Source organism: Macaca fascicularis, chromosome 19 (genome assembly GCF_037993035.2).
Source record: "Macaca fascicularis isolate 582-1 chromosome 19, T2T-MFA8v1.1".
Classification (NCBI taxonomy): domain Eukaryota; kingdom Metazoa; phylum Chordata; class Mammalia; order Primates; family Cercopithecidae; genus Macaca; species Macaca fascicularis.
In genome coordinates, this window is record NC_088393.1 from 40471880 (window position 1) to 40541914 (window position 70035).

The 70035-nt window shown below is 56.5% G+C and overlaps 2 protein-coding genes across 8 annotated transcripts; one reads left to right on the forward strand and one right to left on the reverse strand.

Moving 5' to 3' along the window:
* Positions 1 to 2031: 2031 nt before the first annotated feature.
* On the forward strand, positions 2032 to 16284 carry LRP3 (LDL receptor related protein 3). Of its 4 annotated transcripts, none has more exons than XM_005588767.4 (7): positions 2032 to 2625; positions 4482 to 4529; positions 11472 to 11610; positions 13271 to 13485; positions 13879 to 14995; positions 15227 to 15359; positions 15632 to 16284. In XM_005588767.4, the coding sequence occupies exons 1-7, from the start codon at positions 2553 to 2555 to the stop codon at positions 16217 to 16219; spliced, it is 2313 nt and encodes a 770-aa protein (XP_005588824.2). In that variant the 5' UTR covers positions 2032 to 2552; the 3' UTR covers positions 16220 to 16284. The 4 variants fall into 4 exon arrangements, with proteins under 4 accessions (XP_005588824.2, XP_045237213.1, XP_045237214.1 ...); XM_045381278.3 differs by having other exon boundaries at positions 2343 to 2625; positions 15182 to 15359; XM_045381279.3 differs by having other exon boundaries at positions 2405 to 2625; positions 11475 to 11610; positions 15182 to 15359.
* Positions 16285 to 17306: 1022 nt separating this feature from the next.
* SLC7A10 (solute carrier family 7 member 10) lies at positions 17307 to 35131 on the reverse strand. 4 transcript variants are annotated; one of them, XM_045381281.2, is made up of 12 exons: positions 34834 to 35054; positions 24362 to 24566; positions 21523 to 21674; positions 21175 to 21300; positions 20953 to 21106; positions 20383 to 20452; positions 20075 to 20198; positions 19886 to 19989; positions 19461 to 19557; positions 19126 to 19275; positions 17957 to 18134; positions 17307 to 17670 (listed from the first exon to the last, which is right to left on the reverse strand). In XM_045381281.2, exons 1-12 carry the CDS (start codon positions 34982 to 34984, stop codon positions 17610 to 17612), a joined length of 1572 nt encoding a protein of 523 aa, XP_045237216.2. In that variant the 5' UTR covers positions 34985 to 35054; the 3' UTR covers positions 17307 to 17609. The 4 variants fall into 4 exon arrangements, with proteins under 4 accessions (XP_045237216.2, XP_073879178.1, XP_005588825.2 ...); XM_074023077.1 differs by lacking the exon at positions 24362 to 24566; XM_005588768.4 differs by lacking the exon at positions 20383 to 20452.
* Between the last annotated feature and the right edge of the window lie 34904 nt (positions 35132 to 70035).

The window sequence follows — 70035 nt, forward strand, 5'->3', positions numbered from 1 at the left end:
GAAATGGGGGGTCAGATAGCCAAGATCTCTGTATGGGCCGGGAGTAGGATAGGGGAGTGAGGCACCTTGGGCACAGAATTGAAGGAAATGCCAAAAAAACTCAATAATGAAGATAAATCAGCTTTAATGCAAATTTTTTGTGTGTGTGCAATGGGGACAGTTGTTTCCAATCAGTCCAAGAGTCCTGGGTACCTTGGCCGTTTCTTGCCATATGGGTTTATGAGGGTTCACAATGGAATGGGCATAGATTGGGGAGCATGGGGATTTAGATAAAGTCTTGTTGTGATTGTAGAGCTTTTATTAGCCTTTCCGCTTGGTTCAAAATATGGGAGGATATTTTGATAAGTGTGTCTAGGGGCTCACATTTTCCTTTTGCTTCAGGCTCCAACATGAATCCCATATTAGCCATTGGTCTAGACCCTAGATTCCTTACATGACTTGCATTGAAGCAGGCAGCATCTTCAACAAAACCGCATATTTTGGCCAGGTGTGGTGGCTCATGTCTGTAACCCCAGCACTTTGGGAGGCTGAGGCAAGAGGATCCCTTGAGTCCAGGAATTTGAGGCTGCAGTGAGCCATGATTGCACCACTGCACTCCAGCCTGGGCAACAGAGCAAGACCTTGTCTCTACAAAAAAAAAAATGAAAAAAATTAGCCTGGCATGGTGGTGCACACCTGTCATCCCACCTAGTTGGGAGGCTGAGGTGGAGAGGATTGCTTGAGCCCAGGAGTTTGAGGGTACAGTGAGCTATGGTTGCAGCTCTGCACTCTAGCCTGGGAGAAAAAGTGAGGCTCTGTTTCTAAAAACACTAAGCAGCAGCAGCAGCAGCCACAATGACAACAACAACAACAACAACAACAAGAAATGAACAAACCGCAGATCCACCCTACCATTGCCCCTGCCTCTGTTGAGCATTTTTGCCATGCGTAAATAAATGCCTGCTCTTCTGCAGTCAGCAGTCTGAGGAAATTCTGAAACCAAATTACACAGAGGCTAGTGCTCTATGCCGTCAATCTGTAATGTATCTTGTTATTTGATTTGTACATCCTTTAATACATTTCCTAAGAAGTCTGCTTTGGAAAAATCACCAAAGGAATTAGAAGAGAGAGAATAAGAAAACCCAGAAAAACTAAAAAGATTTTTCTTCCCCCCATTTTTTATTAAAATGCAATCAACCTGCACAGTGCGAGTGAGTGAGTGAGTGACTGTCTACGCTTTCACTTAACGGACCATCAGTTTCTCTCAACCTTCTCTCCATAAACGGAGAATATCACATGAGGGGGCTAGGGGTGTCAGAAAAGGGTTGGGAGCCTCAGCTCATGTTGGTGGGCCCTCTGTGCCATGGAGCCTTTGGGGACCTCTGATTTCACATCCGTCTTGACCCTAAATGGCCTTCTCAACCTTCCCCCTGTCTCTCCTGGTTCCTGCCTCACCAGATTCAACCTCTTGGTGGGCAGCTCCCCAGAGGGCAGCCCCAGCCTAAGAAGCAGGCCTCTTCCCGAGTCCTCAGCCTCACAAGGATAGTGGGTAACACGGTGGGCTCAGGGGGCCCTGGGAGATCTCCAAAGGCCTCTGGCGTGTTCACCAATGTCCCCTCACAGGTCTTGCTCGGCACAGGGGGTTCTTCTTAAGAGACGTGACAGGGCACTTGAACCGCGGCAAATGAAAGAGACGGAGGGGCAGGAACAGGGACACCTTGCGAGGAAGACAGGCCTTAGCCTTGTGCCACCCGTATGAGGTTCCCTAAGCAGCCCTCTCTCTCCCACGTTTTCCCAATCCTCGCTCCCCGACCCTTCTAGCACAGCTGGCTCCAGGAGGGATCAATTCGTGGGCCCGGGAGGAGGCCAGGCGAGCACTGGCCGCCTGGAGCGCTGGGCTGGAGCTCAGAGAGCGCGGCGGGGGGCGCGGGCGGGGCGGGGCTGGTGAGCAGAGCTGTCCAGCACCCCGAGGCGGGGCGTGCGCCCCCGGCCCGCCCCAGCCGCCTCCGCCCGCCCTGTCAGCGCCACTGCGGCTCGGCGGTCGCGTCACGTGTCTGGCGCAGCGCGGCCTCCAGGCTCCGGGAGCGGGCGAGGGGCCGGGCGGGAGGACGGACAGACCCACGGACGCTCCACCGGCGGCACCCAGCCGGGCGGGCTGGGCGCAGCGCGGGGCGGCCCGGGGACGCCGGGGCCGGGCGGGCTGCGCGCCGCGGGGCATGGGCGCGCCGGGGGTCCCCGGGCCCAGGCCGGCCGCGGCGGGGCTCCCGGGGCGCGGGGGCAGCGGCGGGCGGGGGTCTTCCCTGGCGGCCGCCGCTGAGCCCCCGCGGGGCCCGTGACGCCGCGGCCGATGTGGCCCCGCGCGCGCTACGGGCCTGCACCGCCACCGCACAAAGACGCCTCGGGAGCCGCCGCCTGCACCCGGGCCGCAACAGCCGCGCCAGCCGGAGCCCGAGCCCAAACCCGAGCCCGAGCCACAGCCAGAGCCAGAGCAGGAGCCTCAGCCGGAGCCGGATCCGGATCCGGACCCGGAGCCGGGGGGCAGGAGGCGGCGCCCGCGGGCGGCCGGGCCCGGTATGGAGAAGCGCGCGGCCGCGGGGCTGGAGGGCGCGCCGGGCGCCCGGGCGCAGCTGGCCGTCGTCTGTTTGGGTGAGTGGGCCGCGAGGGCCGGATGGGTCCGGGTCCCCCGCGTGGCAGCTCCGCCCCGCGCCCTGACCTACCCCCCTCTCCAGCCGCGGCATCCCGGGGCTCCGCACCGCGGTGGCTCCCGCGCGGAGGCCCAGAGAGCGGCCAGCACCGCTTGCCCGCCTGGCCCCGGGCCTGGGAGGGCGACTCTGGTGGCGCAGCCCCGGCTCGCGCCCCGCTCGGAGTAGTGCCCGGAGCCCGGGCTGAGCGCTGGCAGGCGGCCCTTCGTGCAGGCGGCAGCCTTTACCCGGCCCGCCCGCGCTGAGCCTGGAGTCGAGGGGGCCCCCGGGAGCTGGGGACAAAGGCCAGGCCGGCTGTCCCCTGAAGAAGAAGCTGTTTCCGGCCTGGAGTTGGGGTGGGGGCGGGTGTGAGCCGCAGATGGGGACTCGGGGCAGGGCTGGAGGAGGATGCCAGTGTGGAGGCGGCTTCCAGGGGACTCCTGTTTTCCCTTTGTGTCTTTCAGCCCCTGGGCAGGCCTGTTCAGTTTAGGAGGGTGCTTGGGTTGGGCCAGGGACCGGTCCAGGCCAGGCATGGGGTGGGAGGGGCTCCCGCCCTGTCCGGGAGTTTTTCTGTCCAGCTTTCCAGCGCCCTGTGTGGGCGAGAGGAGAAGGAGTTAAATCCCCAACCCACATGGCTCCTTTATTTACTGTGATGAAGGAGGGAGGCCATTATAAGAACTGGGGGTTATTAGGGGACACCCTATGATGTCACCAGTGAGGGCTCTGTAACCTGACAGGTTTGCCGAAGCCACTGAAATGACAAAGTAATCACCCCCAGGCCTCAGGGAGCTCTGAGGCTCCGGCAGGCCCGTGCCCCAGCTGTGTGAGCCCGGCTCAATGGGAATGTGCCACTGGGGAGCATGGAGGGTGTAACCTCAGCGCGCCCACCCCAACCTGGGTGCAGGGTCGTGTGTGTTGGGCTCTGAGCTGCTGGGTGCTGGCATCCATGGTGAGCAGGACAGGGGGACAGGCGCTCCATGCTCAGGAGCTTTGGCCTGGCTCTGACCAGGGGGCCTGGGTGTCCTGCGTGGGGGCAGCGGTTCCTGCTTCCTGGCCAGGCGGGATCTGACCCGCATCCTGAACCCTGGGAAGCTGGGCTTGCCCCTCGGCTCTGGGCCCGTAACCCCCCCGGCCAGAGCAGAAGGTGAAAGTAAGGGCCAAACCCCATAGAGGTGGGCGCTTGAGGGGTGGCTGGGGAGTTTTGCTTTCCTTCTGAAGGTCAGCGTGGCACGGGGGGGAAGAGGATGGTTCCGTCACTAGCTGCATGCCCTGTAAATGGCGATAAGCAGAACTGTCTTCCCTCCTGCCCCTGCTGCTGCTTTCCCCTTGGAGGGGGAAGCCAGTCAAAGTAGTAGGAGCAGGCCAGGTGCGGTGGCAGGTGCCTGTAATCCCAGCACTTTGGGAGACCAAGACAGGAGAATCGCTTGAGGCCAGGAGTTTGAGACCAGCCTGAGCAACACAGTGATACCTCATCTTTACAAAAATAAAAAATAAAAAAATAACCAAGCATAGTGGTGCACACCTGTAGTTCCAGCTACTTGGGAGGCTCAGGTGGGAGGATTGCTTGAGCCCAGGAATTTGAAGCTGCAGTGAGCTATGCACTCCAGCCTGGAAAACAGAGCAGGGAAGGCAGGGAGTTGGGGTTGAGGTGGATAGGGGCCCTCTTGATGGGTGGTCTTGGGCTACGCTCTGGGCCTTGCCCTATAAGAGGAAGGGGACCAGCGGGCCAGCCTTGGGTTTACCTGTGGTGTCCCTCATGGGCTGCTGCTGGTCCCCAGCAGGAACCTGAGACCCCTGACCCTTTCTTTGTGTCTCCCACAGTGAACATCTTTCTCACCGGGAGGCTCAGCAGTGCGGTTCCTGCCTTAGGTAAGTAAGCACTTTGTCTCCTTCCTCCATTCCTCCGGGCCCTTTTGGGTGAGTGGGCCCTGAGGACAGGCCTTCAGGGTCCTGGCTCCACCCCGAGTTCCTGTGTGCATCTTTTCTACATCACAAAGGAGCTGTTTGGCTTTGGGCAGGCTTCAACTTCTCTGAGCCTCAGTTTCCTCATCTGTAAAGTGGGTGAAATAACAAGGTCTACTGAAAACCTGGCTCCTAGTATTCCGTGAGCCAGTAAGGCAAGCTCTTAGTGCAGTGCCTGGCACATGGTGACTTTATACCACTGGCAAGCTGCCGAGGGTCCCGTGGAATTGACATCTTGTGCTTCACGCAGGCTGTGGGCTTCCTAGGATTTAATTTATAGGGGTATGACTGAGGGATGACACAGAGAGGCCCATGCCATGGAAAGAACACTTTATTAATTTTCTTGAGAGGAGGGGACATGCCATGCCATGCAGGGCCACCTGGGAATTACTAGGTTTGGACAAGCAGGAGCAAGGGTGGAAGAAAGGTGTAAGTTAGAGCTGGCATCACAGCTTCATGGGAAAGACGAGGCAGCCAGGTGCTGTGGCTCACGCCTGTAATCCCAGCACTTTGGGAGGCGGGCGGAGGTGGGCGGATTGAGTGAGTTTAGGAGTTCGAGACCAGCCTGGCTATCATGGCGAAACTCCACCTCTACTGAAAGGTAGCTATAATCCCATCTACTCGGGAGGCTGAAGCAGGAGAATCGCTTGAACCTGGGAGGCAGAGGTTGCAGTAAACTAGCTGAGATTGCACCACTGTACTCCAGCCTGGGCAATAGAGCTAAACTCTGTCTCTAAGAAAAAGAAAAGGCAGGGCAGAGTAAACAGTTTAGGATTGGCTGGATTGAGTCATTCTGCTGGGCTTGGGCTATGGGGGTGCCCGCTGGTTGCCTGGTTGCTGGTCTGGGGGTGCTTCAGGGCAGGGAAGATATTGGCTTGGTGTGGGAGGTTAGGTAAGAAGGTGGGTAGAGGGCGTGGCCTTGCATCAGCTGCACGTGAAAAGTGAGTTTCAGGCAGCTGACTTTCGAGAGAGAGGTAAACATTTTGGCCAAAAGTACATACAGAATCCGGGAGGACACAGTGAGCACGCTGCCCCCGCCTCTACCTGTTGGCATGGGTCTGTCCAGCCGCTGGCTGTCTTTAAGCTCCAGCCTAGCCCCAAGCACAACAAAGGCCATCAAGAGCTAGAGGGGCGGCCAAGCCCATCCATCCTTCACTACTGGAGGTAAGGGGCTGCTGGTTGGCAAGTGGATAAGCCCAGGCCCCCCAGGGCCCTGAGTGCCACCTGGAGAGTCTGAGGGGGGCCTGAGGGAGCCTATTCTATCACTGACAAGTCCCCATAGACCTCTGCATCTCTTGCTAATTCCGCCTATATACTGCCATTTCCAACAACCCTTAAAAAGGTATTAAAGTAAGCATAAGTATTTCCATAAAAATGTTAAGTCTGGTTGGGTGTGGTGGCTCACACCTGTAACCCCAGCACTTTGAGAGGCTAAGGCAAGAGAATGCTTGAGCCCTGGAGTTTGAGACCAGCCTGAGCAACATAGTGAGACTCCATCTCTCAAAAAAAATCTGAAAATTAGCTGGGCACGTTGGCATGTGCCTGTAGTCTTAGCTACTCGGGAGACTGAGGCAGGATGATTGCTTGAGCCCAGGAGTTTGAGATTGTAGTGGGCTATGACGGCTCCACTGTACTCCAGCCCGGGTGACAGAGCGAGACCCCGTCTGTAAAACAAAAAGCAAAACCTGAGGTCAAGGTGCAGCCGGGGAGAACAAGGGGGGCCTCTGACTTGTTCGTTGCCTGCTGTTCTGCTCGGTGGGGCAGGAGGGGCCTGGGTTTCTAGTTCTGTGCAGGACCCGGCTTGCTGGAGAAAGGACCTGGAGCTGTCAGGCAGCGGGACCCCTGCTGCTGGCTGTGGTTGAGGGGAAGGCCCAGGGTGCACAGAAGCTGTGCTCACTGGCTCCTCTGGCAGGCTCGGGCCTCTTTCCTTTTCTCTCTGCCCTGAGCTGTGCTCTCGGGAGCCCAGCCTCGTCTGCTGCTTCGGGCTGGCCGAGGGCCAGGCCTCGCTCAGTGCTGACCTAGCCCCAGCCCTGTCTGCTGTCCTGGTCCCCACAACTGATGGTGGCCCAGTCTCCCATCCCAATTTCCAGGAAAAGGCTTACTGGCCCGGCCTGGGTCAGATGTCTGTGGGCATGGTAGAAGGTCAGGGGAAGGGGGAATGAGGCTGTCACAGCTTACGAATGTGAGTCCCAGGGCACCCTCCTGCTGGTGGGTGTGTCACCCCAAATGCACATATACCCCACGTTTAGAAAAGTGCTTCCCTGAGGACTAGGGCCACTCATGGAGCTTGGGCGAAGAGGACACTGTCCAGGTCCTTAGCTGTCAAGACCTCAGGTCCCAACAGGGTCCTCGTTGCAGCCCCTGGTGCCCTCTGTGATGGGAGCTGCACAGCCAGTGTGCAAGGCCATGGGTGGTGGTCTGGGATCCTCGCTGTCCTAGAGTCCACTTCTGACACCTCCAGCGTTACTGACCAGCTGCAGGTGGCCCAAGATACCCCCCTCCCAGCACGGCTCCATGACCCTGCATTTCCACGGCTTTCCCTGGGATTCCTGCTGCGTGGGACCCTGGATTGGGAACCCTTCCCCCAGCCCCTTCTCCACCCTCACTAGGCTCCAGAGGGGTCTGGCAGGGCTGTCTGGGGACCTCACAGGTTTTTTACCCCCCAGCAAACCCCATCCTAAGCGTAGGTATGTGGGGCCCTGACTGGTCAGAGCACCTCCTGCATCCCCCCGGCCTCTGGGCTCAGCCCTGAAGCTACTGTGGCCCCAACGGGGAGAGCCTGGGCACGGGCTTCATGCAATTTGCAGGCAGCTGGCAGCTTCCCTGGCACATCTGGGGTGGGACTCCCAGCTCCCCATCGTCGGGTTACACCAGGCAGGTTGGCGGAGGTATTGATCAGCTTTGGAAATTAGATCTGCAAATTGTACTTCCTCAGGCCTTGCAGTGTCCTCTCAGGAATATTTGATGACTCTTTGGACCAGGAAAGGACACTGGCCTAAAAGTGCCCGGTCATTCCTTCCCTACCTGTGTGGGCCACCATGGCTCCCAGGGCCCAGGCCATCTTCTGCCTGAGAGAAGGCAGGTCACCTCCAGCTGAAGCTCAGACAGACCTCTCGACTGCCCCCAACACCCCCAAATCCCTCCCTCTTCCCCATTATCCCGCAAATCATGCAGTCCTCCCATCTGCCCTCACTGCCTGCCCACTGCTACACAGCCCATCATGAACCTCACCTCCATGGGGCATTCCTGGAGACGCCCTCCTCACTGGCAGCCCCTGACCCCAGTCCCCCACCACATGCACATCTGCCTCAGGTCAAGCAGGGTCCTTGCCTAGGCTGGGCACGGTGGGGCACACCTGTAGTGTGAGCACTTTGGGAGGCTGAGGTGGGAGGATCACTTGAGCCTGGAAGTTGAGGCTGCAGTAAGCTGTGATCGCACCACTGCACTGCAGCCTGGGAGACAGAGCTAGACCCTGTCTCAGAAAAAAAAAAAAAAGAAAGAGTCCCTGCCTAGAACTCGCAGCTCCCTGCACAGAGCCCAGCCTCCCTCTAACCCCGCATCCCCTCTGCATGAGGCTGGGCTGCTGCTGCACCCACCGTGGTCTCTGCCAACCCACTTTGGAGAAGAGCACACAGTTTAACCAAGTTGCCCTGATGTGGAAATTTCCGGGGAGCCCCCAGGAGTGAGGCTGGTTGGAGGCACCCATTGCCAGGGCTTTGCTGAGAGGCAGAGCGGCTGGCAGTTGTCCCTTCCTCTGCTCCTGATGTGGCTGGTGGCCTCCCAACCCCTGATGAAGGGGCCAGACATAGGTCTACAAGGGAGAAGCGTTCTGGCCTAGGTGAGTGGGAAGAGACAAAGGTGGCAGGTGATACCTGGCTTTTCCTAGAAAGTGTGGGTGAGACACCTGGCCCCCAAGGGCCCCGAGGAGAGGGACAGGTCTATGTCTATCCCCTAGGGAAGGCCTCCAGGGCTGGGTAGGAATGGACAGTGCCTTGTCCTGCCCCTATGGAGGACAGGGCACCTCATAGGTTTTTACCCCTCGGCAAAAAGGTGAACGTGGGAGGTTCCCAGCTGTGCTGACTCAGAGGCTGACAGTTTGGCTTAGCATGTGCTTTAGAGATGCAATGTGGGGGACGTTACCACCCCAGCCTCACTGGGCCTTCCCTTTTGTGGAACCTCCTTTTCGGACCCCTCCAGCAGGAAAGATCTCTTCTTTTGGATTTCCTCCTTCTTTTTTTTTTTTTTTTGGAGAAAAAGTCTTGCTCTGTCACCCAGGCTGGAGTGCAGTGGTATGATCATGGTTCACCGCAATCTCCACCTCCTGGGTTCAAGCGATTCTCCTGCCTCAGCCTCCCGAGTAGCTGTGGATCACAGACGCCCACTACCACGCCTGGCTGATTTTTGTACTTTTAGTAGAGACGGGATTTTCCCATGTTGGTCAGGCTGATCTCAAACTCCTGACCTCAAATGATCCCCCCGCCTCGGCCTCCGAAAGTGCTGAGACGACAGGCATGAGCCACTGCACCCGGCCTCTTTTGGATTTCTTAACCCTACACCTCCCAAGGAATCCCAGTTCAGACCTCAGGGCTCTGTGAGGTCCTCACGGCTAGTGGCCTCACCCGGCAGAGGGAACCAGGCTGGGGCTGGGGCCACTTTGCATGTTTGGGTGGCTGCACCCCGAGACCCCTCTCTGATAGTTTATCTCCTGCCCTCTCGGGCTGGGAGCAGGGTGTACAGCGCCCTATTTCTGGGGCAGGATCGGAGGCTGGTTGTGGGGGGCTGCCTCCCAGGGCCATGTGTGAGTTCTAAGTGGAGAGGCGCTGACTTGCACCTCACTGACCTGGGACTGTCAAGGGTCTGATGGTGACGCAGTGGTGGCCGGCCTTGCTTTAGGACCAAAAGTTCTGTTCTTATCCTTGATGTTCTCACGAGCTGTTCATGGGGGTTACCAGCTCCCTAGTAGTCACAGTCCCGGATCACCTGGGCCTTCATGGTCCCAGTAGCCCCCTGGGGGAAGGGGCTTCAGCTCTCAGCTCATGGCTGCAGCTGCCCAGCAGGTCCTCAGATGGACCCGTCCACTCAGGGACCCACATCTGTGGAGCACCTGCCGTGCGTCAGGCACTGCGCAGACTCCCGGAACACGGCACGGCCCTGCCTGCCTGTGCGATGTTCATCCGGTCAGTCCCAACAACAAAAGGGAAATGCTCTGTGGCTGAGGCTGGGGGGAGGGGTGGAGGGCTGGAGCTCTGCGGGAGGCAGCCTGGAGGGCTTCCCTGGGAAGGGACCATGGAGCTGGGGGTGGAAGCTGAGGAGTCCGTGAATGGCATAAGAAGGTGGGGATAGCACCCACTAGGGACCACCAGGGCCTCCAGAGCAAGGTTCCCTCCAATGTGAGAGATCGGAGAGGTCCGGGGGGCTAGGGGTGATGGGAGGGATAAGGCAGAGTGTGGGGCAGGGAGGGGCTGGGGCTCCTTCAGTGAATTGTGGTTTTGTGCTAAGAGCATGGGAGGCAGCCAGGGGGCTCTCCTCCCTGTCCTGCAGCTGGGTCCCAGAGAGTCTTGCTGAGAACCAGTGAGAACTCGGCTTGCAAGGTCACAGTGCCAGGGGCCAGCCATGGGAAAGTGAAGAGAGAGTGTCACTGGGCTCGGGAAAAGCGTCATCCCTTGCTTCTCCGAGCCTCAGTTTCTCCATCTGTAAAATGGGCCCTGCCTTCATCTCAGGCTGTTGTGAGAATCAGATGGACCAGTGCAGGGAAGGGTCAGGGGGCTGTGGGGTTGGGGGTGTGGTCAAGTGCAGGGACCAGCCGCCCGGTCCTGGGAGGGCCAGGGCACAGCGGGGCAGGGCAGGCTCACCATGCTGCCCTGGATGGTTTAGAAGCAGACAGCATGGAGAATGGATGGATTAAAGCGAGGCCCGTGGGGCTGGGCATGGAGGGCTCCTCCTTTGAGCTGGCGGGCGTGATGCTCTTTGCTCAACCTGAGCGGTATACAGTTGGCACTCCACGAATGCATGTTGGCTCAGTGCTGCAGTGAGAAGCTGAGGCCCCCAGAGGACTACAGTGATTCCTGACTCTGCCCTCTCTAGCTGTGTGGCCCCGGGCAAGTCACTGACCCTCTGTGAGCCTGTTTCCTCACCTGGTTCCGAAATCTACCTTTGGTGGCTTCTCACTTATACTCAGGATAAAACCCAAATTCTGCACAGGGTGTGATCAGACCCAGGTGGTGTTTCCAGCCACAGCTGGACTTTGCCACCTCTCTGTTGTAGGATCTTCATTCTACCCAGTGGATCTGTGTAAAGTCCATCTGCTCCCACCCCCAGCCTGTGAGTTCCATAGAGCAGGCCTTATTCCCACCTTACTCAGCGTGCCTACCATGCATGCTTGGCACATAGTAGGTGCTCAGTAAATACATGTTGAGTGAGCAAAGCCCCAGGGAGGGCAGGCAGGGGGCTGTCGCAGGATGGGCTATGCCGGCCGGGCAGGCCTAGGGCTGTGGAATTCTCCACTGAGCCGAGGCCACGAGGCTACACCTTGGAGGTGCCGGCTGCCAGGAGGGGTTGTTGGTGGGTTTCCTCCCAGCTCTGCCAGAGGTGCGGGGGACAGGACCTACGCTCTAGCCCACTGCCTAGGGTTGGGGGCTATAGCTGCCCCAAGTCTAGGGGGCCCTACTTGGCCTCCCGTACACACCACCTCCATGAAGTGACAAGTCGTGGCCTTGCCCTTGGCCATGGCCACCCTTGGCTGGGCTAGATCCCACCATGGGGGAGGGCTGGGCTGAAGCTCCTAACCCCACTGCAACCTGCTTCCCAACCAAAGATGGGCCGGCCTTTCTCGGCCTCCTCTCCCGACAGCAGCCTGCAGCGGGAAGCTGGAGCAGCATACGGAGCGGCGTGGGGTCATCTACAGCCCGGCCTGGCCCCTCAACTACCCGCCAGGCACCAACTGCAGCTGGTACATCCAGGGCGACCGTGGCGACATGATTACCATCAGGTAGGGGCGCCCGGGGGTGTCGGAAGGAATCGATGTGGACCCACACGCGTGAGGTGAGTGAGAATGTGTGTGTGTGACAGCAGGTGTGGAGGGCACACGCCTGAGGGTGTACGTGTGTGTGAGCAGGTGTGGGATCATGTGCATGTGTGTGAGCATATGTGTGAGGTGTGTGTGAGCGCCCATGTGTGAGCAGGTGTGAACAGGTGTGTGGGTGTTTGCATGTGTGTGAGCATTTATGAGTAGGTGTGTGTGCATGCAGATGTGTGCCTGTGTGAGACAGGCGTGTGTAGGTATTTGAGGTGTGTGGCATGTGCATGCATGTGAGCACAGGTAAGTAGGTGTGTGTGCATATGTGAGTGCGTGTCTGTGCATGTATGTGAACACACGTGTGCTTGTGTACGTATACAAGCCCATGTCGGGGGAGACATAAAGGACACGTGAGAGAGTTCACGTGTGAGCACATGTATGCACACGAGCCATGCCTGCACAGGTGCAGAGAGCGTGTATGTGTGCATGCATGTAAGATAACGGGTATAACCATGCGTGAGCCATAAGCATGCATGTGTACATGTGAATGCATGCACACAAATGTGTCCAGTGCCCTGGGTCTCCAAGGGCCTCTGTGGCGAGGTGCCCAAGCTGGACCTTTTCCTGGTTTGAGCCTCGTTCATGGGGTATGGGGGGTCTCAGTCACTCAGCCCTGCCAGGAAGGCAGGGCCAGCACACATGCCACTGGGAACACAGCCTGGGACTGGTGGGCATGGTCTGATGTCTCTGAGGTGGCAGAGGTGTCCTCTCTGTCCTGCAGGGGTGGCTGGGGGCCAGGCTGGCACTGAGCCCAGAGCATGGTTTCCACAGGGGGCCTTGGGGAGGGGAGTGAATCAGGCAAAGCCCGGGTGCTCGAGCTGCAGGGACATGCAGAGGGAAAGGGGGCCAGGCAGCGAGCGGTGGTCCTGGCCAGGAGTGGTCATGGGGACATTTGGCTGGGGAGTCACTATAGGCTCCATCTGCCATAGTTTTCCTAAATGCCAGAGCTCAAAAGGTGCAACCCCCGACTTACTCCATAGCTGCAATGCATGAGGATGTGATGGGCATGGGCAGGGTCTGTCCTAGTCTCTGTGCCTCAGTTTCCCCAAGGGCCAGGTGGTTCAGGGCCAGTGTATCTCTGGAGATGACCAGCTGTCAACCTGCTGCAGCCTCGGCCAGCCCCTGGGCACAGTCTCACCCTCACTGCCCATGCCTGGGACTTTGTGCTGGGCCCATCCTAGTGGTCCCGAGGTGGAGGGGTCTGGACCCTTGGGCCTCTGCCCTTTTGGGGAGGGTGTTGGGGTCGGGGGCCCTTGACTTCCTGCTGCACTTCGGCTTCAGGCCGTGTGCACTGATGGAGGGAAGGGTAGCTGCAGCAGAGCTGGAAAAGACCTGTATGGACATCGCAATTCTTCATGGAGCCTCCCGTGCACACCTGGATGGGGACAGTGTGGGGACCGAGTGGCTGGGAGTGGAGGAACCAGGCAATCTGGAACACGAGGAGTGGGGGCGGCCGGCTGGGACGGGGCTGGCTGTCCTGGCCGTGGCTCCAGCCTGACCACTCTCTGCTAGTCCTTGGCCATGGAGGTCCTGCCTACGGCCTCATGTCTGGGTCCTCTCCGCCTCCCCGCAGCTTCCGCAACTTTGACGTGGAGGAGTCCCACCAGTGCTCCCTGGACTGGCTCCTGCTGGGCCCAGCGGCCCCGCCCCGCCAGGAGGCCTTCCGCCTCTGTGGCTCTGCCATCCCGCCTGCCTTCATCTCTGCCCGAGACCACGTCTGGATTTTCTTCCACTCAGACGCCTCCAGCTCCGGCCAGGCCCAGGGCTTCCGTCTGTCTTACATCCGAGGTGATAGCGGTCGCAGGGCAGGCAGGACACCACAGAGCACACCGTGCATGCCAAAAGGCTCCCGGCCCACAGGGGCAGCACCCTCCACAGGGCTCCGGCTCCCTGCAGGATGTCCCCTGACCACCCTGTCAATCTCAGGACAGTGGCAGGACTGGGCATGTGGATGCCTCAGACCTCTCAAGGTCACTGGCCCCACTTCCCGGTCTTGGCTAGTTGTGGGAACTCACCCCTAACCCTAGACTCAGGTCAGGGACTGAGCCCACCCTGGTGTTGGAGGGGTCTCTGCTTCCACGGTGATGGGGAACCACCTGCCCACTTTTGGCCCCAGGCCCCCTGGCCAAAGGGAGGCTCTTCTGTCTCCTGACTGTCCCCTGTTACCTCTCCACCCCACAGGGAAGCTGGGCCAGGCGTCCTGCCAGGCAGATGAGTTCCGCTGTGACAATGGCAAATGCCTGCCCGGCCCGTGGCAGTGCAACGCAGTGGATGAGTGTGGAGACGGCTCTGATGAGGGCAACTGCTCGGCGCCCGCCTCGGAGCCTCCAGGCAGCCTGTGTCCCGGGGGGACCTTTCCGTGCAGCGGGGCGCGCTCCACGCGCTGCCTGCCTGTGGAGCGGCGCTGTGACGGCTTGCAGGACTGCGGCGATGGCTCGGATGAGGCGGGCTGCCCCGACCTGGCGTGTGGCAGGCGGCTGGGCAGCTTCTACGGCTCCTTTGCCTCCCCAGACCTGTTCGGCGCGGCCCGTGGGCCCTCGGACCTTCACTGCACGTGGCTGGTGGACACGCAGGATTCGCGGCGGGTGCTGCTGCAGCTGGAACTGCGGCTGGGCTACGACGACTACGTGCAGGTATACGAGGGCCTGGGTGAGCGCGGGGACCGCCTGCTGCAGACGCTGTCCTACCGCAGCAACCACCGGCCCGTGAGCCTGGAGGCCGCCCAGGGCCGCCTCACCGTGGCGTACCATGCGCGCGCCCGCAGCGCCGGCCACGGCTTCAACGCCACCTATCAGGTGAAGGGCTATTGCCTTCCCTGGGAGCAGCCGTGCGGAAGCAGCAGTGACAGTGATGGGGGCAGCGCGGGCGACCAGGGCTGCTTCTCGGAACCACAGCGCTGCGACGGCTGGTGGCATTGCGCCAGCGGCCGAGACGAGCAGGGTTGCCCTGCCTGCCCGCCCGATCAGTACCCCTGCGAGGGTGGCAGTGGTCTGTGCTACACGCCTGCCGACCGCTGCAACAACCAGAAAAGCTGCCCCGACGGCGCAGACGAGAAGAACTGCTTCTCCTGCCAGCCCGGCACCTTCCACTGCGGTACCAACCTGTGCATCTTCGAGACGTGGCGCTGTGACGGCCAGGAAGACTGCCAGGACGGCAGCGATGAGCACGGGTGCCTGGCCGCCGTGCCCCGCAAGGTCATCACCGCGGCGCTCATCGGCAGCCTGGTGTGCGGCCTGCTGCTGGTCATCGCGCTGGGCTGCGCCTTCAAGCTCTACTCACTGCGCACGCAGGAGTACAGGTGGGCGCTGTGCCCACAGCCAGGGGACCGGGCTTCTTCATCGCCCAGGCTTGCTGTCCCCGTGGCTGTGGGTTTGCAGATGGGGGCCTGGACCAGCTACGTGGAGGCTGCCCTGTGCACACTGGGGTCCCTACATTTTGGGATGTCTGGGTGGAGGGTGGACCCGGAATCCTGTTGCTGCTGCAGGTCCCGGGCAGCCCAGCCATGTCGCCCTCTGCCCACCGCTTCCAGGGCCTTCGAGACCCAGATGACGCGCCTGGAGGCTGAGTTCGTGCGGCGGGAGGCACCTCCATCCTATGGTCAGCTGATCGCGCAGGGCCTCATTCCACCCGTGGAAGACTTTCCTGTCTACAGTGCCTCCCAGGTGAGCCCCTGGAGGGCGCGAGGCCCCTCTGGGGCCAGGTGGGACAGTGTGTGGAGGAGGCTGGTCCAGCGGTCACAGGAGTGGGAGGCAAGGCCTGGGCAGGGTGACCTGGGGGCCCATGGCCAGGTGGGAGGATGGACAAGGTGGTCTCTTGGGTCTCAGGTCCCTTGGGGGTGTGCTGACTCCTGCCCCTGAGCAGCCTGGCCGCCCCCTCAGCCGCATCCCCCTGCCCCACCCCGCCCCACCCCACCCCACCCCGCCCCACCCCACAGGCCTCTGTGCTGCAGAATCTTCGCACAGCCATGCGGAGACAGATGCGTCGGCACGCTTCCCGCAGGGGGCCCTCCCGCCGCCGCCTCGGCCGCCTCTGGAACCGGCTCTTTCACCGGCCGCGGGTGCCCCGAGGCCAGATCCCACTGCTGACCGCAGCACGCCCCTCACAGACCGTGCTGGGTGATGGGTTCCTCCAGCCTGCTCCAGGGGCTGCCCCCGACCCCCCAGCACCGCTCACGGACACAGGCAGCCCCAGGGTGGCTGGAGATGGGCCCCCCAGTGCCCCCAGCCATGCACCGGAGGTGGGACCTTCAGGGCCACCCTTGCCATCAGGCCTGCGAGACCCAGAGTGCAGGCCTGTGGACAAGGACAGAAAGGTCTGCAGGGAGCCACTGGCAGACGGTCCAGCTCCTGTGGATGCACCTCGGGAGCCCTGCTCAGCCCAGGACCCGCACCCCCAGGCCTCCACTGCCAGCAGCACCCTGGGCCCCCACTCGCCAGAGCCACTGGGGGTCTGCAGGAGCCCCCCGCCCCCTTGCTCCCCAATGCTGGAGGCCAGCGATGACGAGGCCCTGTTGGTCTGTTGACCGCCGGGTTCGCTGGTGACCGCCACAGCCCCGCTTTGTAACCAGGGAATACACAGTCATTTCTACCCTGCCTCTGCGTCCTTTCTTATGGAGAGGCCCTCCGGGGACCCCAGCGGAGGGGCTGGGCCCTCAGCCAGCTGGCTGCACTGGTGGGCATGGTGGGCGGGAGCTCTGGGACTGAACGGTGGGGAGAAGGGCGGAGCGGTGAGCCCGTCTGTAGGATCCCAGCGTACACAAGCACCCTGGGGTCTCACTTCTCTCCCCCCACTTCATTCTGGGAACCCATTTCCAAAGAAGCAGAGGACCAGAGCTTTTTTGCTTCATCTGCCCTGCAGTGGCACCAGCCGCCCACAGAGCTGGGAGCTGTCATGAGGATGGGGCTGGGCCACGGGGACGCTGGGTCTCATCCGTGGTGACTGTTCTGCCCATGCCTCACCCTCTTCCTGTTCAGCAAGGCCCCTGGAGGACCTGGGTTGGGCAGCTCCTGCCAAGCCCTCAGGCCCCTGACCAGGCAGGTGCCCTTTGCCTTCCTTGAGGGTCCAATCTCCTGGGTACTGTGGCGGGGCTGGGGTGTATACCTGGCATACAGGAAGCCCCTGGAGTTCCCTGCAGGCCTCAAAGCCCCCAGGACATGCTGCTCTGTGCTTTCTGGGGACAGAGAAGCCGAGACACCAACAGCAGTGGCCACATCTGCTCCATCCTAGCTCAGGGCCTCAGTTTCCCCACCTGTAAGCCAGGGTGAGACTGTGGGCTCTGAAGTCCTGACCTTCACTCTGTGGTGGTTTATGAGAAGAAAGACGATCCCAGCTGGGAGCCCCTGAGCTCTCCTAGGTGGCCAAGCTCAGACTGGCATCGAGGGGCCTGGGGGAGGGGCGGACTGAGCTGCTCCCCTCGACGTCCCTTTAGGGCAGGGGGACTCGGTGCCATGGTAGGGAGCGCCTGTGTCAAGCAGCAAAGCCCCCTAATGTCGAGAGTCTCCTCCAGGGCCTGTCATGGCATCTTCCCGGCCAGCAACATGTGTGCAGCCACCGAGGTACGCCCCGACCACTCCCATCTGTGCCCATCATGGACTCCCCATAGCACGAGCGAACAGCCAGCCCTGTTTATTTATAGGCTTTTTCAGGAAAAGCTAGCAGGGCAGCGCTAAGACAGGAAACCCAGTCCACATTTCAGGGTTTCCTTAAAACAGGCTTCTAAGAGTCGTATCTTTTTTTTTTTTTTTCCAGAAAACAAAAACAAAAACAAAAACTTTTTTGCCAAAACGCCTCCTCAATAAACAACATGTAAACAGAAACAACTGCTTCAGTCTCTACAAACATCTCATTGTGGCTTCAAGGGCTTGTCTGTGGCAGCCAGCAGGGAGGGTGGGCAGGGGCTATTCTCCTCCTCTTCAGGGGCATCCTGGGGGTAGACCACGAAACACAGCTCCTGGCCCCAGCGTGTCATGGACTCTGAGGACAGACAGATGGACCTTGGGGCCTGACCTCTCGGGATAGGGGTGACCCCCAGCTCCGGACACCTCCCCTCGGGCAGGGGTCCTCAGGGAGCTGTTCCGTCGGTACACATGGTTCTGGAAACTTTGGGTACATCTTGGGAAGAGACATGTGGCCGCAGCTGGGCCCTGTGTTCCCACCTCAGCTGCTAGGACACCCTGCTCTGGGGTGAGCCTCTAAGAAGGAGGTCCCGTTTCCAGGCCCCGGCCCTCTGTGCCGGGTGACCTGCGGCTGCCCGGCTCACCTGTGAGTCTGTGCACACACTTTGGTTTGCTTCTCCAATACACTCCCAGAAAGAAAATGGGCACCCCCGTAAGAATGATGATGATGCCGACCCCACAGACCATAGGCTCGGAGATGAAGCTGAAGACCAGCAGGAAGGCCCAGAAGACCAAGTATGCCACGGGGATGAGAAGGTTCACCTGGGGAAGGGGGAGCAGAAACACCGATGGTGCAGGACCCCCAGCTGTCTGTACCCCTGACCCCTGAGGGTCTGGGGAGTTTTCCTCCCTTCCCTGGGAGCTGAAGCCTGAACGGCAATTGCACCCACCTACCCCTCCTCTTGGCGACAGCCCAGTGTGTCTGAGGCCAGTTCATGCGTCAGGCTGTTGGCCAGTTTTGCTGAGGATTTTTCAAAGTCTCAGCGGCACCGAGTTCCACACAGCAGTTGTGTGTGGACTTGACGCTTGCACTTGGCCGGAGGTCAGTGATTTTTGGGTGTTTCACATTTCAGGCACCGAGCACTTCTCCATATAAGGATTTATACACACACTGGGGGGGCTTTGCTTTTAGCTCAGGCTATGGTCTTCTGTTTTTCTGGGGGCCCGTGGAATCCTGGCAGCCTTTGTGACCTTGAACAGTTCCCGTCTCATTTTCTTTAATTTTTATTTATTTATTTTTTTAGAGACAGGGTCTCCCTCTGTCACCCAGGTTGGAGTGCAGTGGCCCTAGGACCGCTCACTGCAGCCTCGACCTCCCAGGCTCAAGCAATCCTCCCACTTGAGCCTCCCAAGTAGCTGGGACCACAGGTGCGCACCACCACACCAGGCTAATCCTTTCATTTTTAATTTTTTTGCAGAGAGGAAGTCTCGCTATGTTGCCCAGGCTGGTCTGAAACTCCTGGGCTCCAGCAATCCTCCCACCTCAGCCTCCCAAAGTGCTGGGATAGGCATGAGCCCCTGCACCCAGTCCTGAGCCTCATTTTCCCCATCTGTACACTGGGAGCATTCACAGCTCTGTCCTCATGGGGCTGCTATGAGGAGTGGATGCCTCAGTGCACAGAGGGCCCTGAGCAGGGCCCAACACTCCACAAAAGCTGGCACCTCCCATCCCACCTGCCTCTGGTGCCCACTGTGGATACAGGGGTGGCTCTGGCAGCACCCAGCACGGGGGCCAGCCGTCCCAGGACCTCACCTTGATGGGCTTGTGGAGCGCAGGCCGCCTCCAGCGCAGAAGCAGCAGGCCCAGGATGGTGACGCCGTAGCAGAGGTAGTTGATGAAGGACACGTAGTTGATGAGCGTGTACGTGTCGCCCACGAGCATGATGATGGCTGTGGCCGCGCACTGGGAGAGGACCTGGGGCTGATGGCCGGCCCCTAGCCTGCCTCCTGTCACCCCTACAGGATGAGCCCTGGCCCCACCCCATACCCCCAACCCGGAATGGCTCACCCCTGCCATTACCCGGAAGGTCCTGCATTGCCGGGTAGCCCTGCCTCCACACCCTGCCTGGCCCAGGTCCCCCAACTTACACAGACGAGGAGGGCGGGGATGGGGGTGCAGTGTCTGACGTGGATCATGGCCAGCAGGCTGGGCAGGTGCCCCTCTCGGGCTCCAGAGAAGCATAGCCTAGTGTTGGGGCAGAGATGGGCACCGGCCACTTCCTGGGTCTCAGCTCTGGACCTGATGTCCCTCTTAAGCTGTCGCCTCTGATCTCCCACTCTGGGCCCAGCAGCCCCACCGGGCAGTTCTTCACCTTGTTCAACCTGCCTCCCTCTTGCTTTCTTTGCCTCTCAGTTGTGATCAGACACTTGTTACTGGTGGGATCATCACCCTAGCTTCAGGCGGATCCCTGCCCCTGACAGGTTTCCCTTCCTCTGGCCCCCCCCCCGCATGACTTGCGCACACCTGTGCCCAACCTTCCCTCCCCATGCCCACGTCTCCCCAGTGTAGTCACCTGGAGTAGGTGAACAGGTAGCCATTGATGCCTCCGAAGGTTGACAGAGCCACAGAGACGGGCATGGCCCAAGAAAAGTAGCCCAGCAGCTTCTCCCCGAAGGTCTGGGTGGGCACAGGAGAGAGGCTGTGTGTGAGGCCGGGGCAGGGGCCTGGGCAGGAGCCAGGGACCGAGCAAGGGCCCACTCACCACAGCCACTGCATTGGAGGAGAGCAGCTCCTGGGGGGACATGGCTGTGAAGTAGGCGATGTTGGTGAAGGTGTACACGAAGGTCACCAGTGGGATGGAGATGAAGATGGCGCGAGGTAGGTTCCTGGGGACAGGCAGTGGAGTGTGTCAGCGTCACCTCCTGAGGGTGCAGGACCCCGGAGACCCAGCCACGGGAGAGGCTGAGAGTCTCCATCTCTTATGTCTGCTGGGGGTGTTGGGGCAGGAAAGGGGGCAGCAGTGCTGCGTGAGACAAGGGGACCCTGCTGTCTGCCCTGCCCCATCCCCACCTGGACACAGGCTGGTAGGATGGGAGATGGGGAAGGGGCCCCATCACATCCTGAGGACACGGTCTGATGTCTGTGCAGAAAGACAAAATTGCATACAGCCAAAATCAGCCTGGAAAATTCCCCAAAATGGCCCCAGAGCCCAGTCCGTAGACCCAGAGTCTTCCTGGAACTCTCCAGTCCCAGCTCGTTCAGCTGCAAAGGTTCACTGTCGAGATCCCTGGCTGAGCATCAGACGCAGTCATTGGCTTCATTCGTAGGGACCATATTGTGTGCATATGCATAATTTTAGGCCAAATGCAAATTTCTGGATCTATTTACAGCAGGATGATGATATTCAGCCTTTCTGAGGCCCTGCAAGGGGCTGTGATGTGTCCATAGCCAGAGAAAACAGGGCCAGGCTAGAATGCAAGCCCCCCGGCTATCTTTCCGGGGCCATTTTTGCAGGGCAACAGGCGTGGGCCACCGAGGACCAGCCTGAGCCTCGGGTGGCAGTGGAGCTGAGCGGAGAGGCTGCCTCTCCCACCAGAGGGCCTGGATGCTTCCCAGGGCCTGGTTGGGGGCCCCACTCACTTTCGGGCGTCAACCATCTCCTCAGTGACATAGTTGAGGAAGTTCCAGCCACTGAAGGCGAAGGAGCCTTGGAGGAAGGCCAGGGCCAGGTGTCCCACGGAGGGCGTCATCCAGAAAGCAAAGGCATTGCTGGGCCTCAGCTCCTCGAAGTGTCCTGGAGGCCCAGAAGTCGGGGGTCAGCACTATCTCCCCAGCCCGGCCCTCACCCCCACTCGGCCCTACCTTGGAAGATCTGGAGAAGGCCCATGCCGATGATGAGCGACAAGGCCAGCAGCTTCCCGCCTGTGAACATGTCCTGGATGCGCGTGGCCCAGCGCACGCTGGAGCTGTTCACCCACGTCAGGAGCACTGCGGAGGGAAGTGGGGGGTGGGCGCTGAGGCCAGGACCTTTTACATTGGACCATGGCCAAGTCCAGCCCAGGTGGCCTGAGAATGGCACCCCCTCCAGCAGCTGGAATGCAAGAACCCCAGGTCCAAAGGGAAATCTCACCCCTCTATCCTCCCACTCAGGACAGGGTGGGGCCAGGCAGGCGGCTGATCTGGGGACAGCGGCCCAAGGGGGACACTTACTCAGGCAGGCCATGGACAGCACCCGGGAGGCTGTGGTAGGGGGGATGCAGTTGGGGAACACGGGCTGCAGCACGTAGTTGGAGAAAGTCATGGAGATGACAGCCAGGCTGGTGGGGTACATGATGAGAAAGGCGCTCCAGAGCAGCAGAAAGCTGGAAGGAGCGGGGGCGGGAGTGGCTCAGGCAGCCCAAAGCCCTTCCCAGCCAACCCGGCCCTGATGTGTGCAGCAGGGCTGCCCTGGGCCCAGCACCCGGGGGCTGGCGAGGCTGCCAGAGGCTGGCACCAGTCCAGGGAGGCAGGGTTGACCTTGTTAAGGTCTGGCTGCATTGATAGACTGTTTTAACAGAGAAGGTGTTACACGTACTTAAACATTGACAGTGTTGTTGTGGGGCAGGCGCTGGGAACAACATGGGCACCAAACACTCGCTTTTCTTTTCTTTTCTTTTTTTGAGACGGAGTCTCGCTCTGTTGCCCAGGCTGGAGTGCAGTGGCATGATCTCGGCTCATTGCAACCTCCGCCTCCCGGGTTCACGTCATTCTCCTGCCTCAGCCTCAGTGGGACCACAGGCGCCCGCCACCACGCCCAGCTAATATTTTATATTTTTAGTAGAGGCGGGGTTTCACCGTGTTAGCCAGGATGGTCTCCTCCTGACCTTGTGATCCGCCTGCCTCGGCCTCCCAAAGTGCTGGGATTACAGGCATGAGCCACTGCGCCCGGCCACCAAACACTTTTCTAATGACAACTAGGCTCCCCATGGGATGCAGGCTGTTTCCTGAGCCAGGGTCTCTGTCCCTAGACCTCTCAGCTTCAGCCCTGGCTCTCGCAGAGTACTGTGGCTGAAGATGGGTGACTCCGAGCTGTGTCCCCCTGAGGGAGACCTATGGGGTGCAGAGACTAGACCTCACCAAGAGCCCTGGCTGGGCATGGAGAGTGATGGATGCCCCTTTTACCTAAATCTTGCCTCTGCAGGGTACCCAGGCTGTGAGTCTGACATGTTCTCAGGGGCTCTCCTGCACCCAGGGGTGGGTCTGCCCTTGGGGGTGGTCCTAGCCCCTGGCCAGCCCTCCAGGGAGAGGACTGCCTCATCGGGGACATCAGCCATCTCTGGATCACCTGCCCCTTGCTCTGCACAACCATCCCCGCTCGGCTTCTGGGACATCCTAGCTCCCTGGCCCTCCTCCCCTGCCAGGCATCCCCTCTGCCCACCCCCTCCATGTTCTGTGCCCAGGGATGAGGTCCTGGCCCTCTTCTCTCTCCCGAATGTCCTCTCCAGGCCTGAAGCATGATTATTCTGCTTTCTTGGGTCCCAGCCCCTTTGAGGACCCTCTCCCCAGAGGAGAGTGCCAGAGACGCACCCAGAGTGGCATGCAAGCCCTGGCAGGTCCCCCCATGCAAGGCTGCCCAGTTAAGGACCCCTGGCTCATATCCCTCAGAACCAAACTTTGTAAATTTCAGCCCAGACTTTTCCTCTGAGCTCCAGACCATCTAGGAGCCTCTCAGTAGGGAAGTGGGTGCCACTCTGGCTGCACCCACCTCTCCCAAGCTGGCTGCCCAGTCCTCTCGAATCAGGCTCCTAAATGATTTAAATCTGCCTGTACCTTTGCGGCTCTTGCCACAATGCAGCTGAACAAATACAACAGCTTCAATCCCCCGATGCTCTCCAAGCTCCGGTACCTGCCGCAAACCCAACCTGACCTCACCTCTAGCTACAGCAGACTCCCTGCGCTCGTCTGGGCCACCACACCCTCTGTTCACACTTCCCCAGTCCTGGGATGCTTTCCTCACTGGTCAGCTAGGCCAGGCGGGGAAAATTCTCTTCCTCCCAGCCTCCGGGCAAGCATTGCTTTCCTGGGAGTTCTCCCTAGGTGGCGCACACCATTCTCTTTGCTGTGTGGCTGCTGCCTCTTGCACACACTCTCAAAGCAAGGCTCCTCCAGGCCTTAATCCCATTTAAGGGGCTGCTTCCTCTCTGTTCTGTGAGCAGCTTGAGTACAGTGACAGGCATTTCTATCACTGCCTCTCCACCCCCAGGCTCACAGTAGGTGCTCAGCAAATGTTCCCTGGTGAATGAAGGAAGGATAGCAGAGTGCTATGGAAAGGAGACCTCTGGCCGGGCGCGGCAGCTCACTCTTGTAATCCTAGCACTTGGGAGGCTGAGGTGGGTGGATCACCTGAGGTCAGGAGTTCAAGACCAACCTGGCCAACATGGTGAAACCCGGTCTCTACTAAAAATACAAAAAAATTAGCCAGGCACGGTGGCGGGCGCCTATAATCCCAGCTACTCGGGAGGCTGAGGCAGGAGAATCACTTGAACTCGGAAGGCAGAGGTTACAGTGAGCTGAGATCATGCCACTGCACTCCAGCCTGGGCAACAGAGCAAGACTCTGTCTCAAAAAAAAAAAAAGGGGGCACCTCATGCAGGGTATATGATAAGAATATCACACTTCCCTCCTTGCTCCTCATGCAACATATGGGTTTACCAAAAACAAGGCCCCTCCTCGCCTGGGCACTCATGTTACCTAGGGGTTTCAGACAGTAAGCATCCCCTCTCCTTGAGTATAAGGCAGGGGGTGGGGTTCAGAGGGACCTCTATTTTAAAGGAGATTCAGAGACGCCCAGAGGCCTATAGGAGTGCCCAACACACATCAGTGGGGTGGGGTGGGCCTCAGTTCCACCTGCCTTGGCCTCAGAAGGCTGTGCAGCACCCGCACACCCTTCTCTCCATCCATCCCCACGACCTCCCTAGGAAGCCGGAAGCAGGAGTGGAAACGGACGCCAGGGCTCATTTGGCCATCCCGTTTCTGAGAGGGTGTGTACCCGCTGGTGCCCCACACTCACCCAGCCAGGCCCCCGAAGATCTCTGTGACGTAGGCGTAGTCCCCGCCGGACTTGGGGATGGCGACTCCCAGCTCTGCATAGCAGAGGGAGCCCAGAGCTGTCACGCCCCCACCCAGGACCCAGACGAACAGGGCCAGACCTACGGAGCCCGAGTGCTCCAGGACCCCCTTGGGCGAGATGAAGATGCCCGAGCCGATGATGTTCCCTGTTGGGGGAGAGATGGGGAGGCATCAGGCCTGGGGTCCCCTTCACAGCCTGGCCTTCCGTGTGGGGATCTGCCTGCTGCCAGGAGGAAGAGAGCCCAGGGTGCTTCCTGGAGGAGGAGGAGGCAGGAAGTGGGCTGGAGGTGTGGAATGCCACTGGCCCCCAAGCCTGGCAAGTGCCATTCTGGGCTTATTATCTGCCCCTTCCTCAGTCCCTGACATGGGAAATGGCACCTCATCCAGCTGGCCAGGCCCCTCTGCCAGAGACGGGCCTCATCTGACTTCCTCAGCCCTCCGTTGCCCCTGTGAGGCGGGGCCAGCAAAGTGAGGAGGCTGAACTACCTGTGTGATGGCAGACGGTGGCTCTCCAGGCACCCCACAAGGCCCATGCTCAACCCTCACGTCTACTCAGAGCCCCAGGCGTATCAGCCTGCAGCCACTTGTCCTGCCTCCAGGCCGCTGGCCAGAGCTGGCCCCTAACATAGGACTTCAACCACTCTCCTGCCGCTTTCCCACCGGCCAAAGTCCAAACTCATGGAGTGGCTCAGGAAGTAGCACCTCCTCCATGAAGCCCTCTTTGACCACATCAGGTTTGGGCTTCTCTTCCTCCTTCAGTTTCCTCTCCTCTCCTCTCATCTTTCTTTCCTTTTCTTCCTTCCACTTCCTGGATTCAAGCAATTCTGCCGCCTCAGCCTCTCCCAAGTAGTAGGATTACAGGCGTGAGCCACCACGCCTGGCTAATATTTTTTGTATTTTTTTTAGTAGAGACGGGGTTTCACCATGTTGATCAGGCTGGTCTCAAACTCCTGACCTCAAGTGATCCACCCGCCTCGGCCTCCCAAAGTGCTGGGATTATAGGCGTGAACCACTGTGCTCGGCCTTCTTTCTTTCATTCAGACAGGGTCTCGCTCTGCCACCCTGGCTGGGTGCAGTGGTGCGATCATAGCTCACTGCAGCCTGGGACTCCTGGGCTCAAGAGGTTCTCCCACCTCAGTCTCCCTAGTAGCTGGGACTCCAGGTGTATTACCACACCCAGCCTTTTTTCTTTTTTTCTTTTTTTTAACTTTTTGTAGAGACAGGGTCTCATTATATTGCCCAGCCTGGTCTCCAACTCCTGGGCTCAAGTGGCCCTCCCTGCTTGACTTCCCAAAGTGCTAGAATTACAGGTGAGTGCCACCACACCTGGCTAATTAAAAAAAAACTGTAGACTTGAGGGGTTCCGCTATGTTGCCGAGGCTGGTCTCGAACTCCTGGGCTCAATCGACTACCCACTTTGGCCTCCCAGAGTGCAGGGATTACAGGCGAGAGCTACTGTGCCTGGCCCCTCTGCTTTCTGACATGATGGGAAACGTTCAGAGGGGCCAGCTGTGGTCTGTAGAACGGGTTCCCAGGATGAGCAAGACTCGGAGTGCCTGCTGAGCCCTGAGCTCCGCAAAGAGGGACAATGTTCTGGGTTATATGGATCTCACCACCTGTGGACATGAATCAGGTAACCTCACTGGAGATCTGTACTAGGGCCTGTCCAAGAAGAAATAAACCCGGAACCTCGGGCGCTATGAACAAACAGCCCTGGTAGCACCTGCGGCTCGGCCTCTATGCAGTAGCCACACCAGACCAGGTCCTGAGAGGACGGGTCCATCTCCTTCAGAGCGGAGCCCGCCTCCTCCACCTGCCGGGCCCACAGGGGGCTGGATAAGGACACGGTTGTAGCCGCCAATTTGTATTCACTCCTTGTCCACGGTGCTCCCCCACCGCCCCCCCGCCCCCGCCCCGGCCGACACAGATTTCCAGTCTGGACAGCTACGACGCCCCACTCGGTTTTCCAGTCACATCCCAGGAGCCCTAAATACATCCAGATAAGGATGCACTAATTCCCGTGCCTCAACCCCCAGAGGTAAGCTGTACCCTTAGTCTACTTCTCGGGGGAGAGAAGTGCCTCCCTCATCTGGCAGCGGGGTCCAGGCCTGGGTGGGCTGTAAGGTTTCTAAAGAGCCTTTGAGTTCCCTCCATCCGGCAGCAGGGCCTCTGTTCTCAGGACCTGGCGGAGTGGGATTTGCCGAAAGCCAGGGAGGTTGGAAGCCAGCGGGGACTGGGTGGCCTTGGAAGGAGCTGAGCATGTTCACGCTGGGAGCATCCCAGGCCCTGCGCCACCCACCCTGCAGAGAGCCCACCATGCTTCTCCTTGGCGGGGCCTCCTGGGTGGAGCTCCGGGGGAAGCCATATCTGGCACCCGATCTTCCAGGGCCGTATCACTAGCCTCGTGCCCAGTGGCTGAAGACTCGGATACTGGGCTCGCCAGGGGTGGGGAGGCCACTATTGTTTTGAACACGTGGCCTCAGGCCACAGTTCAGGACTTCCTCCCTTGTGACTCAAAGGACCATAGGTGTTAGCCGGTGTCTCTGAGGTCCTTAGGGGTTTCTCCCTCTAGGCCTAGACCACTCGCAGCATCTCCCCCAGGATCATGTTTGAAGGGGGCAGAAAATCACATCATGCACCCCCCACACTGGCTGCTCCTGGCACCGTGAAGGGTGGGTGGGGCACCGCATGGAGCAGCCGGGGCTTCGGGCTTGGGCATGGAGGAGGGAGGGGGCTGTGGACAGGGATGGGGGCCTCCAATGCTCCAGTGATTATAGGAAGGGTGTGGGAGGGACTGGTGGATTTCTTTTTTCTTTTTTTTTTCTTTTTTCTTTTAGTAGAGATGGGGTTTTGCCATGTTGACCGGGCTGGTCTTGAACTCCTGACCTCAAGTGATCCACCCACCTCGGCCTCCCAGAGTTCTGGGATTACAGGCTTGAGCCACCATGCCCAGCCAGATCAGTGGAGCTGGAAGGGGGCTGCCGGGGTTCCTCCCAGTGGTGAGGGAGGGTCTCCCTTCCCAGACTCCGTATTTCAGCCAAGCAGATCTACCTGGTTCCGGAAGCAGCAATGAAGAGGCCCAGCCCTTGGGGGAACCTGGTTTAAAGGGGCAGGAACTCAGAGTGGAACAGGATGAGGGGGCGCAGGATGGGCCTGGAGATACCACCGAGCCCCTGTTGGGTGTCTGACCCATGGCTGACCAGAGACATGCGGGTTCTGAGGCCTCTACGTTCCTGTCCACCCAGTGGGATGACAGCTCAGTGGTCCCTGCAGGTCCTCCAGGGGCCAGAGCTCCGGGCAGGTAGGCGAGGAAGTGAGTGTCCCCCAAGTCATCCTTCCCAGAGTCTCCACCACCTGCCCCTCTTCCTTGAGCCTTCGCTGGGTAGCTTTTATCACATTAAGATGTTTGGCCTGATGGGGCTTACTCGGCTTCTTGGAGGAATGAAGAAAGGGCCATTGTTCCCCGTGGCCACTGTGGTGCACGCTGACCTATTTCTGGAGGCAGTGGCAGACCACGGAGGTCACAGGGGCGGCCCGTGGAGGTCAAGTTGCAGAGCGAGCCACTTCCCGTGGTGTGTGTGGGGAATGTGCAGTCTGATTTGGGGAGGCGGCAGGGAGGGCCTGTCGGGCCAGGACACTGGCACCAGTCCTCATGCCTTGAAGCACATTCCGCACCCGACAGTGTGACTCAGGCTAGTACTGCCCTTCTGAGCCCCAGTTTCCCCATTTGCCAGGTGGGGCCACTGGGCTAGGGGGCAGCAGAGGGCTAGTCCAACCCTGACTTCAGCAGGGAGGGTGCACCCTGCATGTCTGTGCTGGGCCACGGAAACAGTCTGCTCAGGGGCCCTGTCCCCCACTGTGGTAGGCCTCTCCCCAGCTCACTGGTCTCCCTGAAGCAACACCACCTCCAGGAAGCTCTCCCTGACCAGTCACCTTGGCCCCTGCAATCTGGATGTCGCCCCACAGCCGTGGTACCTGGATGATGGCTGGAAAGGGATTCTTTTATTCGATGCAGGCATTATCTTGATCCCGTCTGGCACATCAGAGGCCATGGAAAGTGCTTTTGGATCTCACTACGCACTGCCATCTGCCTTGGAGACGCCCTAGGCAGCCCCATCTTTCCTCTGAGACCTGAGTCTCAGGGACCCCAACACCGCGGGGTGACCAGCTGAGGCCTGGGTGAAGCCTACCCCGCCAAACGCACGGGTGTCCTCACGTCCTCACAGCAGGCCTGTGTCAGATACCTTTAAGGGACGACGACTGTGACCTCTGAGGTCTGGGCAGCACCCCAGGGAGGTGAGTGGGGACATCCAGGATGTGCCTGGAACCGCCACTTGGCCAGCAGCCGCCTCCAGCCTAACCCACTTTCCTTTGGAGACAGGAGATGAGCGGAAGTGCGCAGCCCTCTCCGGCTCATTCAGCCCAGCCAGCCCAGCCAAGCAAACCTCGCCCGGGGCCCTGTCTCCTGGCTGAGGCTTCTCACGGTCACCAGTGAGTTCCACGTTGCCAAATGCAACCGTCGAGCCCCAGGCCACGTTATTGACTCATCAGCAACATGGGGCAAGTGGATTGCTTCCTCCTCACTCAGCCTCCTGGCCTCCCCCAGCCTTACCGGCTTCTCCTTTTCAGAATCCCTTATCTTGCTTGACTTCTAGACACTGGGTGCCCAGGGCTCAGTCCTGGGGCTTCTTCTTTTTCTTTCTATGCTTTCTTGATAGATAGATAGATAGATAGATAGATAGATAGATAGATAGATAGATAGATAGACCTCGTCTATTACCTTGACTTCTGCTGGCAACTCCTAAATTTATATCCCTAGCATAGACCGCTCTGCTAAATGAAATCTGTGTATGCAACGAACCACTCAGCAGCGGACATCATAGACTTTCCATGTTCAAAATGGAATTCCCGACTTTCACCTCCTTGCCCACAAAGTGCTCCTCTCAGTCTTCCCTGATCAATAAATGGCAAAACATCCTCCCAATTGCTTGGACCACAACCTTGAGTCACCCACGATTCCTCTCTTTCTCCCCCAGGACATGCATTCCATCACAAATCCTTTGGCTGTCATCTTCCAAACTCATCCAGAATGGAACCTCCTCTGACACCACCATGGCCACCGCCCTGCCCTGAGCCACTGTGGTCTCTTGCCCGGGGAGACCCAGGTAGCCTTCTGAATGGCCTTCCTCCTCCTCCCACTTATTCCCCCCACTGCCTCTTCTCCATAGTGAGTCCTGCTAGCCCCATTCCATCACCCCTCTGCTCAAAGCCCAGAGTTCCTGCCTCACAGCGAACAAAAGGCAATGCCCTTAACATAGCTTGCAATGCCCTGCTCACACTGAACCCCACCCCAGATCTCAGCTCATTTCCAACCTGAGATCCCACACCCTGGCTCTCTCCATCCTCCTTCCTGGCTTCACTGTCTGGTCTCAGCACTTAACAAGACACGCATTCAGCTTGTTCATCTTGTTTGCGTGACTCCCACACCGGGATGGCAGCTCCAGAAGATGGATTTTGTCTGTCTTGACCCCCATGGTGTCTCTGGCACGTAAGCCAGTGCCTGACACCATTCAGTATGTAGTGGTTGAATAGTGGTCCCAGAGCACACTGAGGGTATCTGAGCCCAGGGCAGGTTGCCTCAGTTTCCTTACCTGTAAATGGGAGTGTGGTGGGGAACAGGCAAGCCCTGCACAGTTCCCAGTGCCCAGTTCCCAGTGCCCCGGTGAAGAGGGGCTGGGGTTCTGCAGAGGTCCACCCCCCTGGGAAGCCCAGCCACCTGCAGCCCTGGAGACCAGGGAGGGTCCTGGCTGAGGCTGGGTGAGCAGGGATTGGTTCCTGAGGAGATGAGGTTCATGACGTCAACTCCTGAGTCCCTGAACACACATCTGGCCCACAAACCCCTGCAGGAGCTGGACTCTAAAGTCAAAGAGAGAGCAGAGGAAGGGCCTGGTCAGCAGACCCAGGGGGGACTCCCACTTTGGAGGACCTGGGTGTGTTCCTTGAGTTGTGGATCCTGCGAGGGAGCTGGCCGAGGTTCCTGGGTCAGTATGAGAGGTCCTATGAGTCCAGCCGCCGAGGGGGAGGCAGATTTCCCTGGCCATCTGTTTGTTTCTCCACCCGTAGTGGAGTAGGATAGGAGCTCAGTGAAGCCTAGTTGGACAAACTCCCAGCTCAGTCCCCAGTCCTCCCCCATCAAGGGCTCTGACTCTAGCCCCAATTTGCCCAGCATCAGAACAGTGTAAAGGGCACCAGGACTGGGCACGGTGTAACCCTAACACTCTGGGAGGTTGAGGTGGGAGGATCACTTGAGTCTAGGAATTTGAGATCAGCCTGGGCAATATGGCAAAACCCAGTCTCTATAAAAAATACAAAAATTAGCCAGGCATGGTGGCAGGCGCCTGTGGTTCCAGCTGCTTGGAAGGCTGAGGTGGGAGGATTGCTTGAGCCTGGGAGGTCGAGGCTGCAGTGAGCTATGAGCATGCCACTGCACTATAGTTTGTGCTATGGAGCAAGACCTTGTCTTAAAAATATAAAATAAAATAAAATAAAATAAAATAAAATAAAATAAAATAAAATAAAATAAAATAAATAAAATAAAATAGCCGGGCGCGGTGGCTCAAGCCTGTAATCCCAGCACTTTGGGAGGCCGAGAGGGGCGGATCACGAGGTCAGGAGATCGAGACCATCCTGGCTAACCCGGTGAAACCCCGTCTCTACTAAAAAATACAAAAGACTAGCCGGGCGCGGTGGCGGGTGCCTGTAGTCCCAGCTACTCGGGAGGCTGAGGCAGGAGAATGGCGTGAACCTGGGAGGCGGAGCTTGCAGTGAGCTGATATCCGGCCACTGCACTCCAGCCTGGGCGACAGAGGGAGACTCCGTCTCAAAAAAAAAATAAATAAATAAAATAAAATAAAATAATAAAGGGCACCGGATTGGGAATAGAGTCCAAATCTGGTTCCGAATCCTGAGCCTACCACTTGGAGCAGTATCATTTCACTTCCAACCTTAGTTTCCACTCTGTAAAATGGGTATAAAAATTCCCACCCTGCAAGGTGGGCATGAGATTCAAATGAGATAACGGAAGAACACGTTTTCATAAGGTAGTAAGAGGTGTTTTTCTGAACAAATGTTGGATGTGACCACGTCCTGCAGAGCCCCTGCCCCAGCCAGTTCTATTTCCTCCAGCCTGGCCGATTCCCTTCCATCTGCGCTTGCGGTGGCTGGCGGGCACTGCCCTAAACACACTTGACGTGAGTCTCACGCCGGCCCATAGCCTGCTCTTCCAGGTCTTCCCATTTTCGAAAGCCTCACTTCCCAGTCTGAGCTGGAGCAGAGGGTATATGTGGGAGAGAGTGATAGGATCTCCTGGGAGGGTCGCTGTGGAAGTTTTGGAAATAACATGTTCAGTAATAGTAACAAACCAAGGTAGATTATGAAGCAGGACATTGGCTGGGCAGGGTGGCTCACACCTGTAATCCCAGCACTTTGGGAGGCCGAGGCAGGCAGATCACTTGAGGTTAGGAGTTCAAGACCAGCCTGGCCAACATGGTAAAACTCTGTCTCTACTGAAAATACAACAAATTAGCTGGATACAGTGGTGCGTGCCTGTAATCCCAGCTACTCAGGAGGCTGATGCAGGAGAATTACTTGAACCCTGGAGGCGGAGGTTGCAATGAGCTAAGATTGCGGCACTGCACTCCAGCCTGGGGGACACAGCCAGACTCTGTCTCAGAAAAAAAAAAGAGAAAGAAAGAAGAGAGAAAGAGAGAGAGAGAGAGAGGGAGGGAGGGAAAAAGAGAGAGAGAAAGAAAGAAAGAGAAAGAGAGAAAGAAGGAAAGAAAGAAAGATGAAGCAGGATGTCAAGTTTTTAAGACTTTTAGAGCTAAAATATGACACTTTGCAGACATTTTTGATTCTGACCAGGCTCCCCAGTGTATTGGTGGAGAGAGAGTGAGCCCACCTGGGGCAGAAAGGTAGGGTGGGCTGGGGAGGGGAGACCCTTAGGACTTAAGGTGGGGAAGGCAGTGCAGACCCCAGCTCAGTCCTCATCTGCCCAGTCCCCACCTCCTATCACCTTCTGGTTGAGGTCGATCTCTCCTTGTTTTTTCCTGCCCCGTCCAGCTTCCTGCCTGCTGTAACCCTCCAAGGCTCCCCAGGCCAGGCCAAGACCAAGGCTCCCCAAGACCACCACTGAGTGCCCTGGGCTTGGGTTCTGTAGCTGAATTGGTTGGCCAAGTGGCCCTTCACCCTGGCTCAGTCTTCAAGGTTTGGAGGCCAAGGTGGTGGACTTGGCACAGCAGGAAGGAACTGAAGGGTGGGGGAGCTGTCAGGGCAGACCTGGGCTGCATGGGAAACTTAGAGTCTGTCCTAGAAAAGGAGGGGGTGATGGTGGAGTTGACCTTCTCCACTCCCACCACCACCACCTCCACCACCACCACCACCACCACCTCCACCACCACCACCACCACCACCACTGTCACCGCCGCCACCACCACCACCACCACCACTGGGGCCCCCTTCTGGGAAGAGAGGAGCCAGGCAGCCTCCCTGTGGCCTGGGGAGGATGGGATGTGGGGAGGGGATAGAGTAGGAAGACAGGTCAAGGATGCTGGGCTTAGCTGAGGAGCCCAGGCAGAGCTGTGTCTCTCTGCACCTGCCTGGCGCTGTAGCTGGCTCTAGGCCTGGTCTCAATCCTATGACCCACTCATGGTGTGAGCTTCCCCTTCCCTGGAGGACAGTTCCTGGAGGGGGTGTGGGCCAAGAAAAAGCTCTAACCAGCACCCTGGCCAAATCCCTAGAACCAGCCCTTCCTTCCAGCAGACCGTCTGTCAGGCAGGGGCATCCTAGGCCAAGAAGCTCCCAGGGCCAGGTCCGGACCAGGTTCTAGGAGGCAGCATTCTTTTTTTTTTTTTTTTTTTTGAGACGGAGTCTCGCTCTGTCGCCCAGGCTGGAGTGCAGTGGCCAGATCTCAGCTCACTGCAAGCTCCGCCTCCCGGGTTCCCGCCATTCTCCTGCCTCAGCCTCCCGAGTAGCTGGGACCACAGGCGCCGCCACCTCGCCCGGCTAATTTTTTGTGTTTTTAGTAGAGACGGGGTTTCGCCGTGTTAGCCAGGATGGTCTCGATCTCCTGACCTTGTGATCCGCCCGTCTCGGCCTCCCAAAGTGCTGGGATTACAGGCTTGAGCCACCGTGCCCGGCCCAGGAGGCAGCATTCTAAGGGGAGGCGGTGAGATGGTGGAGTGACCTGGCCAGGGGCTGTGTTCAGGGGCGACTCTGGATGGGAAGAGCTGCTAATGTGGGGGTGGGAGAGGACGAGGTGAAGATGCTGGGTCTGCCCTACTAAGCCTCCAAACTTTCTCCATCTCCAGGGGTCTGAGGGTAGGAGGACAGTGAAGACACAAGCGGCTCACACTGGCAGGGGACCAGGAAGACTGGCTGGCAGTAAGGTGAGAACAGTCGAGGCCCCAGTTACTCATCCCCCCAAACCATCTCTCCTGTCCCTCCCTGGAGGGGCTCAGAGGCACCCTGTGTAGACAAAGAAATAAGTCTGGATTAGTCAGTATCCATGACTTGGGACAGAGTGGAAAAATACCACTGCCATTCCCATGACCCCTGAGCTCTCTGCCTACCCAGAAACCCCTATGTGGGGGCAGGAGGACATGGACCCATTCTCAGGTGGGGACTTTGGACCCATTCTCAGAGGGAGACTTTGGAGTCCAGGGCCTCCAGACCAGGCGAGTGCCCAGTGCCCACCAGGATCCCAGCCCAGGGAGCAGCCGGCCTTCTGCAGGCTGGGTCTGCCCACTGCTGCCCCCTTCCCCCAATTGCTGGCTAACCCGCTCCCTCTCCTGGGCCCTGCTGCCAAACCCTGCAGTCATTGCCTGCTCTGAACATCCGTCCCCTCTGCGCCGGCTGCGAGCTTGTTCACTCTACTCACAGGCCCTCCTGCTTTCCAAGAATAAGTCACTGCACTGCGTGGCACCTGGACCCTGCCCACAGTAGGTACTCAGACTGACGACCCACAGTCCAGAACTTGGGGAGCTCAGCCTGCCGCAGCCTGACCAGCCCCTACACTGGTCAAGTTCCTGCGCTAATTGCAGGACTGCGGTCATGGCCATTTCACAGATGAGGAAACTGAGGGTAACTGCCTTGCAAAAGCCCCGCAGCAAAATCGAGTCAGGAGGAAGAGTCCAGCGGTGGACGGACCCAAAACTCCCCCAGGTATAGGCGGCAGGGAGGTGGGAACACGGAGCTTTGGCACCCTGGGCCAGCAGCCCCTGCCCTCCCAGCAGTCGTAGCGCTCTCTGAGGCCAGAGCAGGTTCCCCAGGCAGACCCGTCCGAGCTCCCGGAGAGGCGGCGCCCCTCGTTCGGCCTCCGCCCGCCCGGCGCCCGCCCACCTGGGTCCCGCTCACCGATGATGATGGTGCAGGCGCTCAGCAGCCCGATCTCCTTCTTGAGCGCCACTCGTTCCGAGGCGCCGGGGACGGGGCCTGGGACCGGGGAGGGCGAGGGCGCAGGGCTGGGGTTCCCGTGCTCGCTCGGCTGCTGCGTGTGGCCGGCCATGTCGCTGTCCCGCCGCGTTCCCGCTCCCTGCGCTGCCCCGTCTGTCCGGCCGGCCGCCCGTCCGTTTGTCGGTCGGTGAGCTCACGGCCCTCGCAGTCGGGACAGCGCCCACAGGCGGGCGCATGCGCTGGCGCGGGGCCCGGGACTGGGGCCCCCGGGTGGCGGGGGCCCGGGAGGGGCGGAAGGAGGGCCGGCCCGCAGCCCCCTCCCCCGCCTCCCTTAAAGGGAACGCCCCCTCCCCCAGTCCCGGCCTGGGAAGGAAGGAGAGGACTTGGGGCAGATCTAGGAAGGACTTCCCAGTTGGGCGAAGGAAGGGACCCTCCAGTTGCCTGAGTTACATCCATTCTTGGGGCGGGGTAGGGGAGCAGAGCTCCGAGACAAGACAATCCCTGCGCTCAGGGAGGCCGAGGGGGACGGCAAGAATAGGAGCTGGCCGCATGTGGGCATCCAGTGCGTGCTCCCTTTCGTACTCCATGCCTGCATGGGGTGTGTGTGTGTGTGTCTGTGTGTGTGTGTGTGTAGGAGACAGCTCCCAGGGTGAGTCCATTCTACAGGCGGAAGTTGAGGCCCAAAGATTAGTAGCGATCGCCAAGCAAGTGCAGGGCTGAGGCCAAACCCTTCCTCGTGCCCCCTTGGCTCCCAGGCGGACAACCTCAGGAGGGGTGGGGGTTGAGGTCTGGAACTCCTCTGAGGGGTCTGGGTGTCCTATGCACCCTGGATCAAAGGCCTGAGGGTCGAGGTGAAGATCTCGGGGGCCCTCATTCTCATCACAGGGACTCAAGGCCCGTGAGGAGTCCTGGACACTGCTCTCCCACCCCACCAGGCTCTGGGCCACCTCTGGCCCGAGGTCCCCACTACTGGATCCTCGTCCCAGGTCAGAGTGAGGGCTCAGCGGACTAGAACTCGTGTCTCTGGTGCCGGTCCCCCGCGATCCAGCCCGGCTCAAGGAGGCCAGGCGACCTGAATGCCTGGGGGGACATGGAGAAGGAGGCTGTGGTCGCGGGAGAGGGTCGGGCGTGCCGGGATCCGAGGGAGGCTGCCTCCTCCCGGAAGCCGTCCGGACTGTGCAGTTGAGGCCGGCGGAGCAGATCCAGGAGGGCCGCGTCGGGGCCACCGGGGCGGCGGGCGGGGCGAGCCTGGCACGGTGCTGCCGGCGGCGGAACAGCCTTTGTTTCTTCCTGGCGGCCGCCGCGACGCGCCGTCCCCTGCATGTGGATGAGGCCGCGCCGGGCGCCCCGTCCTCCCCCCCAGTGGCGGCCTCTGGGTTTGCTGGGTCCCTGCCAGGGGTCCGACGGCCGCAGGGTGGACCCGGGTGGGAAGGGGCGGGGGCGGGGGCGGGTCCCGGGCAGGGGCGGAGCGTGGAGGTGGGAGCGGGGCGGGGCCGGGGTTTGCAGGCGTACAGGAGCTTCGAAGTTGGGGGCGGGGACTTGGGGTAGGAGTAGGAGCGGGAGGATCCAAGGTGGACGTGCTGGGTGGACGCGGAGGGGGAGGCCACCCGGCGAAGCTGCATCCCTCTCGCTTCTGTCGTCGGAGTCCGGCATTCTTGGCGCCCTCCACCTCCAGCCCCAGAGACCATTCAGAGGCCGAATCTCTTAAAGGAGCCTCGCGCAGGTTGGGAGCAGCCCTGGCTCCGGAGACCCCTGATTGTCGCGGGTGTTAGGGGCCAGGGGCCTCGACCTTCTGGTTTGACTATCCCCAGCCCCTCAGTTGCCCTTGCAACTCTAGGGTCTGCTGGGAGAGGGTCTAGCCAGGGCTGGTGCAGTCAGGGGCAGCTTGCCAAGGGGCAGGGGCTGGCCCAAGCCTCGCAGCTCTGAAGCCTGTGGTTTTGGAGGGTGTCTCTCTGGGACCTGGAATGTGGAGTATGGGTTTGTGGGGGAAAGATCGGCCTACAGCTTTGCACAGGATGGAGTTTGTATGTTGTCGGCCAGGCCCCATAGCTCAGGAGGTCCTTTTCGTGGAATTGAACTAGAACCTGCAAACTTCAATGGGAACAAAAGGTTAGTAGGATTGGTTTACCATCCAAAAACCAGTCAGCGTGATTCTCCGTAATAATAGAGAGAAAAAAGGAAAACCTCAACAGATGCAAAAAGCAGTCATCCGTGATTTAAACAAACAAAAGAACTCTTAGCAAATAGAAATGGAAGAGAGCCTCCTTAATCTGATAAAAGTGTCTATCTAAAAACAAATCTCCAAGAAACCAAGAAACAAACAAAAACCCTACAGCTGACATCATGTTTAATGGTGAAAATTTGAATGCTTTCTACTGAGATTGGAAATGAGAAGGGATGTTGGCACTCATCAATATTCTATACAATGGTGTACTGAAGGTCCTAGCCGGAGCAATAAGGCAAGAAAAATAAGTAAAAAGGTATGAAGATAGGAAAGGGAGCGATAAAGCTGCCATTCACATGTGATGTGATTCAGTAAGTAGGAAAAAAAATTACAGGTTAATTTAAGGAAGATAAGTTCATTTAGCAAAGTCACTAGATAGAAGTTTAATATACAAAAACTAATTGTATTTTATATACTAGCAATAATTAGAAAATGAGATTAATAATAGCATAATATCAAATACCTAAGAATAAATCTAGTGAATAACGTGTACAATTTTTATGCAAGAAACTACAAAACATTTCTGAGAGAAATTGTTAAAGACATAAGTTAATGGAGGGATATACCATGTTCATGGATTGAAATTTAAGATGTTGGTCTCCCCATTGATCTATAGAATTGATAAATACATCCAATGTAATTTTGATCAAAGCACCAGACAACTTTGTTGTTGATTACAAGGCTTTTTTGGAGGGATGAAACTCAACAAGCTGATTCTAAAAAGTATGTGAAGAAGAACAAATCTGGAATACTTATACTACAGTAAGGAAGACAGTGTGGCATTGATGCAAAGAGAAACAAATCTATCGGTGGAAGAAAACAGAAATCCAGAAACAGACCCATCCTGGTTTATTATGACAAAGTTGATATTGCAGAACAGTGGAGAAAGGACAGGCTTTTCAATAAGTGGTGGTGGATCTATATGTTGAAGGAAAAAACCAAAACCCTTTTAATGTCACCCTTACATTATACTCTAAAACCAGTCCCAGGTGATGTACATGTGAAATGTAGGTGTGAAATGTGAAACAACAAAGCTGTTAGAAGAAAACTTAGGGGAGATAATAGATACATTTTCTTAGACACAAGAAACACAGTAAGAAAGTGACAGATTGGACTACATTAATATGAGAAACTTCTGTGGGTCAAAAAACATGATTAAAGAGGAATGAGTAAACCACATATGAGAGAAGTTATTTCAATACATATGGCTGATAAAGGACTTATATCTAAAAATATAAGCATATAACTTGTATTGAAAAGTATGTATCAAGTCAACGGAAAAAAGTTTTAAAATAGGCCAAACATGGTGGTTCATGCCTATAACCCCAGCACTTTGGAAGGCCAAGGCAGGTGAATCACTTGAGGTCAGGAGTTTGAGACCAGCCTAGCCAACATGGTGAAACCCCGTCTCTAGTAAAAATGCAGAGATTGGCTGGAGGGTGGTGGTGAGTGCCTGTGGTCCCAGCTACTCGGGAGGCTGAGGCAGGAGAATCACTTGAACCTATGAGGCGGAGGTTGAAGTGAGCTGAGATCATGCCACTGCACTCTAGCCTGGTCAACAGAGTGAGACTCCATCTCAAAAAAAAAAAAAAAAAAAAGGACTTTAAATAGGTGCTTCCCAAAAGAGGATGTCCAATGACTGTTAAACTCCTGAACAGGTGCATCGGGTATTAGTTTGGGTCTTTCTACGTTTTTTTTTTTTTTTTTCCTCTTCCCAGGGCTGCCTAATCTCTAGCCAGTGTCTGTCTTTTTGACTGATAGGTGTGTTGCTTAGTTACTTTGGCCCCCGTGAGTTTGCACCTTGCCTCCATCCCATAATCCTAAGTACATACATGATATGCAGCTCATATGCATGAGCCTTAAGTAGCTGATTATCATAATGAGGTTATGTTAAGGATACCTTTTCTCCAATGCGCATGCCCATTTCTGAAGAGCAGCCCCTTACTGGTTTGGTCGGGATCCTGCCAGCCATGGGGTCCTGTTCACCTTTATTTTATTTTATTTTTTTGAGACGGAGTCTCGCTCTTGTCATCCAGGCTGGAGTGCAGTGGCACAATCTCAGTGGCTCACTGCAAACTCCGCCTCCCAGTTCAAGCAATTTTCCTGCCTCAGCCTCCCGAGTAGCTGGGATTACAGGCACCTGCCACCATGCCTGGCTAATTTTTGTATTTGTAGTAGAGACTGAGTTTCCACCATGTCTGCCAGGCTGGTCTTGAACTCCTGACCTCAGGTAATCCATCTGCCTCAGCCTCCCAAAGTGTTGGGATTACAGGCGTGAGCCACCGTGCCCAGCCCTGCTCACTTTTTTTTTTTTTAATCTTACTTTTGTTTTGGTTGCTGAACCTTTGCTTTTTGTCTGGCTTCTTGCTCACCTGCCCCTTCACCTTGCTTCTTCTGCTCTCTGCTTTTACTTATTCTACCCTTTATCCAACTTTCAATTCCCTTTGCTATTTTCCTGCCTCATTTTCCCTGGTCTCCTATCTCACTTGGACAATGGCAGATTGATAAATGACAGATGGGAGTCAGTGGATAAATTCTTCCCTCTACCTCATCCCAGATGAACTGTTACGAATCACATTCCTTATAAAACCTCTTGGAAGATGTTACTACAAGATTCGGCATCAGCTGCCTTTGGTACCAAGTGGTGGCCAGCTCTGAAACTCACCCTCATACTGGCTCTCATGCCTTCCCTGTTCACTTCCTTTCCCCCTTACTCTTGATTCCCTGTAATTGTACCCCCCAATTAAGTTCTACCTAAGGCCAGGCACCGTGGCTCACGCCTGTAATCCCGGTACCTTGCGAGGTTGATGGGGGACGATTGTTTGAGGCCAGGAGTTTGAGACCAGCCTGGGCAACATAGTGAGACCCCATCTCTGCAAATAATTTAAAAATTAGCTGGGCATGGTGGTGCACACTTGTAATCCCAGCTGCTCAGGAGGCTGAGGTGGGAGGAGCCTTTGAGCCCAGAAGTTTGAGGCTGCAGTGATGAGCTATGATCGCACCACTGCAGTCCAGCCTGGATGACAGAGCCAGATCCTGTCTCTAAAAACACAAAACAAAACAGAAGTACCTTCTAGGCTTTTGCCCCAGGCACTGCTTTCTGGAGAGGATGAGCTAAGATACACCCCTAGGTATGTCTCCAACAGAAGTAAACATATAAATGTACTAAAAGGCGTTTACGATATCATTCACAGCAGTCTTCCTAGTAGCCCCAAACTGGAAACAACCCAGATAAACATTCACAGTAGAATAGATTAACATGTTTAGAGTACATGTAGATTCCGGAGTTCTGTGCTACAAAGGTAATGAACAAATTACTACTATGTTGCAACATGGTGAATCTCATAAACAATGTTGAACAACAGAAGCTGGACACAAGATTACATTTCAGGATGATTCCATTAATTTTTTTTTTTTTTTTTTTTTTTAACAGACAGAGACTCAGCTTATCGCCCAGGCTGGAGTGCAATGGCATCATCATAGTTCACTCAGCCTCCAACATCTGGGCTCAAGTGATCCTCCCATCTCAGCCTCCCGAGCAGCTACAGCTACAGGCATGCGCCACCACACCTGGCTAATTAAAAAAAATTTTTTTGTAAAGACAGGGTCTGGCTCTGTTGCCCAGGCTGGTCTTGAACTCTTGGGCTCAAGAGATCCAGTTCTGGGATAATTCCATTTATAATTCTAGAATAGGCAAAATGAATGCATGATGTTAGAAATCAAGATAGAGGTTTATCCTTACTCTCTTGGGGGTAGGAACTGGGCAGGGGCATGAGGAGGGACCCTGGAGTGCAGGTCATGCCTGACTTATTAATCTGGGTGCTGGTTTCACGAATATGTTCAGTTTATGAAAATTCAATGAGGTGAACACTCTGTGATTGGTGCATGTTTGTGTGTGTGTGTAGATTACACTTTGACAAACATGGGACATTACACATGACCTGGGCAGGGTCCTGGATAGGTCAGGATCTGCATGCTGGGAGAGGATCTGTGGCCTGCTCTGGCTCTACCATCCCTTATGGGTGTTAAACTCACTCAGCACTCCCACGCCACTTCCATTCTCTTTTTCACTCCTAGGTCCAGCCCAGGTATTCCCTCAGGCAGCCCCAGACTTTCCTTGGTTTCTACCATCCTGAACCCAAACCACTCCCTCTCCAAGCTGCAAGCACCTGCTAGTTGATGGCCCCCTCTCTGCTTCTGTCTCATGGATTCTCAGCCCTGGACATTGTTTCTGTTGTGCTTGCCTCTTTCTCTCTCTCCACCTTCTCTGGCCTTGCTCTGCATTTCCTGCCTCCTCTCTGCACCCTCCCTGGGCCTCCCCCCAACAACCATGTTCAACCCTTGCACTGGTGGGCCAAGGGTGCAAACACACACTCAAGCCTCACACCCGGGAGGCCTACATATTTCCAAGTTAGAGATGAAACTGCACCCACAGTGCAGCCCTCATTTGCACCTAGCCCTGCAGCCCGCCCCTGGGGCGTGATCTCCCCTGGCCTGTTCTCATGACCATCATCCACTGGGGTGGGAGCTAGGACAGTGCCCGAGACCCCTGGGTGTGAGCATGCTCCTGAGTGGGGGCTGGCCTGGGCACCCTTTCTCCACCTCGCTTTTCCAACCTGGCATTTCCAGGGCATTGTAATCTCCTCCCGAGAATCTCACCAAGTAACAAGACAGGGAAGGAGCACAGACAAGTACCAGGACACCAGGCTGCCCAGAAAACACACACACACAACCACAAACAACTACATACAACACACACAACCACATACAACACACACAACCACACACACACATGCACAACCACACACTCACACCTACATGCATGACCACACAGACTCTCACACACATCACCCAGCCACACACTCATATCTCACACACTCACTCTCACACACACATGCACAACCACACACTCGCTCTCACACATTCATATGCACAACCACACTCTCACTCTCACACATGCACAACCACATACTCTCACACACATGCACACACCCACACACTCAGAGACACACACACCACCATGCACTCACACACTCACATGCACACACCCACACACTCATACCTCACACACTCACATGCTCACATGCACAACTACACATACATAATCACACACGCATTCAGTCTCACACACATGCACACACCCACACACTCATACCTCACACACTCACATGCTCACATGCACAATTACACATACATAATCACACACGCATTCAGTCTCACACACATGCACACAACCACACACAACTACATACAACCACACACACAACCACACACTCACATGCGCAACCACACACACACTCACATATCCAGATGCATGACCACATACACACTCACTCTCACACACTCATATGCACACAACCACACACTACATACAACCACACACAACCCCACATAGTCCTACACACTCATGCTCACAACCACACACAACCACACACACAACCACATGCACTCAGCCACACACAACCACCTACACGGCCACTCATATTCACTCTCACACAGTGACATACACACAACCACACACGACTGCACCCTCATAACCACACACAACTGCATACTCACAACCACACACACAACTGCATACTCACACACTCACATACTCATACACACAACCGCACATTCACAGCTACACACAACCATACACAACCTGTCACACAACCACACATTCACAATCACACACAACCATTCACACACTCATCCACACATGCACTCAACACTCAGCCCCACATCTTCCGGCCTGTGGGGATCTTTTCACATCTCTCCTCTCCCACAATTCACTGTTGTTCAGTTATCAACCTTTAAAACACTCTTAATGAGACTGAAATAAAAAAAAAATTCTTGGGCCGGGCGCGGTGGCTCAAGCCTGTAATCCCAGCACTTTGGGAGGCCCAGACGGGCAGATCACGAGGTCAGGAGATCGAGACCATCCTGGCTAACCCGGTGAAACCCCGTCTCTACTAAAAAATACAAAAAACTAGCCGGGCGAGGTGGCGGGCGCCTGTAGTCCCAGCTACTCGGGAGGCTGAGGCGGGAGAATGGCGTAAATCCGGGCAGGTGGAGCTTGTAGTGAGCTGAGATCTGGCCACTGCACTCCAGCCTGGGTGACAGAGCGAGACCCTTTGCATTTGCTGCTGGTGACGTCCTGGCTCTCCAGGGGATGGGATCCATGGCAGGGACCCCCTTGCCCAAGTCTAAGGTTGGCCTGGCCTCCATAGCTGGTGGGGCTTCTAGAATGACCACAGGGTGTTGTTCCCTGTAATTTTCAGGCTATGACATCCCACCCAGCCCCAACCCATCCCTCCTGTGGGTGGGATCGGGATCCCAGTTGCTACACCCAGAGCTCCGACCACCCCACCTGGGCCCTTCACCATACACCCACCTCCCCGTGCACTCCACCCCCCAACCCCATCCTGGGGGCTGAAACAGCTCCTCCCCAACCCAGGGCTGCTGCTCCAAGGTACAAATGGAACCCGCCCTGTCTCGGATCCTCTTCTTTCAGCGCAGCCACAGGCTGTGAATGACCCCACAGGCAGGTGTCAGGAGGGAGATCATTTAACTCATGGTCCAAACTGAGACAGGTTTGCTAGTGAAAGGAGGCGCTCTTTATAATTACAGCAGGGTGTAACTGACAGACATAAACCAGGATGTCCCAGCAAACTGGATGGGTGGTCACTCTCAAGCTAGTGCCTCAGACTCTGCGTGCCCAGATACAGCAGGTGTTGGTCACACCTTGCCTGCTCCTGCTGCCTCCTTGGCTGTACCTTGTCACACCTTCATGCTCACTTGTTCCTCATGAATCAGGCCAGGCATCACCTTGGCCAGGAAACCACCTGGTCCCCAGAATGGAAGAGTGCCCACTCTGTGTGCACATCGCCACCTCCCCAGGCTCCAAGTGTCTGCCTCAGGAGCTTCGAGATGCAGGTTCTGGTCCTGGCTCTGCCATGGACTTACAGATTGGACATGGAGCGCCTGTGAGGGGTAGAAGGAAAGGGCAGCATGTGATCCCTTGGTACCCACAGCTGTTGGACGGGCAGTTTGCCTGAACTCGCCCTTCTTGCTCCCCATGCCCTGGGGTCCTAAGAGGGGCATGGAGGAGGGGGTGACCTGTCAGGGAGGCCAGGTTTCTTGTATCTTCCTGTCATCCCATGTCCTCCCCTGAAGCCACTGCAGGCACAGCCTTGTAAGGCCCAGTAGGGAACATGAGAAGGTAGGGCTTGGACTTCTGATCTGGAACCGGGACCTCCTCTCCTTCCAGGGGTTCCCAGCCCTGCATCCTGTGGGGCCAGCCTCCTGGACCAGGGTACCCTCTCCCTGGGACCTTTACCCATATCCTTCCATTTAAGGACACCCGCCATTCCAAAAGGTGCCACCAGAGGGCAGCCTCTGTGTCAGTCCTTGAGACCAGGTGCCTGAGCTGGACCTAGTGGCCTGACTCTCCGGATGTCAGAGTCCGGGCCTCTGCTGGATCCTGCATTGAAGGGCTGAGGAGAGCAGGCTAGGATTCCTGGGCTTCTCCTGGGACCACTAGAGTCAGCCGGGAGCCAGGAAAATCCTTCCTGAGAGCGGCTCACGCTCCCTTCTGCTGTTGCCGGAGAGGGGAGATGCAGGGGAGGCCCCAGGGGCTGTGGGTGCTGGCCTGGGTCAGGACATTCATAGTGAAACCAGAGAGATCTTGCAGTGAGATTCATTTCGTGCAGCGCACCTGCCTCGGGGCAGGGCTGGGAGGCACGGGGAGGCGATAGAGCCCGTGTGGTGGCGGTGGCTGCGGGAGGGCCCGGCGCTTATCTGATGGGCCTGGCGTTTCTCACAGCTCGGAGCCGCCCTGCCAGGCCCATCTCGGCCGGTGGGCCGGGGCTCCGCAGGCCCCGTGGGCTCAGCCTCACCACCTGCCTGGTGGGCAGGGAGGCCATGAGCCTGGGAAAGGCGCGGGCGGCCACGGCTGGAGGGGAGCGGGCACCGTGGGGCTGCGCGCTGCAGCGGGCTCCCCCCACTGGCTCGAAGACACGTCAAAACTCGGTACAAAAAATTGGGGCAATCTACGTGTTTACTTCTAACAAATGAACGCTTCTAACGTAAAAACAAGACTTTGCACACCACCAGGGGTTGTTCGGATCGGAAAACGCATGGGTTCACGGGATGCTGTGGGTGGAGGCCCAGCTGGATGTGGCCCCTGGGGGGCAGCATCCTCAGCTCTGCCCGTGGCTGGGGGACTGTGTGTGGAAGGTGGGTGAGGGACCCCAGAAAAAGTCTAACTGCCAAAGGCGGAGGTTGCAGTGAGCTGAGATCGTACCACTGCACTCTAGCCCTGAGGACAGAGGGAGACTCCATCTCAAAACAACATTTTTGCGTTGTTTTTTTTTTTTTTTCTCATTAGCTATCGTTAGTGTTAGTGCATTTTATGTGTGGCCCAAGACGATTCTTCCAATGTGGTCCAGAGAAGCCAGAAGATTAGACCCCCTCTGTCTAAGGCAAAGCAGTCTCAGGGTCAGAAGAGCCCCACCCCAGCTCGGGCCCAGGTCACCCTCCCTGCAGAGTTCCTCTCTGAGCACAGGGCACCAGCTGCTTGCAGGGGACTGAGCTACCTGCTGGAGGAGGGTTCAAAACTGGCCCCCCATCCTGTGCTTATGTGAGTCGCCAGTGGGCTATCCAGCGCCGCCACTCAGGCCCTGCAGACGGATGTCTGTGGAAGCACTTTCACAACGACATGTCACAGGGACGGAGAACTTCCGATAAAGACTCTCCAGGCTGGCCAGCGGGCTCCGCCCTGACCATGGGCTGGGACCCCAGTCAACCTGGCTGGGGCTGGGCCTTGGCAGAAGGGGCATGATAGCCTGGCCTGACCATGGGATGGGATTGGGACATTGTCTGGGGGAGCGGGGGTGGGGCCAGTCCTATGTTATCTCTCCATTTCAAAGAGGGAAAAACCGGGCACAGAGAGAAAGAATGATCAGTCCAAGGCCTCACCACTGGTAAGTGGGGAACTGGGGTAACCAGACCCTGAATCCTGGGGGTCTGGTAACCGTGACCCTGGGAGGCCTGGCCATGTGGTCCTAGGGTTTTCTGGCCCCCTGCTGGCCTGAGGCACTCATCCCAGCCCCGTCAATTTGATGGGCAGAGACCGAGGCCTGCCAATGGCCAGGTGTGGCCAGCCTCGTGGGACTGAGCGGGGCCCAGTAGCTTCTGCCCAGAGCTGCCTTTGATCTCAAAAGGAGGCTACCCCCATAGGTGAGAGGCGATCTGGGTGCTGCTGTGCTAACCCCATGCCCCAGGACCACTCAAACCTTCTCTCTTGAGTCTCCCTGGACCAAACTACCTGGTTTCTCTCGGTCCCTTCCATGGTCCCTCATCTTCCACATGCCCCTGCAGTGCCCTGGGGCTCCCTCCAGCACTCCCATCTCTTCACTTTTTTTTTTTTTTTTTTTTTTAGACAGAGTCTCACTGTCTTGCCCAGGCTGGAGTGCAGTGGTGGGATTTTGGCTCACTGCAACCTCCGCTTCCCGGGTTCAAGCGATTCTCCTGCCTCAGCCTCCTGAGTAGCTGGGATTACCGGCATGCACAATCACGTCTGGCTAATTTTTGTATTTTTGGTACAGATGGGGTTTCACCATGTTGGCTAGGCTGGTCTCGAACTCCTGGCCTCAAATGATCCACCCGCCTCAGTCTCCCAAAGTGCTGGGATTATAGGTGTGAGCCACTGTGCCTGGCCTCCCTCACTCTTGACACTTTATGGGCCTGCTGTCTTCACTCCTTGTTGCCTACACTCAGATGTTCCTCCTGGCGTCAGACCTTTGCACCCTCGCTCTAGCTGAGGGTCCAGGCATTGATCCTCCTTCACTCCCAGGCCTCACCTCCCTTCCCTTTGCCATGGGACATCTTCCTTCTGCCGCCCATGGTTCTGCAGACAAGAACCCTGGGGTGGTCCTCCCTATCTCCTGCCCCCCTGTGAGCATCTAAACTAGACCCCTGGTTCATCTAACTAGACCCCTTCTCCTGCTATAAAGAATCTTATTGTATCTCCTTACCACCCCAAAGTAAAATTCATAGATAATAGAATCCCATCTAATGGGATTCTATTTTTATCTATTTCAAAGATCCATCTAATGCCCTAGCTTTAAAATAAGGAAGAAATAGACCAGGCACAGTGCCTCATGCTGTAGTCCCATTGGGAGGCCGAGGAGGATCACACGAGGCCAGGAGTTCAAGGCTGCAGTGAACCACGACTATGCCAGTGCACTCCAGCTGGGGTGACAGAGCAAGACCCTGTCTCTAAGAACAATAAATAAATAAAATAAAGAAGAAATAAAAGGAAGGTAATTTATAAGTTCATTATGTATATCCAGTTGGAAAGAAGTCTGGGTGTGACCTACAGTAGACTCAGATGTGGGTTGCACAGAATGGCAGAGGCTGTCACTGCTGCAGACATAGATGGGAGCAGAGTTACCCTCAGGGCTCAGGTGCCTGCTGGGGCCACCCTGCCATCTTGGGGATGTGTTTCTCCAAAATGGCAAATGCTTCTTGGTAAATTTCCAAACAAAACAAAGCTCCATCTCCCCTCAGCTTTCATGCTCATTGCATCCCTAGGAAATTGTGCATCTGGAAAAGATGTCGAACAGAAGTAGCCATTCCCAATAGGCTCATTACCAATAGGGTTTATTACCAATCCTCCACCAGGGTCCCTCATCCTCCGCGCTGTGGACATGTGGAGCAGAATAACTGCTGTGCAGTGAGGTATGTTCGGCAGCATCCCTGGCCTCTACCCTCTAAATGCCAGCAGTGCCCCTAGGTCATGACAATCAGAAGTGGCTCCAGACACTGAGAAATGTCCCCTGAGGGGCGAAATTGTTTCCAGTTGACAGCTATATTCAGATGTTGTGTGGGGTGCAGGGCAATTTGCCGCTGGGCGGGATGCCCCTCACATAGCAAGTCCCTGCTGCCCCATGGCTACAGCATCCCATTACTGTAGCCAGTGAACCCCCTTGCATTTCTAAACTTCCCCAGGGAGAAGCAAAACTGCCGTTGTGGGCCTCTGACCTCCCTGATTCTCTAATCCGGGTGAGTGTGGGGGCGGTGATGCCAAGAAGCTCCTCCCCCTCCGAGCACACACTGCAAGCAGTATCTGCGGTCCTCATCTCTCCCAGGCCTGGCTACTCTGTAACAGCTGCATCCTCACTGGCCCTATGGGGACATGCGGCGCATCCCTGCCATGGCTCCCAGTGGCCCTGGTGTGCTGGCCTTTCTGCCTCCCTTAATTCCAGCCTCCCTGTTCCAGCTGCTTGGAATGTCAAATGTCCTCAGTGCTTTTCCTCGGCAGTTACCCTGGAATTCCAGCGGAGTGCTTAGGTTGGTGGAGCCTTCTTAGCCTAGGTATCCTCCTCCTCCAGGGAGCCCTCCTGAAATGCCCCTCCCTTGATAGGCTGGGGCCAGCACTCCCTGCCCGGTTTCTCTAGCCCATGTGAGACAGCATCCACTCATTATGTGTTCCTTATTCCCTGCCTCCTGCTCCCCCATACCATCCCTTAACCCAGCCAGAGTCATTCCTCTTCGTGGCATCCCAGTCCTGGCCCGGAGTCTGGCTCCTAAAAGGCACTATTATAAATATTGGTGGCAAAGTTGAGGCTGTGACACTCAGTTCAATTCTTTTTTTTTTTTTTTTTAAAGAGACAAGGTCTTACTCTGTCACCCAGGCTGGAGTGCAGTGGTGCAGTCATAGCTCACTGCAGCCTCAAAATTCTGGGCTCAAGCAATCTTCCGACTCAGCATGCTGAGTAACTGGGATTACAGGTGTGAACCATCATGCCTGGCTAATTAAAAAGTAACAGAAAATTTTTGTAGAGACAGAGTCTCGCCATGTTGCCCAGGCTGGTCTTGAACTTCTGGCCTTAAGCAACTGCCCTGCCTCAGCCTCCGCCTCCCAGTGTTGGGATTACGAATGTGAACTTTTTCAATTCAATTCAATTCAATTCAATTGGCCCTTCAATTCTGTGTTCATTCACCGAAGATTCCGATGCCCCTCCCCCATATAAACTGGGGCAGACCGGAGGAGCAGCGGAGGTGGGGTGGATAGCGTCCCAGCGCTGGAGGAGACCCACTTGTGAGCCACCTGGAATCTCATCTGCCTGCCCAAGGCTTCTGCCCCTTCTACAGGAATGGGAGTCCCTTCAGGTGGACCTAGGAGCTTCTCCATCTGCAAGTGCCCCCCAGGGAAGAACTGCGCCAATCCCGATGGTCACTGGGGCTGAGGGAGGGCACTGGGGATGCAGGGGCCCTCTAACTCCCACCTATAGAACCCTTTTGGGGGCCCAGGCCTCCAGGCCAGCTCCCTGGCACACAGCGCTTGTGGAGCATGAGCTTCCAGCCAGCAGCTGCAGGCACGCTGCGGTGCCCATCACTCTTCATCCACCCCCATGCCTGCCCATCTCTAGCCAAGCTCCATGCCGGGCACACAGGTGAGGGCTGCGGGAAAGAGCACACAGAGGCTGCAGCTGCGTCTCCCGGCCCGTCCTCAGCTCACTAAGCCCCTGGCCCAACCCTGGCTGAGACCCCAGCCTGCCCTGTGGGTGGCTGGCTTCTGTGACACCTCCGTTGCATGAGCGGGGACTAGAGGTCAGGTGAAGGGTGGAGGGGAGGGGGCGCTCTAGTGAACGACGAGGCTACCTCCCAGCTGGCAGGGCTGAGTGCATGGCAGTGAGGGACGCCTGGGTCCTGGGAAGGCACAGGAGGTAGAGACCCTGAGGCGCTGCCAGCTTCCCCCTGCAAGCCTGGGAAGCAAAGTGCCCACATCTTCTGTTTCTGTCAGTTCCTGCAAAGTCCCAGTGCTTGCAACTGGGAAATGGGGCGGGTGACCTTCTCCCTCCTCTCTTGGTGGCTCTGGAAGGAAAAAGTCAGTGGTGTCACCTGAAGGTAGCCCCTTTCGGCAGGCTGGGTCTGGGGGTCTCAGGTGCCTGGTGCCGCCCCGTGCTGCTGGCCATGCGTGCCCCCGTGCCTTGGTTGGCAGGGTTCTGGGCAGCCCCGCCTACAGGCCTTTCCCCTAATTCTTCCAGCTCCCCTGGGTGATGCAGGAGGCCTGGCCCTGGCCCAGAAGGGAGGCTGCTCTTGGCTGATGTTCACATGCCTGCTCCTGGGCCTGGCCTGGCTCCTGGGTCCTCTTCCATGCCTATGTCCTTGAGGGCCACCAGGAGACAGGCCCTGGTTGGGGCAGGTGTTGCCTTGGGACTGGTCCCTCCTGGGCTTCTGGCTGGGTTGGTGCCCTCCTTCCCCACTGGGTTTGGGTGTTCACCTGGGGCTCCTGGCTCTGCCCCAGGTTGACTTTCACAGCAGCAGCCGTGAGGCCTGGCTGGGAGGAGGTGGGTGGAAAGTCCAAGGCCCCTCCTCTAGGCCTCCCTCCCCAGGGGGACTAGTTGGTCATAGGGGTGGGGGTGGGTGCTCCTGGGCGGGCGCTCCCGGGGGTGAGGGGTGGCTGGGGGATGCAGCTGGCCCGGTAGGGCACTGGAGAAGACCCTCTGCCCAGAGGACCCCAGGACACCCCTCCCCATGGGCCCACACGGCTCTGTGGCCGTGTGCGTGGGAGGGATGAGTGTCACAGCGGGTGTGAGTGTGCCTGTGGGTGCGGCCCGGAGAGCCCGCATGGGGGCGGGAGACCGTGAGAACCAGTCTGTGGGTGGAGACCTAGGGCAGGGGTGCCCTTGCTTTCTGGGATGTCCCAGGCCAAGGAGTTTGGGGGCATGGGGGCCCACAGTGCAAGAGGAAATCCTGGCCACTAGGTGTCACCCGGAGCCCATGGGACAGAAGCAGCCCCCCCACCCCAGGGGAGGGGCTGGAGCCTTACCTCCCAGGTATGCCCACTCCCGCAGCTGGGGGGCAATCCCTGGTCTGTCACAGTGTCTGAGCAGTGGGGAGCCGGGGGCGCGGCGTTACCCCATGCAGGAGGCCATATGCTGTACAGAAGCACCCCATCCTCACCTCCTGCCCACACAGACCGGGACTGAGGACGGAGCCCAGGTGGGGATGCAGCATCCCCTCCCAGCCCACCCAGCCCCTCTGATGCCCAGGTGCCTGCTGCAGGGGCCCCCTTGTACCAGCCCCTCCAAGGGAGCAGCTTGGACCTGCACCTGCCGTGCTTGCCAGCCTCAGGATGAAGGAGGGAAGGGTCCTTGCTCACAACTGCCCCCAATCCCCACTTAGGTCCAGCTCAGCAAATTAGGGTCCCAAAGCCCCGCCCAGACCACTGGCGGCCTTTTGCAGCCATTCAGAGCTGGTCCCCACCCTCCTGTTGTGCATCCACTCATCCAAAGCACAGCAAAGATCTACTGTGTGCTGGGAGGGCCCTGCCTGGCGGAACTCACGCGCGATGGAATGTCAGCTGCCTAATACAGAAACCAGAACATTTGCTATTTATCTATTTGTGGGACGGAGTTTCGCTCTGTTCTTCAGGCTGGAGTGCAGTGGCACTATCTCGGTTCACTGCAACCTCCGCCTCCTGGGTTCAAGTGATTCTCCTGCCTCAGCCTCCTGAGTAGTTGGGACTACAGGCATGCACCACCATGCCCTGCTAATTTTTGTATTTTTAGTAGAGACGGGGTTTCACCATGTTGGTCAGGCTGGTCTTGAACTCTTGACCTCAAGTGATCCACCTGCCTCAGCCTCCCAATACAGGAGTGAGCCACCACACCCGGTTAATTTTTATATTTTTTGTAGACACAGGGTTTCACCATACTGGGCAGGATGGTCTCGAACTCCAGACCTCAGGTGATCACCTGCCTTGGTCTCCCAACGTGCTGGGATCACAGGCGTGAGCCACTGTGCCTGGCTTAAATCAGAGAATTTGTAATGGAGACAGCGACACACAGGAAGACATCATGGAGGAACTGGAAGGGCTGTGGGTGAGGTGGCAGCTTTGGTGGGGCTTGGGGGAGGGGAGCGCCCCCAGGGAGGGCCTTGTAAGCAGGTGAGGAAGAGCATCAGTTAGGCGAGCACCCCAGGGAGATGCATTAGCGCAGCTGGAACAGTCCGTGCTAAGCCCCCAAGGCAGGAACGAGCCAAACCTGTTAGTGAAACACCAGGACCTGTGTGGACTGGGGAGGTGAGGCAGGTGGGAGGTGGCAGGAAACAGGGGGCCTTGAACCATGCTGCCTTCTTCTCCCCAGGCCCTCAGGGGCCATCCCTGCCACAGGGTGGTGGAGCCTTCTGACTGGCACATGGGGCTGTCCTAGCTGAGGCTGGTCCTGGCTGGTGAGGAGAAGATGCCATGGCTCAGGGGGTCAAACAGGATCCAACCCTCATATCCCTGTAGGCTGAGGAGCAGATATAATCCCGAGAGAGGCTGGGTAAGATAGCTCTCGCCTGTAATCCCAGCACTTGGGGAAACCAGTGTGGGAGGATTGCTTGAGTCCAGCCTGGGCAACATAGCAGGACCCTGTCTCGACGGGTGGAAAGACAAACAAGAAAACCCCCCAAAATACTTAACCAGTCATGGTGGCATGTACCTGTAGTCCCAGTTACTCAGGAGGCTGAGGCGGGAGGATCGCTTGAGCCCAGGAGTTTGAGGCTGCAGTGAGCTGTGATCACATCACTGCACTCTAGTGACAGAGCGAGACCCTGTTTCAAATTAAAAAAAAAACATAGAGGGGCCCTTTCCCCACCAGCTGAGGGCTCCCCAAGGCAGGGCACGGCTGGTCTGTCCCAGCTGCCAGGCTCCTAGACAGGGTCTTCTTGGCTGGGGGGCAAGGTTAGCTGGGGTAAGGCAGAGGGAAGGGTGGCAGAGGTCCTGTCCCAGCACCCCTCTGCTGCTCAGCCCTTTGCAGTATCTCTGCAAACCCCAGAGTAAAACCAAAGACCTTGCCACAGCAGTGACCCTCCGCACAGTCCCAGAAGCTCGTTCACCTCATCCGACTCTCCCTGTCGCCCAGTTGGCACTACCACACTACTCCTTAAGCAGGGACGCTCCTGCCCCAGGGCCTTTGTGCTGGTGGCTCCTCTGCCTGGAATGCCCTTTCCTCGAAATCCTCAGGGCTCCTCACCCCCTCACCCCATTGCAGGACGGCCAAATGCCACCTTCCCAGGAAGCTTTCTCTGCCCATTCCATCGAAAAGCACATTCCCCACCTCAGCACTTTCTTGTCTTTTTTTTTCTTTTCTTTTCTCCTTCCTTCCCTTCCTTCCTTCCTTTCTTCTCTTTCTTTTCTTTCTTTCTTTCTTTCTTTCTTTCTTTCTTTCTTCTTTCTTTCTTTCTCCTTTTCCTTGCTTCCTTCCTCCTTTCCTTTCCTTTTTCCTCTTCTTTCTTTCTTTCTTTCTTTCTTTCTCTTTCTCTCCTTCCTTCCTTCCTTTCTTTCTCTTTCTTTCTTTCTTTCTTTCTTTCTTTCTTTCTTTCTTTCTTTCTTTCTTTCTTTCTTTCTTTCTTTCTCTTTCTCTCCTTCCTTCCTTCCTTTCTTTCTCTCTCTTTCTTTCTCTCTCTCTCTCTTTCTTTCTTTCTTTCTTTCTTTCTTTCTTTCTTTCTTTCTTTCTTTCTTTCTTTCTTTCTTTCTTTCCTTTCTTTCTTTCTTTCTTTTGTCTCTTTCTCTCTTTCTTTCTTTTTTATTTTTTAGAGAGAGTCTCACTCTGTCATCCAGGCTGGAGTGCAGTGGTGCCATCACACCTCACTGCAGCCTCCAACTCCTGGGCTCAAGCAATCCTCCCACCTCAGCCTCCTGAGTAGCTGGGACCACAGGTGAGCACCACCACGGCCGACTAACATTTCTTAAGTTTTTTTTTTTTTTTGTAGAGACAGGGTCTCACTATGTTGCCCAGGCTGGCCTCGGGCTCCTGGCCTCAAAATATCCTTCCACCTCGGCCTCCAATAGTGCTGGGATTACAGGTGTGAAGTGAGTCACTGCACTCGGCCAACCAGCTTGGTACTTTCTATCCTCTTTGCCCTGCTTCTCCCCGATCACCATGTGAACTTCTAGATCTTTTACTTGTTTATTTGTATGGCCCATCTCTCCCACTACCCATACTACACTGCAAGCTGAATGGTCTGTTTTGTTTACCGAGGCATCCACACCACTTAGAGCAGTGCCCGCACACACAGCAACACATACTTGAATGAATGAATGGGGATGAATGGAACAAGGCTCCCCCATCTCTCCTGACCTCATCTGGCCACAGCAGGACCAGGATTTGGGCCTTAGCATCCACTCATTTCCAGCAGAGGCCAAGACCTGAGCAAGGTGTCATGTGCCCCAAGAGATCCCCAGGCTGTCATGGTCAGCTTGGCATGCTGCAGGTCCTGCCACAGAGGTCTAGAGAAATGGTCCCCATGGGGAGCTTCCTGGGTCAATCTAAGCTGGAGGTGGTGGGCCAGGCTGAGGCCGGATGGCCCAGCCACTGACCACCTCACATCTGCTCCTGCTTGATGGTCCTGGGAACTGTGTTTTAACTGCAGCAAATCACATTCAGTCACCTCAGGCAAACACTGCAAGGTGTGAAACATGGGCAATGTACTGTGCCACACGTGTTACACAGAGGCATTGGGGACATGTAGGAGGATGAAGGAAACTGCATCACAGGGAGGAGGTGATGCCTCGGGGAGAGACAGGCCTCAACTGTCCTGCCTCCCCTCGGGGAGGTGTCAGTGGACTATTTAGTGAAGACATTCTGTTATCAGGGTCCCCTCGTGCCAAGTTTCTAGTGGAAAGGTAGTGCCTCCCTGGGGAGCTTCTCACATACCTGCCCCTTCACTAGAGGGCATGAAATCTACTCCAGCCCAAGGCTGCCCACCTCTGATGGACACTGTCTCTCTGAATTGCCTCTTCTGATTCTCAAGAGGTATTTAAAGCAGAACTCCATTTGTTTTTTATTTGTTTTTGAGACAAGTTCTCACTCTGTCACTCAGGCTGGAGGGCAGTGGCATGATCACAGCTGGCTGCAGCCTCGAACTCCTGGGCTCAAGCTATCCTCCTGGCTCAGCCTCCCAAAGTGGTAGGATTACAGGTGTAAGCCACCAGGCCCAGCCTCCACTTGCTTTTGGCTTATCCAGTTTCCCTAAATTAATTTTGTGTGCCTTTTAGGAGAAGATGGGGTCAGTAATGCATTAGAGCCCAATTAATCATTCTAAAAAACGATCTGATTGAGACATACTTATGAACCGACTCCTAGAGCTGAAAGGTCAAAATCTAGCCTAGATATTTAAAAACATTTTTAGAGAAATGTATTCAAGGCCGGGTGCGGTGGCTCAAGCCTGTAATCCCAGCACTTTGGGAGGCCGAGACGGGTGGATCACGAGGTCAGGAGATGGAGACCATCCTGGCAAACATGGTGAAACCCCGTCTCTACTAAAAAAATACAAAAAATTAGCCGGGCGAGGTGGTGGGCGCCTGTAGTCCCAGCTACTCGGGAGGCTGAGGCAGGAGAATGGCGTAAACCTGGGAGGCAGAGTTTGCAGTGAGCTGAGATCCGGCCACTGCACTCCAGCCTGGGCGACAGAGCGAGACTCCGTCTCAAAAAAAAAAAAAAAAAAAAGAAATATATTCAAAAAGCTCAATGCTCTTTTTGAGGTGAGAGGTGGGAAGCCTCACTTTTGGGAGCCCTTGAAGGGACCTGAAGGAACCCCAGAGATTTCTTGGAGCATAATTTGAAAACCACTGATTAAACTCAAGATACCCTCATTGCAGGGAGGAACCACATTCCAAGGCCTATTTTTATGACAATGGCTAGTAGAGCCAGTCTGCAGTACCTGATGTTCCCAGTAGGGGTCACTTCTAGGAGGAAGCCTCCACCAGACCCTGGTGTAATCAAGGAGGGCTCCAGGCCCAAGTGGGCCCACGTGTGTGTATTTGTGCCTCAGTACCAGTGACCTCAAGCTTGGGTCTGCTTTGAGCCAGGCGCCACTACATGCCCTCCCAGTGGACAGAGCTGCCCTCTGGCCATGCCGCCAGCTGGCTAGAGCTGATCAGAAACCTTCAGTTTCAGGACAGCTGCCAGGGTGTGGACCATGGGGACTGGTAAGAGTTTCTGGCTAAGTCCTGGCCAAGCCATTCCAAGGGACAGCTGCAGTGTCTCTCCAGTCAGCACCTGGAAGGTAGCCAGCCCAGCCTCAGACCTGGGGCTGAACACATGTGAGTACATGCAAACGTGCACACACGTGTCCACAGGACACGTGTCCACAGGCACACACAAATACACATGTGCTTGAACACATGCTCACACATGTACTCCATGCATAAAGGAACACACACACACAAATAACACGTACACATGCAAGCACATGTACTAACCCGCACATCAATGCACACACATGCAAATGTACAGTGATGCGTGTACAAATCACATATGGGCACACCCTCACACAGACAAACACTCCCCACTCTCCCTCCCCCCAGGCAGGCTCCAGGAATGGAGAAATGCCTTTGCATCCAGTGTGTTTGGGGTGAGATCAGCTGGGGGAGGGGCCTCTTCCCTCTCTCCCCAGTCCTGGCAGCTCCTCCCTTCCGGGCCAGGCTTCTCCCCTGTCTGAACTGGTGGGCATGTGTATGGGAGGAGGAAGGGGCAGTAGGAGTGTCCTACCACCCCTGGGCAGAGGCAGGGGATGGCACCTTTGCTGGACTCCCTGGCTGCATCTTTCTGGGTGGGGGGCGCTGGGATGGTTCCTGCATCCCATAGAAGCAAGCTGGGCAGAGGGCCGAGGTGGGTGCTGTGGTCACTGTCAGGCATTGGAGGGACCCGGGGCCATCCCTGAAGCAGGTCAGCCTGGGAGAGGCCTTCGAGGCTTGCTGCAGTTGGCACCCTCTCCCCCAGGAAGCCAGCCTAGCCCGCAGCCTCCTGCCCTCTTGAAGATGCTCCTTCCCGGCCTCCGTCCCTGCTGGCAGGCTGGGGCTTCTGAACCCCTCACTCCTCAGTCACCTCGACCCCGTGAGAGCCTCAGAGGCCTCTTGATCCCTGTTGTCCCCTGGCCATCTGGAGTGTCAGCCCAGGGGTGGCACTGAGCTCATTTTCAGCATGACAACCAGTCCCCTGCTGACACCCCCATCTCCTCAGTCCAGGAGGCCAGCTCTGGTGGGTTCTGCTGAATCCAGTTTGCTAACCACCAGCCCATGCCCACAGTCCCTGGCAGGGGACACAGTTCTGCCCCCTCCCCCACCAGATCAATACCTCCAAGGCTGCTGTCAGCAAATCTTTGACCTCTGACCTGGCCACACACAGTGACCCCTGAACCTGTTGGTCTTTCCACCAACCCTTGCTCTGGTCTCTGGGGTGGGTGAGGGGCTGACCCTGTGGCTCTGGCCCGGGCTGTTAGGGGCAGGGAGAGGGTGAGGTCATCCGCCCCCACCAGCCCGGCCTCTTCCCTTCACTCCACACTCAGGGCCACAGTGGTTGGTGTTGGTGGGGGGTGGATGCAGTGGAGGATGTGCCACCTATGCCAAGCAGGCTGTGATGAAGGACTCGGGGATTCCTTCTGGAGCCCAGGGGCCCTGGGAGCTCCAGCCATCAGCAAAGAGTCATCAGCGAAGAGGATGGCTTCCCATCCTCTCTCCAAAGCCCACAGAGGTGCCCACCCCTTTCTGCATTGGGCCCTCCGGATCGATCTGGGACCCAGCAGCCTTGCAGTCCTGACCTGGGAATGAAAAGGGGGTTGTACAGACTGCCTCCTCTGAGCTTTGTTCCTTGCAGCTCAGCTGGGAGGGTCCCCGTCCTGCCCACCCATCCTGCCCCAACTGAGGGTCTAGTCCACTGTCCCACAGAAGCCGTGGTGGACCCCAGTGGTGCTGCTGAGAGCCCCACATCCCGAACCACCCTGGGATACAGCCTCGGGAGTCCTGGGCTCTCTGGCAGACACCACTGACCAGGGACCCTGCCTTCAGGAAATCCGGCCAGGACAACAGGACCTGCCCCTCTGGTGTCCAGGTCAGCTCACGTGTGGCCCTTTCCTGGCCGCCTTCCCTTGCTCCTGCTCCTAGGAGGAGACGCCTCCACCTCCACTCACCCATGGGGTATTCTGAAGGCCATGGGTTCCAGCAGCTCTGTGCTGGTGCCAGCTGGGTCTGCGGTAGGACAAGGGGCAGTGGCTCAGAGACTCCAGCAGCGAGACACTTCCCTGTCCTAGGAGGAGGGGAAGAAGAGGAGCAGGAGGCGGAAGGAGAGGGAGAGGAGGGAGGATGGTTGGGGCCCCTCAGTAAAATGGGACAGGCAGGCGAGGGGTGCTTGGAGTGGAGACTACGCTGGAAACTGAGGCTCAGGAAGGGTAGTCAGAGGCAGAGCCGTGCGTGTGTGCTCCAGTGTGCCTAACTCCAGGATCCTCGTTTCTCCTGACTGCATCAGCCTCAACCTTGACCTCTGGGTATGCTGGGCCAGGGCAGGGTGCTGACGCACTGCAGAGCCCCTCGGGGCCTGCCTCTCTGCTTACGGGGGCCTTCTCAGGAGGCAGGAGGGACCAAGCCAGGCAGGGGGCAGAGGACTGTTTAGATGAGTCCAGGCCAGGTGGAGGTGTGGGCAGCCGGCCCTGAGGTCACTGGGTGTTCGGGGGGTGGGGGTTGTCCAGGAGGCCCCTGCAGAGCAACACGTCATTCTAAGGCTACATTTCACACTGGCCTCGGGTATGACCTTGGCCGTCCCTCCTCCCCCAAGCAGTCCTCTGGGCTTTTCCAGGAGCCTTGGTTTCTTCTCCACCTGGGACCTGGGCCAGTCAGGTGGGAAAAGCCAGCAGCCACGGGGGTGCCTGGTGCAGAGGAGGAGGTGGGAGAAGCAGCGGGTGGGGGGCACCCTGGGAGCCTCTCTGCCGACCTTGGGCTTAGTCTTGCACTCGATGACCCCACCCGGGCCTGTGTGACACCCATGCCACCGACGGGGAACTGAGCCTTGGAGAGGGGAGGTGACTCACAGAGGTGACCCAGGAGATGGAACCGCATTGGGAGCTGGGGCTGGGCATTCCAGCCTCTGCCAGGAAAATCCTGCCGGAAGAGCTCACTGTGCGGGCACCCGGGAGGCTGCGGGTCTGCACCCAGCTCCTCCGACCCGGTGCCCAGGACCCTGCCTGGCTGGCCAGAGAGGGGAAGTGTGCCCCGGGCGGCCAGCCCGCAGCTGTTGGGCAACATCTGGAGGGAAGGAGGAGGTGAGGAGCAGAGGGCGTGGAGCTGGGTTCTGACGTGTGCCTGCCCTGCTTAGCACCCACGAGGGCTGGGGCCTGGTGCCAACCGGGGGTCTTAGCCTCGTTCTAGTCCCATGAGCCCTAGAAGACTTCCTAGTTCCCCTTGCTGTGCCCTGGAGGGTCTGCGCTCTGCACAACACACCACACCCCAGCCCCAGATGGGGGCTCCTGAAGACCCATGCTCCAACACACAGGCACATGTAGACACGCATAGACAGATACACACAGATACACACCACACACAGACACACAGATACACACCTCACACACACACCACACACAGACACAGATAGATACACACCACACACACACCACACACATACACAGATAGATACACACCTCACACACACCACACACAGACACACAGATACACACCTCACACACACACTACACACAGACACAGATAGATACACACCTCACACACACCACACACATACACAGACACACACCTCACACACACACCACACACAGACACAGATAGATACACACCACACACACACACCACACACAGACACAGATACACACCACACACACACCACACACATACACAGATACACACCTCACACACACACTACACACAGACACAGATAGATACACACCTCACACACACCACACACATACACAGACACACACCTCACACACACACCACACACAGACACAGATAGATACACACCACACACACACACCACACACAGACACAGATACACACCACACACATACACAGATACACACCTCACACAGACACACAGATACACACCTCACACACACACCACACACATACACAGATACACACCACACACACATATCACACAGACACACAGATACACACCTCACACACACCACACACAGACACAGATAGATACACACCACACACACACACCACACACACAGATAGATACACACCACACACACACCACACACATACACAGATAGATACACACCTCACACACACCACACACAGACACACAGATACACACCACACACACACACCACACACAGACACAGATAGATACACACCACACACACACCACACACATACACAGATACACACCACACACAGACACACAGATACACACCTCACACACACACTACACACATACACAGATAGATACACACCACACACACACACCACACACATACACAGATAGACACACACCTCACACACATATCACACAGACATACAGATACACACCTCACACACACACTACACACATACACAGATAGATACACACCACACACACACCACACACATACACAGACACACACCTCACACACACCACACACAGACACACAGATACACACCTCACACACATATCACACAGACATACAGATACACACCTCACACACACACTACACACATACACAGATAGATACACACCACACACACACCACACACATACACAGACACACACCTCACACACACCACACACAGACACACAGATACACACCTCACACACACACCACACACATACACAGATACACACCACACACACATATCACACAGACACACAGATACACACCTCACACACACCACACACAGACACAGATAGATACACACCACACACACACCACACACATACACAGATAGATACACACCTCACACACACCACACACAGACACACAGATACACACTTCACACACATATCACACAGGTGCACAGATACACACCACACACAGACACACAGATACACACCTCATACATATACCACACACATACACAGATACACACCACACACAGACACACAGATACACACCTCACACACACACCACACACAGACACACAGATACACACCACACACACACCACACACATACACAGATAGATACACACCTCACACACACACTACACACATACACAGATAGATACACACCTCACACACACCACACACATACACAGATACACACCACACACAGACACACAGATACACACCTCACACACACACTACACACATACACAGATAGATACACACCACACACACACACCACACACATACACAGATAGACACACACCTCACACACATATCACACAGACATACAGATACACACCTCACACACACACTACACACATACACAGATAGATACACACCACACACACACCACACACATACACAGACACACACCTCACACACACCACACACAGACACACAGATACACACCTCACACACACACCACACACATACACAGATACACACCACACACACATATCACACAGACACACAGATACACACCTCACACACACCACACACAGACACAGATAGATACACACCACACACACACCACACACATACACAGATAGATACACACCTCACACACACCACACACAGACACACAGATACACACTTCACACACATATCACACAGGTGCACAGATACACACCACACACAGACACACAGATACACACCTCATACATATACCACACACATACACAGATACACACCACACACAGACACACAGATACACACCTCACACACACACCACACACAGACACACAGATACACACCACACACACACCACACACATACACAGATAGATACACACCTCACACACACCACACACAGACACACAGATACACACCTCACACACATCACACAGGTGCACAGATACACACCACACACAGACACACAGATACACACCTCATACAGATACCACACACATACACAGATACACACCACACACAGACACACAGATACACACCTCACACACATATCACACAGACACACAGACACACACCACACACAGACACACAGATACACACCTCATACACATATCACACAGACACACAGATACACACCACACACAGACACACAGATACACACCTCACACACATATCACACAGACACACAGACACACACCACACACAGACACACAGATACACACTTCACACACATATCACACAGGTGCACAGACACACACCACACACAGACACACAGATACACACCTCACACACACACCACACACATACACAGATACACACCACACACAGACACACAGATACACACCTCACACACACACCACACACATACACAGATACACACCACACACAGACACACAGATACACACCTCACACACACACCACACACATACACAGATACACACCACACACAGACACACAGATACACACCTCACACAGGCACACAGATACACACCTCATACACACACCACACACAGACACACAGATACACACCTCACACACATCACACAGGTGCACAGATACACACCACACACAGACACACAGATACACACCTCATACAGATACCACACACATACACAGATACACACCACACACACACCACACACAGACACACAGATACGCACCTCACACATACCACACACAGACATACACACCACACACACAGACAGATATAAACACACACACCACACTCATAGATACACCAAGCACACACCACACACACACGGGCACACACACACGCCACCCTGACACCGTGACCACCAAACCACACGGACCGTGCCTCCCTGCAGGCTGCACACGCCCACACACACTCACAGTCAGTCACCCTGCAGGGTACTCAGCCACGTGTCCCCTCCCTTCCCCCTCAGTCCCATCAGCCCCCACTGGCCAAGGCTGGAGCTCCAGGCAGGTCTCCTGCTGGGTGTCTGGGAAGACGTGCCGGGCAAAGGGGCACTTCCAGGGGTCCCCCGGGGGGAAGGCTGGGGTGGCTTTGTGTGTGGGGAGTTGGATACTGGCCCCCTGAAGCCTCCAGCCTGAGGCTTGTCACCTCCTTGGGACTGCCCTGAGAAACCTCCCGCTCTCTCTAGAGGGTGAGTCCCCCTCCACACCTCCTGGGGTCTGGGTGGGCACCAAAGGGGCCCTGGTCTTTGACTCTCCATATTCCCCTCATGCTGGCCTACGGTGGCCTTTGGGCCCCACCTCACTGATGTCCTTGCTTGGGACAAGGGAGTTCAGATGAAGTGGCCCCCACACTGTGTGGGGCCTGGCCCATCAGGGCTGCCCTGGCCTGGGCCAAGACCCACCCTCTGCTCCAGGCCGTGGAGACGCCTTCCCCGGGCTCTTCGTCCAGGCCGGACTCGGTTCTCTGACTCTAAGCCGGTCAGGGCAGAAGCCCCAGCTTGGCCATCAGGGCGCCGGGGACCTGTGACCTGCTGCATCCGTGTGACATTCCACCACCCCAGCCAGATTCTTCCGCTGCAAAGTGCCCAAGGCGCCACGAAGACGTGAAGATATGAACGCTCCTGGGCTACTTGTGACGGCGTTGCAGGGGTGGGGCGCGGTGCTGGAAGGACTCACTTCTCCCTAGTCCGGTGGGGTTCTTCCCCGAGGCTGCAGAGAGTGGGCAGTGGGGTTCCGAAGCCTTAGTGCTGTCCTCCCTCCCGGTGGCACAGGTGGCCCAGAACGGCAGGAACAGGCTTGCAAATGTGCAGGTGCTGGGCTCCAGCTCCCGAGGCGTTTTTAGGGTGGACGCCCTGCCCTCCTGGGCAGAGCAGAGCAGTCACTGCCTAGGGGCGGCCCTGTTCACCAAGGCCACCACTGTCATTGATCATCACTTTTTACTAATTATTATTATTATTTTAGAGACAGAGTCTGGCTCCGTCGCCCAGGCTGGAGTGCAGTGATACGATCTCGCAGGTCCAAGCAACGTCCCTTCCCAGGTTCAAGCAATTCTCCTGCCTCAGCTTCCTGAGTAGCTTGAGATTACAGGTGCCTGCCACCATGCCCAACTAATTTTTGTATTTTTAGTGGAGACGGAGTTTCCCCATGTTGGCCAGGCTGGTCTTGAACGCCTGACCTCAGGTGATCTACCTGTCTCAGCCTCCCAAAGTGCTGGGATTACAGGTGTGAGCCAACTCACCTGGCTAACTCTTTGTTAATTATTATTATTACTTTTCAGAGACGGGGGTCTCACTCTGTCACTCAGGCTGGAGTGTGGTGGTGCCATCATAGCGCACTGCAGGCTCAAACTCCTGGGCTCAGGCGCCTCCCGAGTAGCTGGGGTTACAGGCACGTGCCACCATGCCCTCAGCTAATTTTTAATTTTTTGTAGAGATGGGGTCTTGCTATGTTGCCCAGGTTGGTCTCGAACTTCTGGCCTCCAGCAATCCTCCCACCTAGGCTTCCCAAGGCAATGGGATTATAGGCATAAGCTACCACACCCGGCCTAGTGGCCAGCACTCCTGACTGGGCATCACAGCCCATTCAGACTCACAACTGCCAGTGCCAGTCACTGCCTACTGGGCTTCACTGGCAGAGGAGGGTTGGCATTGGCAGTGGTAGTGGCCACTAGGTCTTTAGAATAATGACCTGGACAAAGACAGCAAAAGCGCCCAGATTCCTGAGAGGCTCCCCTTGCCCAGCACAGGGTCTAGGGGAGGATGCAACCTTGGCAGGTACTGAGGGTGAGGGCACAGTGCCCATAGTTGGCTCCTGTTGAACCCTGGCCCTCCTCCTGGTCAGCTGCAGGCCACAGTCCTCAGCCCTGGGCTCCGACCCTTCTAGAGGACAGTGGGCTGGCCTGTCTGGGCAGGAGTCACACTCATGGCCAGGATGGGATGAAAATGGGAAGTGGCCCCCAGTGCCTGGTGGGTGCCTGCCATTCTTCTTGGCTGTGGGGGCGGCTGCCTCTGGGAAGGGCCTTAGTCACCCAGCAGCGGCTTCCTGGAACCCAGCCCCCAGTCTCTGGGAAACGTCACAGGTTTTTCCAGTGGGACCCCCCCACCTTGCCCTGGGGTAGACCCCAAGGACCACATTGCAAGCACCTGCTTGGAACGGGCCAGGCAGGCTCTCCAGGGTCCCCGCTGCCCCCAAGCTAACTGCCAAGCTGCCCACCGCCTCTGCCTGCCCTTGGTGTGGGGCACAGAGCTTTGACCTGCACTTGCCTGGCTCCAGAGCCCTTCTTGGCGCCCATGTACCCAGGATAAAGCCTGACACTCGGGGTTTTTGCCACTTTCATGCTGCCGACCTCTGTGACCACCCCCCTCTGTTCCTGGCCCCTGCCTCAGCCAAGCGGTCCTGGACATCCCTCCTCTGTCCTGCCCCAGACCTGAACAGAGCCAGTCCCACCCACCCCTCCCCAGCCTGCAGGTCCCATGGCTGTCCTGTCTCTCTAGGGTGCCCCAAACATCTGGGTGAGGGGCGGCCGTCCCACCAGCGCATAGCACGCTCCTTGGAAGACTGGAAGATTGTAGATGTCCTGTCTAGTCCGGTTCATCCACTGAGAACTGGGGGCTCATTGAAGCCCAGGCTGGCAGGAGCCCCTCCCCACAGCTCTGAAGCCCGCCATCCCTCTTCGGGCACTCCCAGGCCACAGCACCTCCCTGTGGGGTGGGTAGGGGGCTGGCCCTGGAGGCGGATGACTTGACTTTGATTCCCAGCTCATCTGGTCCCAGCAGCCCTCGGAGCCTGCCTGTGTCCCCCTTTCATCGTCTGCCCCAAATGGGGGTCGTGTTTGTGCACACACCATACAGCAGTGACACTGGTTCGTATGCAGGGGGCCTGGAACAGTGTTGGGTAGGGCAGGTGCTCCGTCTGTGCTAGTTACTGTCATGGCTGCTATTTCAGTCTAGCCCAATGCAGGAAGAGGAATCAGCCTGGGGCTGGGCACCCTCCGTGAGAGGCACTTCTAGCCAAGGGTGCCATGCAGCCTGTGGCCCTGTCCCCTCTCCCCATGCGGCCCTCTCACCTGGATACATCTACAGCCGGAGGCCCGTGTGTCTGACGCCAGAGCCCCACTCTCCCTTGCACAAGGTCTCCACCTCTGTTCCCTGACCTCGGCCCCCATGAGGCCCCTGCAGACCCCACTGTGGAGGATCTGCGCAGCAAGCCCGGCAAAGGGAGACTCAGGAGGCCAAGCTCCCAGAGGCAGCCAGGTGGGGGCCGTGGGGAGCAGCAGGAGCTGTTGGTGTGAGGGAGCGACCAGGCCCCAAAACAGTTAGTCTGTGCGGGGTAGAGAGAGGCTGGGCTCAGGGTTGGCCCAAGCCAAGTTCTGCAGGTCACGTGCAGCTCAGCCCAGCCCAGTCAGCCCCTTCTTCTGCAGTTGCAGAAGACAGGGCACCAAGCTCAACCCAGTCAGTACCCACAGGTGTGAGGACAAGGCCAGACCAGGACCTGGCATCCTCCCCATTCCTAGCTTGGGGCTGTGGCTCCCAGCTCCCCAGCACGGGGGACTCCTCCTCTAACCCCATAAGGGGATGTAGATAGCAGCCCCTGGACGCTGACCGCTCACACTTCCCCAGACACTGCAGGATGTAGCCACCAGGCCAAAGAGATGTTGAGTGCTCCATCTCACAGATAGGGAAACTGAGGCCCTAAGAGGGAAAGGGCAGAGGCAGGGGAGCCAGGCTCTGGGTTTCCATCCCTGTCATTGCCCCCAGACTCTGCTGAATGTCCCCACCCTCAAACAGCTTGCTGGGCTGGAGAAGACCTTGACTGCCCAAGGTCGCAGGTCGTCTGCTGCAGCCCCTGGCCCTCAGCCCTGCTGGGGCACCTGCTAGAAGCCAGCACGTCCTGAAAGCGTGAATTCGTTATTCTAGCTTTTCCTCCCGGGACCCCTGCAAGGCAAGCCTGTGTTGCAGAAGAGAAAAGCAAGGCCCAGGGAGAAGAGGTGACCTGCCCAGGGTCCATGACCCAGAACGAGTGGCATTGAGACTTGAACTTGGGTCTGTCTGAGCCCAGGATCAAAGTGTGAGGAGAGTGAGGCCCAGCAATCCAAGGTCTGGCGCAGGGAGAAGCAGGGAGATGAGGCCAGGGAGCTCTGTGGGGAGGGGTCACCAGAGTCGGGCAGGGCTTGGCATCAGGGGCACCTGAGGCTGGTGTTAGCTCTGGTATCTATTGCAGCTTTTTTTGGTTACAGGATCTCACTTTGTCACCCAGGCTGGAGTGCAGGGGTACAATCACAGTTCACTGCAGCCTCAACCTCCTGGGCTCAGACGAACCTTTTGCCTCAGCCTCCCAAGTAGCTGGGACTACAGGTGCGCACGCTACATCCAGCTACTATTTTATTTTACTTTTTTTTAGAGACAATGTTCTATGTTGCCTAGGCTGGTTTCGAACTCCTGGCCTTAAGTGATTCTCCCACCCTGGCCTCCCAAAGCACTGCAATTATAAGCATGAGCCTCTACATCTGGTCAGTTTCGCGTTTAATAAAGGCCACAAGAGACATAAATCAGTGTGATGAGTGAGTGAGTGACTGTAACGGTGAAGACTTTAGCTAAGGAAGTCAGGAAAGGGATCCCTGGCGGGAGTGGGGTGGAGTGATACTTCAGCCAAGAAAGGACAAGAATGAGCTGACCAAGAGTCTAGAAGGGGAAGAGTGTACCAGGCAGAGGGAGCTGCCAGTGCCAAGGCCCTGTGGCAGGAATGGGTTTGGTGTATTTCAGGAACAGACAGGCCAGGTGATGTGGTTCTCAGAAGCAGCCGCTCCCACCATGCAGATGACCTGAATCTTGCCCCGGATCTGAGTGGGGTTGGGTTCTGTCCAGCTCCGGTCAACGGAGGATGCCCTGGATCTTGAAGTGTGTGGAGGGTTCCTGCCGCCAAGGACCAATAGATGGAGGCTTGTGACTTTTCCCACCTCTTCCCGGGAGGACGGGCCGGGGGAATACAGGCACTGATGGCAGCTTGACATGACCGTAGCAGATGGCTCACCCATTCCCCGCTGTGCCCCCAAGCTGACCCACAGAGCCTTCTGACCCTCTGCGTGAGGCATGGAGGGTGGTCCTGGGGCAGTGGAAGGCACGCCAGCTCTCAGGACCCATTGCAGCCTGCCCTGACTAAGTGCAGCCAAGCCTGTGAACAGCCTCTGAGGACTGAGAAATCCACCCCTCTTGGGAAAGTGAAGCCATGGGAATCTCCCCAGGGAAAGTGAGCCATGGGAGTCTTGGGTGGAAAGTACTGATGAGTTTCCATTGAGCCAGGGGTGGGTGTCTCAGAGGGGAAGGGAATGTAGAGGGCCAGAGGAAAATAATCTCTGAGCTGGCATAGAGGAGAGAAGTTGCAGCGGGTGAGGAGGCCGGGGAAGCCCTGGAAAGAAGCCCTGAGGGCAGGTGACGGCCCAGGCAGAGATGCGGGGACAGTGTGACTGTGTCCAGAAGCCAGAGCGGGTCCAAGGCTAAACTGGTCCCTCACAGCCTCTGACTCTGAACTCTGAGAGTGTTCTCAACACCTTGCCAGGAGCAGACACAGGGCTGGCTGGGTGGGACTCTCTTGCCACTTTATCTCATTCTTCTCAGGAACGTAGCTCAGAGTCTGACCTTGGCCTTCAGCACTTTCCTATCTGAAGTGTCCATCCAAAGCGAAGCCACCCTCCAAAAACACAGATGAACGCACCTTGCCATCTGTCTCATCACCCATGACTTCTTATAAAGACCCCGCCTTCTTACCACACACTCGGCTTCAAGCACACATCTTTGTATCCCAATTCTTTTTTTTTTCCTTTATAAACATGTTTTTGTAGAGGCAGGGTCTCCCTGTGTTGCCCAGGTTGGTCTCGAACTCCTGGCCTCAAGTGATCCTCCCACCTCAGCTTCCCAAAGTGCTGGGATTATAGGCATGAGCCACCTTGCCCAGCCTCAATTCATTATTTCAGTGTAGTTTAGGTACAGATAGGATTCCTTTGTTTTCTTTTTCTTTTCTTTTTTTTTTCCCCCCAAAAGAAAGCATCTGCAAGCATCACATAGGATTCTTCTTTTTTTTTTTTTTGAAACGAAGTCTCGCTCTGTCACCCAGGCTGGAGTGCAATGGTGTGATCTCGGCTCACTGCAACATCCGCCTCCCAGGTTCAAGCAATTCTCCTGCCTCAGCCTCCCGAGTAACTGGGTTTACAGGCGTCCACTACCATGCCCAGCTAATTTTTGTATTTTTAGTAGAGACGAGGTTTCACCATGTTGGCCAGGCTGGTCTGGAACTCCTGACCTCAGGTGATCCACCTGCCTTGGCCTTCCAAATTGTTGGGATTATAGGTATGAGCCACAGTGCCTGGCCACATAGGATTCTTGCTGGAAATTTTTCCTTTGCACCTAGAAGGTGTTATCCACTAGTCTTCTGACCAGTTGCTGCTGCTGCTATGTCTATTGTGACACAAATTCCTTTGTAGTATGCGTTTCTTTGTAGTATGCATTTGTCATTCTTTTGTAGTATGCATTTTTTTCTGGTACTTTCAAGATAGCATTTTTGTCTTTAATCCTTTTTTAAAAATTACTTATTTATTTATTTATTTGTTTGCTTATTTATGTATTGACAAGGTCTTCTGTCACCCAGGCTGGAGTGCAGTGGCACAGTCATAGCTCACTGCAGCCTCCACCTCCTGGGCTCAAGAGATCCTCCCACCTCAGCCTCCAAAGTAGCTGTGACCACAGGTGTGTGCCACAATTTGGCTAATTGTCAATGGCCTTTCATTTTACTATGGTGTGTTTGTTCTTAATTTATCCTTCTTAGGATTCAGTGTGCATCTTCAATGTGAGGACTTCATTCCCTAGTTCTGGAAATTTCTCAACTATTAATTAGGTTTTGAGGTTTTCCAGTTTTCACCTTCTGCAATTCTTATTATATGTGTGTTAGCCCTTCTTGGCCCTTCTCATTCATGTCTCCAAGAATCTTAGACTCTCGTATGTTTCTTGTTTTCATAGCTCTGTGCTGCATTTCATGAAATTTCCTCAGACATGCTTCATATTTTTCTTATTCCCCTTTGAGCTACAACTAATTACTATGTAACCCATTCACTGAGTTTCTATTTTATACTGCAATGAGTATTTTTTGAAGGACTCTTTGATTTCTTTTGAAATCTACTTGTTATTTTAAAATAATATTTTTATTACGTCTTCCACTCCCTTTTCTATCTTAATTATTTTAAGTGTACT

Coding starts and splice junctions, on each gene's coding strand:
- LRP3 (XM_045381278.3), top strand. CDS start 2,553: ATGGAGAAGCGCGCGGCCGCGGGGCTGGAGGGCGCGCCGGGCGCCCGG. Junction 11,611..13,270: donor GGCGACATGATTACCATCAG/GTAGGGGCGCCC, acceptor GCCTCCCCGCAG/CTTCCGCAACTTTGACGTGG. Junction 13,486..13,878: donor CCGTCTGTCTTACATCCGAG/GTGATAGCGGTC, acceptor TCCACCCCACAG/GGAAGCTGGGCCAGGCGTCC.
- SLC7A10 (XM_005588768.4), bottom strand. CDS start 34,984: ATGGCCGGCCACACGCAGCAGCCGAGCGAGCACGGGAACCCCAGCCCT. Junction 24,567..34,833: donor CGCCTGCACCATCATCATCG/GTGAGCGGGACC, acceptor CTCCCCCAACAG/GGAACATCATCGGCTCGGGC. Junction 19,558..19,885: donor TACCTGTTCACCTACTCCAG/GTGACTACACTG, acceptor CCCCAACACTAG/GCTATGCTTCTCTGGAGCCC.